Source organism: Coffea arabica, chromosome 8e (assembly GCF_036785885.1).
Source record: "Coffea arabica cultivar ET-39 chromosome 8e, Coffea Arabica ET-39 HiFi, whole genome shotgun sequence".
Classification (NCBI taxonomy): domain Eukaryota; kingdom Viridiplantae; phylum Streptophyta; class Magnoliopsida; order Gentianales; family Rubiaceae; genus Coffea; species Coffea arabica.
The window spans coordinates 9,922,599-9,994,687 of record NC_092324.1 but is presented as its reverse complement, the minus strand read 5'-3'; positions in this window follow the sequence as shown (position 1 = coordinate 9,994,687).

Sequence of the window (72,089 nt, the reverse complement as noted above, 5' to 3'; positions counted from 1 at the left end):
CCATTTGAAACAAGCATCACAAGCACAATTCTAACATTAATACCCAACTTAATCATGATTAATGGAGAAAGAAAGGTTGATCAGCCATTATACCTCAAGACAAGAGCTTGCAAGAAGGATCCTCCACTTCTCCTTGAAATTTTTTGGTTCCTCAAGCTTCCCAAGCTTCCAAACTAGTGATTAATCGGTTTAGTTTTTCTTGTTTGCACTCAAAAGGTTGGATTCAAGGTTGAAAATTGAAAACTCTCTTCACTCTTTTGCCTCTCCTTGCTCTCGGCCAAAACAGAAAAAAAATGGTGAAGAATGAACTCAAATGAAAGATAAGAAGGTAAGACATTGGCTTGGTCAAGGAACCATAGGTGGCCAACACTTGTCACCACCAAAACCAACTAAAATTTTGTTTTCTTTTCCTTGCATTTTGGGTCAAATATTTCGGCTATAAGGGCTGAGGATGAGGGAGATATTTTGCAACAATATCAAGGAAATATGGTGGTAGGGAAGTGGTAGTCAAGTGGTGTGTTCAATCGGTAGTGATCGATACCCGTCGGTTTGAGCTGATTTTTCTTAAATCGCGTATACTAGGGTTTTTAACTTATAATCACTAACTTATTATTATCACTTCTAATCATATAATATTTCCGCATCCAAAAGTCACTCTTACCTACCAAATTTGATCCTCACTCCGTACCAAATAATCACACTACGAAAAAACGTGAAAATCCTAATTCGCGCTAACTTGAAAACGGAAAGAGAAAACCCTTACTTCTATATTCATTTGCACTTATTGTGGAGTGATTGGGTAGTAAGGCTAATATAAAAGAATAATTTCCAAATAAAAGGGTATTTTTAAGAAAAATATAAAGAATTTTACGGGTCCTCACATAACTTATATAACTTGATAACGAAAACGCGAATATCCTAGATGGGTCAAGTGATAATCACTCTCAAGCCGTACGCAAGTTGCAAGCATCTACCTAATCCTCGAGCATAAATTTGGGCAACACGCCCTTTGAATTTACCTATTTTCCAGCAATTTATGGCTTCATTCTTTTCCTCAATCAATCCCAAAGTTACACACAAAATAATCTCATTTCAATAGCCGTTCAATAGGCTCAAGGTCATGCAAGTACAAAATCAAGCTAACGACATGTGCGGAAATGAAGTTTAGCAAAAGACAGATTTGACGTTGTTTTGCGTAACGGACACAACCGAAACTACGCTTTTTGGATTGGGGTGCAATTTATACCGTTTCGAAGCTAAGGCAGAGAGCTACAACTTTGATGAAGATCACCTAGTCCAGTTTGTAGTGTATCTAGGTCAAAATTTTGAATTACTAAACCAGAAGCGCACAAACAGGTCAGTTAACTGCGCTATGTTTAAACAACAATAACTCAGGCTACCGAAATCCAAACGAGGTGATTCCAAGGGCGTTGGAAAGATAAGACATAGCACTACAACTTTCATGTTTTGGCTAAATGCTAATTCAGTACAAATCAGGGTGAACAGACACGGTTAGTGTTGTGTAATATCAAAATTGTCCATTGGGCTAAACCTATGAGAGTCAGGGGTATTTTTGTCTTTTCATAAGCTACGTTGCTCCGATTGAGGTGAAATTTTGTAGAAAACTATAAAAAATCATTCTCTACAACTTTCATGTTTTATGGTAAGTCTAATTCGGCCTCTAACATAATGAACTGGAACCGGGCAGAACTGAAGCTACAATTTCCAGAAATCTGGAATTTTGTTATATTCAAGCTATAATTCACATTTTTACCTTAACGCTACCACTACTTTCTCCTTTACAAGATTATATACCATATATATACATCATATAACACCTAACCCACAAGAAATATAAGTGAATCAATCAAAACCCTAACTCAAAATCATCACTCCAATCATCAAAACCATTTGAAACAAGCATCACAAGCACAATTCTAACATTAATACCCAACTTAATCATGATTAATGGAGAAAGAAAGGTTGATCAGCCATTATACCTCAAGACAAGAGCTTGCAAGAAGGATCCTCCACTTCTCCTTGAAATTTTTTGGTTCCTCAAGCTTCCCAAGCTTCCAAACTAGTGATTAATCGGTTTAGTTTTTCTTGTTTGCACTCAAAAGGTTGGATTCAAGGTTGAAAATTGAAAACTCTCTTCACTCTTTTGCCTCTCCTTGCTCTCGGCCAAAACAGAAAAAAAATGGTGAAGAATGAACTCAAATGAAAGATAAGAAGGTAAGACATTGGCTTGGTCAAGGAACCATAGGTGGCCAACACTTGTCACCACCAAAACCAACTAAAATTTTGTTTTCTTTTCCTTGCATTTTGGGTCAAATATTTCGGCTATAAGGGCTGAGGATGAGGGAGATATTTTGCAACAATATCAAGGAAATATGGTGGTAGGGAAGTGGTAGTCAAGTGGTGTGTTCAATCGGTAGTGATCGATACCCGTCGGTTTGAGCTGATTTTTCTTAAATCGCGTATACTAGGGTTTTTAACTTATAATCACTAACTTATTATTATCACTTCTAATCATATAATATTTCCGCATCCAAAAGTCACTCTTACCTACCAAATTTGATCCTCACTCCGTACCAAATAATCACACTACGAAAAAACGTGAAAATCCTAATTCGCGCTAACTTGAAAACGGAAAGAGAAAACCCTTACTTCTATATTCATTTGCACTTATTGTGGAGTGATTGGGTAGTAAGGCTAATATAAAAGAATAATTTCCAAATAAAAGGGTATTTTTAAGAAAAATATAAAGAATTTTACGGGTCCTCACTTTCCAGCAATTTATGGCTTCATTCTTTTCCTCAATCAATCCCAAAGTTACACACAAAATAATCTCATTTCAATAGCCGTTCAATAGGCTCAAGGTCATGCAAGTACAAAATCAAGCTAACGACATGTGCGGAAATGAAGTTTAGCAAAAGACAGATTTGACGTTGTTTTGCGTAACGGACACAACCGAAACTACGCTTTTTGGATTGGGGTGCAATTTATACCGTTTCGAAGCTAAGGCAGAGAGCTACAACTTTGATGAAGATCACCTAGTCCAGTTTGTAGTGTATCTAGGTCAAAATTTTGAATTACTAAACCAGAAGCGCACAAACAGGTCAGTTAACTGCGCTATGTTTAAACAACAATAACTCAGGCTACCGAAATCCAAACGAGGTGATTCCAAGGGCGTTGGAAAGATAAGACATAGCACTACAACTTTCATGTTTTGGCTAAATGCTAATTCAGTACAAATCAGGGTGAACAGACACGGTTAGTGTTGTGTAATATCAAAATTGTCCATTGGGCTAAACCTATGAGAGTCAGGGGTATTTTTGTCTTTTCATAAGCTACGTTGCTCCGATTGAGGTGAAATTTTGTAGAAAACTATAAAAAATCATTCTCTACAACTTTCATGTTTTATGGTAAGTCTAATTCGGCCTCTAACATAATGAACTGGAACCGGGCAGAACTGAAGCTACAATTTCCAGAAATCTGGAATTTTGTTATATTCAAGCTATAATTCACATTTTTACCTTAACGCTACCACTACTTTCTCCTTTACAAGATTATATACCATATATATACATCATATAACACCTAACCCACAAGAAATATAAGTGAATCAATCAAAACCCTAACTCAAAATCATCACTCCAATCATCAAAACCATTTGAAACAAGCATCACAAGCACAATTCTAACATTAATACCCAACTTAATCATGATTAATGGAGAAAGAAAGGTTGATCAGCCATTATACCTCAAGACAAGAGCTTGCAAGAAGGATCCTCCACTTCTCCTTGAAATTTTTTGGTTCCTCAAGCTTCCCAAGCTTCCAAACTAGTGATTAATCGGTTTAGTTTTTCTTGTTTGCACTCAAAAGGTTGGATTCAAGGTTGAAAATTGAAAACTCTCTTCACTCTTTTGCCTCTCCTTGCTCTCGGCCAAAACAGAAAAAAAATGGTGAAGAATGAACTCAAATGAAAGATAAGAAGGTAAGACATTGGCTTGGTCAAGGAACCATAGGTGGCCAACACTTGTCACCACCAAAACCAACTAAAATTTTGTTTTCTTTTCCTTGCATTTTGGGTCAAATATTTCGGCTATAAGGGCTGAGGATGAGGGAGATATTTTGCAACAATATCAAGGAAATATGGTGGTAGGGAAGTGGTAGTCAAGTGGTGTGTTCAATCGGTAGTGATCGATACCCGTCGGTTTGAGCTGATTTTTCTTAAATCGCGTATACTAGGGTTTTTAACTTATAATCACTAACTTATTATTATCACTTCTAATCATATAATATTTCCGCATCCAAAAGTCACTCTTACCTACCAAATTTGATCCTCACTCCGTACCAAATAATCACACTACGAAAAAACGTGAAAATCCTAATTCGCGCTAACTTGAAAACGGAAAGAGAAAACCCTTACTTCTATATTCATTTGCACTTATTGTGGAGTGATTGGGTAGTAAGGCTAATATAAAAGAATAATTTCCAAATAAAAGGGTATTTTTAAGAAAAATATAAAGAATTTTACGGGTCCTCACATAACTTATATAACTTGATAACGAAAACGCGAATATCCTAGATGGGTCAAGTGATAATCACTCTCAAGCCGTACGCAAGTTGCAAGCATCTACCTAATCCTCGAGCATAAATTTGGGCAACACGCCCTTTGAATTTACCTATTTTCCAGCAATTTATGGTTTCATTCTTTTCCTCAATCAATCCCAAAGTTACACACAAAATAATCTCATTTCAATAGCCGTTCAATAGGCTCAAGGTCATGCAAGTACAAAATCAAGCTAACGACATGTGCGGAAATGAAGTTTAGCAAAAGACAGATTTGACGTTGTTTTGCGTAACGGACACAACCGAAACTACGCTTTTTGGATTGGGGTGCAATTTATACCGTTTCGAAGCTAAGGCAGAGAGCTACAACTTTGATGAAGATCACCTAGTCCAGTTTGTAGTGTATCTAGGTCAAAATTTTGAATTACTAAACCAGAAGCGCACAAACAGGTCAGTTAACTGCGCTATGTTTAAACAACAATAACTCAGGCTACCGAAATCCAAACGAGGTGATTCCAAGGGCGTTGGAAAGATAAGACATAGCACTACAACTTTCATGTTTTGGCTAAATGCTAATTCAGTACAAATCAGGGTGAACAGACACGGTTAGTGTTGTGTAATATCAAAATTGTCCATTGGGCTAAACCTATGAGAGTCAGGGGTATTTTTGTCTTTTCATAAGCTACGTTGCTCCGATTGAGGTGAAATTTTGTAGAAAACTATAAAAAATCATTCTCTACAACTTTCATGTTTTATGGTAAGTCTAATTCGGCCTCTAACATAATGAACTGGAACCGGGCAGAACTGAAGCTACAATTTCCAGAAATCTGGAATTTTGTTATATTCAAGCTATAATTCACATTTTTACCTTAACGCTACCACTACTTTCTCCTTTACAAGATTATATACCATATATATACATCATATAACACCTAACCCACAAGAAATATAAGTGAATCAATCAAAACCCTAACTCAAAATCATCACTCCAATCATCAAAACCATTTGAAACAAGCATCACAAGCACAATTCTAACATTAATACCCAACTTAATCATGATTAATGGAGAAAGAAAGGTTGATCAGCCATTATACCTCAAGACAAGAGCTTGCAAGAAGGATCCTCCACTTCTCCTTGAAATTTTTTGGTTCCTCAAGCTTCCCAAGCTTCCAAACTAGTGATTAATCGGTTTAGTTTTTCTTGTTTGCACTCAAAAGGTTGGATTCAAGGTTGAAAATTGAAAACTCTCTTCACTCTTTTGCCTCTCCTTGCTCTCGGCCAAAACAGAAAAAAAATGGTGAAGAATGAACTCAAATGAAAGATAAGAAGGTAAGACATTGGCTTGGTCAAGGAACCATAGGTGGCCAACACTTGTCACCACCAAAACCAACTAAAATTTTGTTTTCTTTTCCTTGCATTTTGGGTCAAATATTTCGGCTATAAGGGCTGAGGATGAGGGAGATATTTTGCAACAATATCAAGGAAATATGGTGGTAGGGAAGTGGTAGTCAAGTGGTGTGTTCAATCGGTAGTGATCGATACCCGTCGGTTTGAGCTGATTTTTCTTAAATCGCGTATACTAGGGTTTTTAACTTATAATCACTAACTTATTATTATCACTTCTAATCATATAATATTTCCGCATCCAAAAGTCACTCTTACCTACCAAATTTGATCCTCACTCCGTACCAAATAATCACACTACGAAAAAACGTGAAAATCCTAATTCGCGCTAACTTGAAAACGGAAAGAGAAAACCCTTACTTCTATATTCATTTGCACTTATTGTGGAGTGATTGGGTAGTAAGGCTAATATAAAAGAATAATTTCCAAATAAAAGGGTATTTTTAAGAAAAATATAAAGAATTTTACGGGTCCTCACATAACTTATATAACTTGATAACGAAAACGCGAATATCCTAGATGGGTCAAGTGATAATCACTCTCAAGCCGTACGCAAGTTGCAAGCATCTACCTAATCCTCGAGCATAAATTTGGGCAACACGCCCTTTGAATTTACCTATTTTCCAGCAATTTATGGTTTCATTCTTTTCCTCAATCAATCCCAAAGTTACACACAAAATAATCTCATTTCAATAGCCGTTCAATAGGCTCAAGGTCATGCAAGTACAAAATCAAGCTAACGACATGTGCGGAAATGAAGTTTAGCAAAAGACAGATTTGACGTTGTTTTGCGTAACGGACACAACCGAAACTACGCTTTTTGGATTGGGGTGCAATTTATACCGTTTCGAAGCTAAGGCAGAGAGCTACAACTTTGATGAAGATCACCTAGTCCAGTTTGTAGTGTATCTAGGTCAAAATTTTGAATTACTAAACCAGAAGCGCACAAACAGGTCAGTTAACTGCGCTATGTTTAAACAACAATAACTCAGGCTACCGAAATCCAAACGAGGTGATTCCAAGGGCGTTGGAAAGATAAGACATAGCACTACAACTTTCATGTTTTGGCTAAATGCTAATTCAGTACAAATCAGGGTGAACAGACACGGTTAGTGTTGTGTAATATCAAAATTGTCCATTGGGCTAAACCTATGAGAGTCAGGGGTATTTTTGTCTTTTCATAAGCTACGTTGCTCCGATTGAGGTGAAATTTTGTAGAAAACTATAAAAAATCATTCTCTACAACTTTCATGTTTTATGGTAAGTCTAATTCGGCCTCTAACATAATGAACTGGAACCGGGCAGAACTGAAGCTACAATTTCCAGAAATCTGGAATTTTGTTATATTCAAGCTATAATTCACATTTTTACCTTAACGCTACCACTACTTTCTCCTTTACAAGATTATATACCATATATATACATCATATAACACCTAACCCACAAGAAATATAAGTGAATCAATCAAAACCCTAACTCAAAATCATCACTCCAATCATCAAAACCATTTGAAACAAGCATCACAAGCACAATTCTAACATTAATACCCAACTTAATCATGATTAATGGAGAAAGAAAGGTTGATCAGCCATTATACCTCAAGACAAGAGCTTGCAAGAAGGATCCTCCACTTCTCCTTGAAATTTTTTGGTTCCTCAAGCTTCCCAAGCTTCCAAACTAGTGATTAATCGGTTTAGTTTTTCTTGTTTGCACTCAAAAGGTTGGATTCAAGGTTGAAAATTGAAAACTCTCTTCACTCTTTTGCCTCTCCTTGCTCTCGGCCAAAACAGAAAAAAAATGGTGAAGAATGAACTCAAATGAAAGATAAGAAGGTAAGACATTGGCTTGGTCAAGGAACCATAGGTGGCCAACACTTGTCACCACCAAAACCAACTAAAATTTTGTTTTCTTTTCCTTGCATTTTGGGTCAAATATTTCGGCTATAAGGGCTGAGGATGAGGGAGATATTTTGCAACAATATCAAGGAAATATGGTGGTAGGGAAGTGGTAGTCAAGTGGTGTGTTCAATCGGTAGTGATCGATACCCGTCGGTTTGAGCTGATTTTTCTTAAATCGCGTATACTAGGGTTTTTAACTTATAATCACTAACTTATTATTATCACTTCTAATCATATAATATTTCCGCATCCAAAAGTCACTCTTACCTACCAAATTTGATCCTCACTCCGTACCAAATAATCACACTACGAAAAAACGTGAAAATCCTAATTCGCGCTAACTTGAAAACGGAAAGAGAAAACCCTTACTTCTATATTCATTTGCACTTATTGTGGAGTGATTGGGTAGTAAGGCTAATATAAAAGAATAATTTCCAAATAAAAGGGTATTTTTAAGAAAAATATAAAGAATTTTACGGGTCCTCACATAACTTATATAACTTGATAACGAAAACGCGAATATCCTAGATGGGTCAAGTGATAATCACTCTCAAGCCGTACGCAAGTTGCAAGCATCTACCTAATCCTCGAGCATAAATTTGGGCAACACGCCCTTTGAATTTACCTATTTTCCAGCAATTTATGGCTTCATTCTTTTCCTCAATCAATCCCAAAGTTACACACAAAATAATCTCATTTCAATAGCCGTTCAATAGGCTCAAGGTCATGCAAGTACAAAATCAAGCTAACGACATGTGCGGAAATGAAGTTTAGCAAAAGACAGATTTGACGTTGTTTTGCGTAACGGACACAACCGAAACTACGCTTTTTGGATTGGGGTGCAATTTATACCGTTTCGAAGCTAAGGCAGAGAGCTACAACTTTGATGAAGATCACCTAGTCCAGTTTGTAGTGTATCTAGGTCAAAATTTTGAATTACTAAACCAGAAGCGCACAAACAGGTCAGTTAACTGCGCTATGTTTAAACAACAATAACTCAGGCTACCGAAATCCAAACGAGGTGATTCCAAGGGCGTTGGAAAGATAAGACATAGCACTACAACTTTCATGTTTTGGCTAAATGCTAATTCAGTACAAATCAGGGTGAACAGACACGGTTAGTGTTGTGTAATATCAAAATTGTCCATTGGGCTAAACCTATGAGAGTCAGGGGTATTTTTGTCTTTTCATAAGCTACGTTGCTCCGATTGAGGTGAAATTTTGTAGAAAACTATAAAAAATCATTCTCTACAACTTTCATGTTTTATGGTAAGTCTAATTCGGCCTCTAACATAATGAACTGGAACCGGGCAGAACTGAAGCTACAATTTCCAGAAATCTGGAATTTTGTTATATTCAAGCTATAATTCACATTTTTACCTTAACGCTACCACTACTTTCTCCTTTACAAGATTATATACCATATATATACATCATATAACACCTAACCCACAAGAAATATAAGTGAATCAATCAAAACCCTAACTCAAAATCATCACTCCAATCATCAAAACCATTTGAAACAAGCATCACAAGCACAATTCTAACATTAATACCCAACTTAATCATGATTAATGGAGAAAGAAAGGTTGATCAGCCATTATACCTCAAGACAAGAGCTTGCAAGAAGGATCCTCCACTTCTCCTTGAAATTTTTTGGTTCCTCAAGCTTCCCAAGCTTCCAAACTAGTGATTAATCGGTTTAGTTTTTCTTGTTTGCACTCAAAAGGTTGGATTCAAGGTTGAAAATTGAAAACTCTCTTCACTCTTTTGCCTCTCCTTGCTCTCGGCCAAAACAGAAAAAAAATGGTGAAGAATGAACTCAAATGAAAGATAAGAAGGTAAGACATTGGCTTGGTCAAGGAACCATAGGTGGCCAACACTTGTCACCACCAAAACCAACTAAAATTTTGTTTTCTTTTCCTTGCATTTTGGGTCAAATATTTCGGCTATAAGGGCTGAGGATGAGGGAGATATTTTGCAACAATATCAAGGAAATATGGTGGTAGGGAAGTGGTAGTCAAGTGGTGTGTTCAATCGGTAGTGATCGATACCCGTCGGTTTGAGCTGATTTTTCTTAAATCGCGTATACTAGGGTTTTTAACTTATAATCACTAACTTATTATTATCACTTCTAATCATATAATATTTCCGCATCCAAAAGTCACTCTTACCTACCAAATTTGATCCTCACTCCGTACCAAATAATCACACTACGAAAAAACGTGAAAATCCTAATTCGCGCTAACTTGAAAACGGAAAGAGAAAACCCTTACTTCTATATTCATTTGCACTTATTGTGGAGTGATTGGGTAGTAAGGCTAATATAAAAGAATAATTTCCAAATAAAAGGGTATTTTTAAGAAAAATATAAAGAATTTTACGGGTCCTCACATAACTTATATAACTTGATAACGAAAACGCGAATATCCTAGATGGGTCAAGTGATAATCACTCTCAAGCCGTACGCAAGTTGCAAGCATCTACCTAATCCTCGAGCATAAATTTGGGCAACACGCCCTTTGAATTTACCTATTTTCCAGCAATTTATGGCTTCATTCTTTTCCTCAATCAATCCCAAAGTTACACACAAAATAATCTCATTTCAATAGCCGTTCAATAGGCTCAAGGTCATGCAAGTACAAAATCAAGCTAACGACATGTGCGGAAATGAAGTTTAGCAAAAGACAGATTTGACGTTGTTTTGCGTAACGGACACAACCGAAACTACGCTTTTTGGATTGGGGTGCAATTTATACCGTTTCGAAGCTAAGGCAGAGAGCTACAACTTTGATGAAGATCACCTAGTCCAGTTTGTAGTGTATCTAGGTCAAAATTTTGAATTACTAAACCAGAAGCGCACAAACAGGTCAGTTAACTGCGCTATGTTTAAACAACAATAACTCAGGCTACCGAAATCCAAACGAGGTGATTCCAAGGGCGTTGGAAAGATAAGACATAGCACTACAACTTTCATGTTTTGGCTAAATGCTAATTCAGTACAAATCAGGGTGAACAGACACGGTTAGTGTTGTGTAATATCAAAATTGTCCATTGGGCTAAACCTATGAGAGTCAGGGGTATTTTTGTCTTTTCATAAGCTACGTTGCTCCGATTGAGGTGAAATTTTGTAGAAAACTATAAAAAATCATTCTCTACAACTTTCATGTTTTATGGTAAGTCTAATTCGGCCTCTAACATAATGAACTGGAACCGGGCAGAACTGAAGCTACAATTTCCAGAAATCTGGAATTTTGTTATATTCAAGCTATAATTCACATTTTTACCTTAACGCTACCACTACTTTCTCCTTTACAAGATTATATACCATATATATACATCATATAACACCTAACCCACAAGAAATATAAGTGAATCAATCAAAACCCTAACTCAAAATCATCACTCCAATCATCAAAACCATTTGAAACAAGCATCACAAGCACAATTCTAACATTAATACCCAACTTAATCATGATTAATGGAGAAAGAAAGGTTGATCAGCCATTATACCTCAAGACAAGAGCTTGCAAGAAGGATCCTCCACTTCTCCTTGAAATTTTTTGGTTCCTCAAGCTTCCCAAGCTTCCAAACTAGTGATTAATCGGTTTAGTTTTTCTTGTTTGCACTCAAAAGGTTGGATTCAAGGTTGAAAATTGAAAACTCTCTTCACTCTTTTGCCTCTCCTTGCTCTCGGCCAAAACAGAAAAAAAATGGTGAAGAATGAACTCAAATGAAAGATAAGAAGGTAAGACATTGGCTTGGTCAAGGAACCATAGGTGGCCAACACTTGTCACCACCAAAACCAACTAAAATTTTGTTTTCTTTTCCTTGCATTTTGGGTCAAATATTTCGGCTATAAGGGCTGAGGATGAGGGAGATATTTTGCAACAATATCAAGGAAATATGGTGGTAGGGAAGTGGTAGTCAAGTGGTGTGTTCAATCGGTAGTGATCGATACCCGTCGGTTTGAGCTGATTTTTCTTAAATCGCGTATACTAGGGTTTTTAACTTATAATCACTAACTTATTATTATCACTTCTAATCATATAATATTTCCGCATCCAAAAGTCACTCTTACCTACCAAATTTGATCCTCACTCCGTACCAAATAATCACACTACGAAAAAACGTGAAAATCCTAATTCGCGCTAACTTGAAAACGGAAAGAGAAAACCCTTACTTCTATATTCATTTGCACTTATTGTGGAGTGATTGGGTAGTAAGGCTAATATAAAAGAATAATTTCCAAATAAAAGGGTATTTTTAAGAAAAATATAAAGAATTTTACGGGTCCTCACATAACTTATATAACTTGATAACGAAAACGCGAATATCCTAGATGGGTCAAGTGATAATCACTCTCAAGCCGTACGCAAGTTGCAAGCATCTACCTAATCCTCGAGCATAAATTTGGGCAACACGCCCTTTGAATTTACCTATTTTCCAGCAATTTATGGCTTCATTCTTTTCCTCAATCAATCCCAAAGTTACACACAAAATAATCTCATTTCAATAGCCGTTCAATAGGCTCAAGGTCATGCAAGTACAAAATCAAGCTAACGACATGTGCGGAAATGAAGTTTAGCAAAAGACAGATTTGACGTTGTTTTGCGTAACGGACACAACCGAAACTACGCTTTTTGGATTGGGGTGCAATTTATACCGTTTCGAAGCTAAGGCAGAGAGCTACAACTTTGATGAAGATCACCTAGTCCAGTTTGTAGTGTATCTAGGTCAAAATTTTGAATTACTAAACCAGAAGCGCACAAACAGGTCAGTTAACTGCGCTATGTTTAAACAACAATAACTCAGGCTACCGAAATCCAAACGAGGTGATTCCAAGGGCGTTGGAAAGATAAGACATAGCACTACAACTTTCATGTTTTGGCTAAATGCTAATTCAGTACAAATCAGGGTGAACAGACACGGTTAGTGTTGTGTAATATCAAAATTGTCCATTGGGCTAAACCTATGAGAGTCAGGGGTATTTTTGTCTTTTCATAAGCTACGTTGCTCCGATTGAGGTGAAATTTTGTAGAAAACTATAAAAAATCATTCTCTACAACTTTCATGTTTTATGGTAAGTCTAATTCGGCCTCTAACATAATGAACTGGAACCGGGCAGAACTGAAGCTACAATTTCCAGAAATCTGGAATTTTGTTATATTCAAGCTATAATTCACATTTTTACCTTAACGCTACCACTACTTTCTCCTTTACAAGATTATATACCATATATATACATCATATAACACCTAACCCACAAGAAATATAAGTGAATCAATCAAAACCCTAACTCAAAATCATCACTCCAATCATCAAAACCATTTGAAACAAGCATCACAAGCACAATTCTAACATTAATACCCAACTTAATCATGATTAATGGAGAAAGAAAGGTTGATCAGCCATTATACCTCAAGACAAGAGCTTGCAAGAAGGATCCTCCACTTCTCCTTGAAATTTTTTGGTTCCTCAAGCTTCCCAAGCTTCCAAACTAGTGATTAATCGGTTTAGTTTTTCTTGTTTGCACTCAAAAGGTTGGATTCAAGGTTGAAAATTGAAAACTCTCTTCACTCTTTTGCCTCTCCTTGCTCTCGGCCAAAACAGAAAAAAAATGGTGAAGAATGAACTCAAATGAAAGATAAGAAGGTAAGACATTGGCTTGGTCAAGGAACCATAGGTGGCCAACACTTGTCACCACCAAAACCAACTAAAATTTTGTTTTCTTTTCCTTGCATTTTGGGTCAAATATTTCGGCTATAAGGGCTGAGGATGAGGGAGATATTTTGCAACAATATCAAGGAAATATGGTGGTAGGGAAGTGGTAGTCAAGTGGTGTGTTCAATCGGTAGTGATCGATACCCGTCGGTTTGAGCTGATTTTTCTTAAATCGCGTATACTAGGGTTTTTAACTTATAATCACTAACTTATTATTATCACTTCTAATCATATAATATTTCCGCATCCAAAAGTCACTCTTACCTACCAAATTTGATCCTCACTCCGTACCAAATAATCACACTACGAAAAAACGTGAAAATCCTAATTCGCGCTAACTTGAAAACGGAAAGAGAAAACCCTTACTTCTATATTCATTTGCACTTATTGTGGAGTGATTGGGTAGTAAGGCTAATATAAAAGAATAATTTCCAAATAAAAGGGTATTTTTAAGAAAAATATAAAGAATTTTACGGGTCCTCACATAACTTATATAACTTGATAACGAAAACGCGAATATCCTAGATGGGTCAAGTGATAATCACTCTCAAGCCGTACGCAAGTTGCAAGCATCTACCTAATCCTCGAGCATAAATTTGGGCAACACGCCCTTTGAATTTACCTATTTTCCAGCAATTTATGGCTTCATTCTTTTCCTCAATCAATCCCAAAGTTACACACAAAATAATCTCATTTCAATAGCCGTTCAATAGGCTCAAGGTCATGCAAGTACAAAATCAAGCTAACGACATGTGCGGAAATGAAGTTTAGCAAAAGACAGATTTGACGTTGTTTTGCGTAACGGACACAACCGAAACTACGCTTTTTGGATTGGGGTGCAATTTATACCGTTTCGAAGCTAAGGCAGAGAGCTACAACTTTGATGAAGATCACCTAGTCCAGTTTGTAGTGTATCTAGGTCAAAATTTTGAATTACTAAACCAGAAGCGCACAAACAGGTCAGTTAACTGCGCTATGTTTAAACAACAATAACTCAGGCTACCGAAATCCAAACGAGGTGATTCCAAGGGCGTTGGAAAGATAAGACATAGCACTACAACTTTCATGTTTTGGCTAAATGCTAATTCAGTACAAATCAGGGTGAACAGACACGGTTAGTGTTGTGTAATATCAAAATTGTCCATTGGGCTAAACCTATGAGAGTCAGGGGTATTTTTGTCTTTTCATAAGCTACGTTGCTCCGATTGAGGTGAAATTTTGTAGAAAACTATAAAAAATCATTCTCTACAACTTTCATGTTTTATGGTAAGTCTAATTCGGCCTCTAACATAATGAACTGGAACCGGGCAGAACTGAAGCTACAATTTCCAGAAATCTGGAATTTTGTTATATTCAAGCTATAATTCACATTTTTACCTTAACGCTACCACTACTTTCTCCTTTACAAGATTATATACCATATATATACATCATATAACACCTAACCCACAAGAAATATAAGTGAATCAATCAAAACCCTAACTCAAAATCATCACTCCAATCATCAAAACCATTTGAAACAAGCATCACAAGCACAATTCTAACATTAATACCCAACTTAATCATGATTAATGGAGAAAGAAAGGTTGATCAGCCATTATACCTCAAGACAAGAGCTTGCAAGAAGGATCCTCCACTTCTCCTTGAAATTTTTTGGTTCCTCAAGCTTCCCAAGCTTCCAAACTAGTGATTAATCGGTTTAGTTTTTCTTGTTTGCACTCAAAAGGTTGGATTCAAGGTTGAAAATTGAAAACTCTCTTCACTCTTTTGCCTCTCCTTGCTCTCGGCCAAAACAGAAAAAAAATGGTGAAGAATGAACTCAAATGAAAGATAAGAAGGTAAGACATTGGCTTGGTCAAGGAACCATAGGTGGCCAACACTTGTCACCACCAAAACCAACTAAAATTTTGTTTTCTTTTCCTTGCATTTTGGGTCAAATATTTCGGCTATAAGGGCTGAGGATGAGGGAGATATTTTGCAACAATATCAAGGAAATATGGTGGTAGGGAAGTGGTAGTCAAGTGGTGTGTTCAATCGGTAGTGATCGATACCCGTCGGTTTGAGCTGATTTTTCTTAAATCGCGTATACTAGGGTTTTTAACTTATAATCACTAACTTATTATTATCACTTCTAATCATATAATATTTCCGCATCCAAAAGTCACTCTTACCTACCAAATTTGATCCTCACTCCGTACCAAATAATCACACTACGAAAAAACGTGAAAATCCTAATTCGCGCTAACTTGAAAACGGAAAGAGAAAACCCTTACTTCTATATTCATTTGCACTTATTGTGGAGTGATTGGGTAGTAAGGCTAATATAAAAGAATAATTTCCAAATAAAAGGGTATTTTTAAGAAAAATATAAAGAATTTTACGGGTCCTCACATAACTTATATAACTTGATAACGAAAACGCGAATCTAATCATATAATATTTCCGCATCCAAAAGTCACTCTTACCTACCAAATTTGATCCTCACTCCGTACCAAATAATCACACTACGAGAAAACGTGAAAATCCAAATTCGCGCTAACTTGAAAACGGAAAGAGAAAACCCTTACTTCTATATTCATTTGCACTTATTGTGGAGTGATTGGGTAGTAAGGCTAATATAAAAGAATAATTTCCAAATAAAAGGGTATTTTTAAGAAAAATATAAAGAATTTTACGGGTTCTCACATAACTTATATAACTTGATAACGAAAACGCGAATATCCTAGATGGGTCAAGTGATAATCACTCTCAAGCCGTACGCAAGTTGCAAGCATCTACCTAATCCTCGAGCATAAATTTGGGCAACACGCCCTTTGAATTTACCTATTTTCCAGCAATTTATGGCTTCATTCTTTTCATCAATCAATCCCAAAGTTACACACAAAATAATCTCATTTCAATAGCCGTTCAATAGGCTCAAGGTCATGCAAGTACAAAATCAAGCTAACGACATGTGCGGAAATGAAGTTTAGCAAAAGACAGATTTGACGTTGTTTTGCGTAACGGACACAACCGAAACTACGCTTTTTGGATTGGGGTGCAATTTATACCGTTTCGAAGCTAAGGCAGAGAGCTACAACTTTGATGAAGATCACCTAGTCCCGTTTGTAGTGTATCTAGGTCAAAATTTTGAATTACTAAACCAGAAGCGCACAAACAGGTCAGTTAACTGCGCTATGTTTAAACAACAATAACTTAGGCTACCGAAATCCAAACGAGGTGATTCCAAGGGCGTTGGAAAGATAAGACATAGCACTACAACTTTCATGTTTTGGATAAAAGCTAATTCAGTACAAATCAGGGTGAACAGACACGGTTAGTGTTGTGTAATATCAAAATTGTCCATTGGGCTAAACCTATGAGAGTCAGGGGTATTTTTGTCTTTTCATAAGCTACGTTGCTCCGATTGAGGTGAAATTTTGTAGAAAACTATAAAAAAACATTCTCTACAACTTTCATGTTTTATGGTAAGTCTAATTCGGCCTCTAACATAATGAACTGGAACCGGGCAGAACTGAAGCTACAATTTCCAGAAATCTGGAATTTTGTTATAATTCACATTTTTACCTTAACGCTACCACTACTTTCTCCTTTACAAGAATATTTACCATATATATACATCATATAACACCTAACCCACAAGAAATATAAGTGAATCAATCAAAACCCTAACTCAAAATCATCACTCCAATCATCAAAACCATTTGAAACAAGCATCACAAGCACAATTCTAACATTAATACCCAACTTAATCATGATTAATGGAGAAAGAAAGGTTGATCAGCCATTATACCTCAAGACAAGAGCTTGCAAGAAGGATCCTCCACTTCTCCTTGAAATTTTTTGGTTCCTCAAGCTTCCCAAGCTTCCAAACTAGTGATTAATCGGTTTAGTTTTTCTTGTTTGCACTCAAAAGGTTGGATTCAAGGTTGAAAATTGAAAACTCTCTTCACACTTTTGCCTCTCCTTGCTCTCGGTCAAAACAGAAAAAAAATGGTGAAGAATGAACTCAAATGAAAGATAAGAAGGTAAGACATTGGCTTGGTCAAGGAACCATAGGTGGCCAACACTTGTCACCACCAAAACCAACTAAAATTTTGTTTTCTTTTCCTTGCATTTTGGGTCAAATATTTCGGCTATAAGGGCTGAGGATGAGGGAGATATTTTGCAACAATATCAAGGAAATATGGTGGTAGGGAAGTGGTAGTCAAGTGGTGTGTTCAATCGGTAGTGATCGATACCCGTCGGTTTGAGCTGATTTTTCTTAAATCGCGTATACTAGGGTTTTTAACTTATAATCATTAACTTATTATTATCACTTCTAATCATATAATATTTCCGCATCCAAAAGTCACTCTTACCTACCAAATTTGATCCTCACTCCGTACCAAATAATCACACTACGAAAAAACGTGAAAATCCTAATTCGCGCTAACTTGAAAACGGAAAGAGAAAACCCTTACTTCTATATTCATTTGCACTTATTGTGGAGTGATTGGGTAGTAAGGCTAATATAAAAGAATAATTTCCAAATAAAAGGGTATTTTTAAGAAAAATATAAAGAATTTTACGGGTCCTCACATAACTTATATAACTTGATAACGAAAACGCGAATATCCTAGATGGGTCAAGTGATAATCACTCTCAAGCCGTACGCAAGTTGCAAGCATCTACCTAATCCTCGAGCATAAATTTGGGCAACACGCCCTTTGAATTTACCTATTTTCCAGCAATTTATGGCTTCATTCTTTTCCTCAATCAATCCCAAAGTTACACACAAAATAATCTCATTTCAATAGCCGTTCAATAGGCTCAAGGTCATGCAAGTACAAAATCAAGCTAACGACATGTGCGGAAATGAAGTTTAGCAAAAGACAGATTTTACGTTGTTTTGCGTAACGGACACAACCGAAACTACGCCTTTTGGATTGGGGTGCAATTTATACCGTTTCGAAGCTAAGGCAGAGAGGTACAAGTTTGATGAAGATCACCTAGTCCAGTTTGTAGTGTATCTAGGTCAAAATTTTGAATTACTAAACCAGAAGCGCACAAACAGGTCAGTTAACTGCGCTATGTTTAAACAACAATAACTCAGGCTACCGAAATCCAAACGAGGTGATTCCAAGGGCGTTGGAAAGATAAGACATAGCACTACAACTTTCATGTTTTGGCTAAATGCTAACTCAGTACAAATCAGGGTGAACAGACACGGTTAGTGTTGTGTAATATCAAAATTGTCCATGGGGCTAAACCTATGAGAGTCAGGGGTATTTTTGTCTTTTCATAAGCTACGTTGCTCCGATTGAGGTGAAATTTTGTAGAAAACTATAAAAAATCATTCTCTACAACTTTCATGTTTTATGGTAAGTCTAATTCGGCCTCTAACATAATGAACTGGAACCGGGCAGAACTGAAGCTACAATTTCCAGAAATCTGGAATTTTGTTATAATTCACATTTTTACCTTAACGCTACCACTACTTTCTCCTTTACAAGATTATATACCATATATATACATCATATAACACCTAACCCACAAGAAATATAAGTGAATCAATCAAAACCCTAACTCAAAATCATCACTCCAATCATCAAAACCATTTGAAACAAGCATCACAAGCACAATTCTAACATTAATACCCAACTTAATCATGATTAATGGAGAAAGAAAGGTTGATCAGCCATTATACCTCAAGACAAGAGCTTGCAAGAAGGATCCTCCACTTCTCCTTGAAATTTTTTGGTTCCTCAAGCTTCCCAAGCTTCCAAACTAGTGATTAATCGGTTTAGTTTTTCTTGTTTGCACTCAAAAGGTTGGATTCAAGGTTGAAAATTGAAAACTCTCTTCACTCTTTTGCCTCTCCTTGCTCTCGGCCAAAACAGAAAAAAAATGGTGAAGAATGAACTCAAATGAAAGATAAGAAGGTAAGACATTGGCTTGGTCAAGGAACCATAGGTGGCCAACACTTGTCACCACCAAAACCAACTAAAATTTTGTTTTCTTTTCCTTGCATTTTGGGTCAAATATTTCGGCTATAAGGGCTGAGGATGAGGGAGATATTTTGCAACAATATCAAGGAAATATGGTGGTAGGGAAGTGGTAGTCAAGTGGTGTGTTCAATCGGTAGTGATCGATACCCGTCGGTTTGAGATGATTTTTCTTAAATCGCGTATACTAGGGTTTTTAACTTATAATCACTAACTTATTATTATCACTTCTAATCATATAATATTTCTGCATCCAAAAGTCACTCTTACCTACCAAATTTGATCCTCACTCCGTACCAAATAATCACACTACGAAAAAACGTGAAAATCCTAATTCGCGCTAACTTGAAAACGGAAAGAGAAAACCCTTACTTCTATATTCATTTGCACTTATTGTGGAGTGATTGGGTAGTAAGGCTAATATAAAAGAATAATTTCCAAATAAAAGGGTATTTTTAAGAAAAATATAAAGAATTTTACGGGTCCTCACATAACTTATATAACTTGATAACGAAAACGCGAATATCCTAGATGGGTCAATTGATAATCACTCTCAAGCCGTACGCAAGTTGCAAGCATCTACCTAATCCTCGAGCATAAATTTGGGCAACACGCCCTTTGAATTTACCTATTTTCCAGCAATTTATGGCTTCATTCTTTTCCTCAATCAATCCCAAAGTTACACACAAAATAATCTCATTTCAATAGCCGTTCAATAGGCTCAAGGTCATGCAAGTACAAAATCAAGCTAACGACATGTGCGGAAATGAAGTTTAGCAAAAGACAGATTTGACGTTGTTTTGCGTAACGGACACAACCGAAACTACGCTTTTTGGATTGGGGTGCAATTTATACCGTTTCGAAGCTAAGGCAGAGAGCTACAACTTTGATGAAGATCACCTAGTCCCGTTTGTAGTGTATCTAGGTCAAAATTGTGAATTACTAAACCAGAAGCGCACAAACAGGTCAGTTAACTGCGCTATGTTTAAACAACAATAACTCAGGCTACCGAAATCCAAACGAGGTGATTCCAAGGGCGTTGGAAAGATAAGACATACCACTACAACTTTAATGTTTTGGCTAAATGCTAATTCAGTACAAATCAGGGTGAACAGACACGGTTAGTGTTGTGTAATATCAAAATTGTCCATTGGCCTAAACCTATGAGAGTCAGGGGTATTTTTGTCTTTTCATAAGCTACGTTGCTCCGATTGAGGTGAAATTTTGTAGAAAACTATAAAAAATCATTCTCTACAACTTTCATGTTTTATGGTAAGTCTAATTCAGCCTCTAACATAATGAACTGGAACCGGGCAGAACTGAAGCTACAATTTCCAGAAATCTGGAATTTTGTTATAATTCACATTTTTACCTTAACGCTACCACTACTTTCTCCTTTACAAGATTATATACCATATATATACATCATATAACACCTAACCCACAAGAAATATAAGTGAATCAATCAAAACCCTAACTCAAAATCATCACTCCAATCATCAAAACCATTTGAAACAAGCATCACAAGCACAATTCTAACATTAATACCCAACTTAATCATGATTAATGGAGAAAGAAAGGTTGATCAGCCATTATACCTCAAGACAAGAGCTTGCAAGAAGGATCCTCCACTTCTCCTTGAAATTTTTTGGTTCCTCAAGCTTCCCAAGCTTCCAAACTAGTGATTAATCGGTTTAGTTTTTCTTGTTTGCACTCAAAAGGTTGGATTCAAGGTTGAAAATTGAAAACTCTCTTCACTCTTTTGCCTCTCCTTGCTCTCGGCCAAAACAGAAAAAAAATGGTGAAGAATGAACTCAAATGAAAGATAAGAAGGTAAGACATTGGCTTGGTCAAGGAACCATAGGTGGCCAACACTTGTCACCACCAAAACCAACTAAAATTTTGTTTTCTTTTCCTTGCATTTTGGGTCAAATATTTCGGCTATAAGGGCTGAGGATGAGGGAGATATTTTGCAACAATATCAAGGAAATATGGTGGTAGGGAAGTGGTAGTCAAGTGGTGTGTTCAATCGGTAGTGATCGATACCCGTCGGTTTGAGCTGATTTTTCTTAAATCGCGTATACTAGGGTTTTTAACTTATAATCACTAACTTATTATTATCACTTCTAATCATATAATATTTCCGCATCCAAAAGTCACTCTTACCTACCAAATTTGATCCTCACTCCGTACCAAATAATCACACTACGAAAAAACGTGAAAATCCTAATTCGCGCTAACTTGAAAACGGAATGAGAAAACCCTTACTTCTATATTCATTTGCACTTATTGTGGAGTGATTGGGTAGTAAGGCTAATATAAAAGAATAATTTCCAAATAAAAGGGTATTTTTAAGAAAAATATAAAGAATTTTACGGGTCCTCACATAACTTATATAACTTGATAACGAAAACGCGAATATCCTAGATGGGTCAAGTGATAATCACTCTCAAGCCGTACGCAAGTTGCAAGCATCTACCTAATCCTCGAGCATAAATTTGGGCAACACGCCCTTTGAATTTACCTATTTTCCAGCAATTTATGGCTTCATTCTTTTCCTCAATCAATCCCAAAGTTACACACAAAATAATCTCATTTCAATAGCCGTTCAATAGGCTCAAGGTCATGCAAGTACAAAATCAAGCTAACGACATGTGCGGAAATGAAGTTTAGCAAAAGACAGATTTGACGTTGTTTTGCGTAACGGACACAACCGAAACTACGCTTTTTGGATTGGGGTGCAATTTATACCGTTTCGAAGCTAAGGCAGAGAGCTACAACTTTGATGAAGATCACCTAGTCCCGTTTGTAGTGTATCTAGGTCAAAATTTTGAATTACTAAACCAGAAGCGCACAAACAGGTCAGTTAACTGCGCTATGTTTAAACAACAATAACTCAGGCTACCGAAATCCAAACGAGGTGATTCCAAGGGCGTTGGAAAGATAAGACATAGCACTACAACTTTCATGTTTTGGCTAAATGCTAATTCAGTACAAATCAGGGTGAACAGACACGGTTAGTGTTGTGTAATATCAAAATTGTCCATGGGGCTAAACCTATGAGAGTCAGGGGTATTTTTGTCTTTTCATAAGCTACGTTGCTCCGATTGAGGTGAAATTTTGTAGAAAACTATAAAAAATCATTCTCTACAACTTTCATGTTTTATGGTAAGTCTAATTCGGCCTCTAACATAATGAACTGGAACCGGGCAGAACTGAAGCTACAATTTCCAGAAATCTGGAATTTTGTTATAATTCACATTTTTTCCTTAACGCTACCACTACTTTCTCCTTTACAAGATTATATACCATATATATACATCATATAACACCTAACCCACAAGAAATATAAGTGAATCAATCAAAACCCTAACTCAAAATCATCACTCCAATCATCAAAACCATTTGAAACAAGCATCACAAGCACAATTCTAACATTAATACCCAACTTAATCATGATTAATGGAGAAAGAAAGGTTGATCAGCCATTATACCTCAAGACAAGAGCTTGCAAGAAGGATCCTCCACTTCTCCTTGAAATTTTTTGGTTCCTCAAGCTTCCCAAGCTTCCAAACTAGTGATTAATCGGTTTAGTTTTTCTTGTTTGCACTCAAAAGGTTGGATTCAAGGTTGAAAATTGAAAACTCTCTTCACTCTTTTGCCTCTCCTTGCTCTCGGCCAAAACAGAAAAAAAATGGTGAAGAATGAACTCGAATGAAAGATAAGAAGGTAAGACATTGGCTTGGTCAAGGAACCATAGGTGGCCAACACTTGTCACCACCAAAACCAACTAAAATTTTGTTTTCTTTTCCTTGCATTTTGGGTCAAATATTTCGGCTATAAGGGCTGAGGATGAGGGAGATATTTTGCAACAATATCAAGGAAATATGGTGGTAGGGAAGTGGTAGTCAAGTGGTGTGTTCAATCGGTAGTGATCGATACCCGTCGGTTTGAGCTGATTTTTCTTAAATCGCGTATACTAGGGTTTTTAACTTATAATCACTAACTTATTATTATCACTTCTAATCATATAATATTTCCGCATCCAAAAGTCACTCTTACCTACCAAATTTGATCCTCACTCCGTACCAAATAATCACACTACGAAAAAACGTGAAAATCCTAATTCGCGCTAACTTGAAAACGGAATGAGAAAACCCTTACTTCTATATTCATTTGCACTTATTGTGGAGTGATTGGGTAGTAAGGCTAATATAAAAGAATAATTTCCAAATAAAAGGGTATTTTTATGAAAAATATAAAGAATTTTACGGGTCCTCACATAACTTATATAACTTGATAACGAAAACGCGAATATCCTAGATGGGTCAAGTGATAATCACTCTCAAGCCGTACGCAAGTTGCAAGCATCTACCTAATCCTCGAGCATAAATTTGGGCAACACGCCCTTTGAATTTACCTATTTTCCAGCAATTTATGGCTTCATTCTTTTCCTCAATCAATCCCAAAGTTACACACAAAATAATCTCATTTCAATAGCCGTTCAATAGGCTCAAGGTCATGCAAGTACAAAATCAAGCTAACGACATGTGCGGAAATGAAGTTTAGCAAAAGACAGATTTGACGTTGTTTTGCGTAACGGACACAACCGAAACTACGCTTTTTGGATTGGGGTGCAATTTATACCGTTTCGAAGCTAAGGCAGAGAGCTACAACTTTGATGAAGATCACCTAGTCCAGTTTGTAGTGTATCTAGGTCAAAATTTTGAATTACTAAACCAGAAGCGCACAAACAGGTCAGTTAACTGCGCTATGTTTAAACAACAATAACTCAGGCTACCGAAATCCAAACGAGGTGATTCCAAGGGCGTTGGAAAGATAAGACATAGCACTACAACTTTCATGTTTTGGCTAAATGCTAATTCAGTACAAATCAGGGTGAACAGACACGGTTAGTGTTGTGTAATATCAAAATTGTCCATGGGGCTAAACCTATGAGAGTCAGGGGTATTTTTGTCTTTTCATAAGCTACGTTGCTCCGATTGAGGTGAAATTTTGTAGAAAACTATAAAAAATCATTCTCTACAACTTTCATGTTTTATGGTAAGTCTAATTCGGCCTCTAACATAATGAACTGGAACCGGGCTGAACTGAAGCTACAATTTCCAGAAATCTGGAATTTTGTTATAATTCACATTTTTTCCTTAACGCTACCACTACTTTCTCCTTTACAAGATTATATACCATATATATACATCATATAACACCTAACCCACAAGAAATATAAGTGAATCAATCAAAACCCTAACTCAAAATCATCACTCCAATCATCAAAACCATTTGAAACAAGCATCACAAGCACAATTCTAACATTAATACCCAACTTAATCATGATTAATGGAGAAAGAAAGGTTGATCAGCCATTATACCTCAAGACAAGAGCTTGCAAGAAGGATCCTCCACTTCTCCTTGAAATTTTTTGGTTCCTCAAGCTTCCCAAGCTTCCAAACTAGTGATTAATCGGTTTAGTTTTTCTTGTTTGCACTCAAAAGGTTGGATTCAAGGTTGAAAATTGAAAACTCTCTTCACTCTTTTGCCTCTCCTTGCTCTCGGCCAAAACAGAAAAAAAATGGTGAAGAATGAACTCAAATGAAAGATAAGAAGGTAAGACATTGGCTTGGTCAAGGAACCATAGGTGGCCAACACTTGTCACCACCAAAACCAACTAAAATTTTGTTTTCTTTTCCTTGCATTTTGGGTCAAATATTTCGGCTATAAGCGCTGAGGATGAGGGAGATATTTTGCAACAATATCAAGGAAATATGGTGGTAGGGAAGTGGTAGTCAAGTGGTGTGTTCAATCGGTAGTGATCGATACCCGTCGGTTTGAGCTGATTTTTCTTAAATCGCGTATACTAGGGTTTTTAACTTATAATCACTAACTTATTATTATCACTTCTAATCATATAATATTTCCGCATCCAAAAGTCACTCTTACCTACCAAATTTGATCCTCACTCCGTACCAAATAATCACACTACGAAAAAACGTGAAAATCCTAATTCGCGCTAACTTGAAAACGGAATGAGAAAACCCTTACTTCTATATTCATTTGCACTTATTGTGGAGTGATTGGGTAGTAAGGCTAATATAAAAGAATAATTTCCAAATAAAAGGGTATTTTTATGAAAAATATAAAGAATTTTACGGGTCCTCACATAACTTATATAACTTGATAACGAAAACGCGAATATCCTAGATGGGTCAAGTGATAATCACTCTCAAGCCGTACGCAAGTTGCAAGCATCTACCTAATCCTCGAGCATAAATTTGGGCAACACGCCCTTTGAATTTACCTATTTTCCAGCAATTTATGGCTTCATTCTTTTCCTCAATCAATCCCAAAGTTACACACAAAATAATCTCATTTCAATAGCCGTTCAATAGGCTCAAGGTCATGCAAGTACAAAATCAAGCTAACGACATGTGCGGAAATGAAGTTTAGCAAAAGACAGATTTGACGTTGTTTTGCGTAACGGACACAACCGAAACTACGCTTTTTGGATTGGGGTGCAATTTATACCGTTTCGAAGCTAAGGCAGAGAGCTACAACTTTGATGAAGATCACCTAGTCCAGTTTGTAGTGTATCTAGGTCAAAATTTTGAATTACTAAACCAGAAGCGCACAAACAGGTCAGTTAACTGCGCTATGTTTAAACAACAATAACTCAGGCTACCGAAATCCAAACGAGGTGATTCCAAGGGCGTTGGAAAGATAAGACATAGCACTACAACTTTCATGTTTTGGCTAAATGCTAATTCAGTACAAATCAGGGTGAACAGACACGGTTAGTGTTGTGTAATATCAAAATTGTCCATGGGGCTAAACCTATGAGAGTCAGGGGTATTTTTGTCTTTTCATAAGCTACGTTGCTCCGATTGAGGTGAAATTTTGTAGAAAACTATAAAAAATCATTCTCTACAACTTTAATGTTTTATGGTAAGTCTAATTCGGCCTCTAACATAATGAACTGGAACCGGGCAGAACTGAAGCTACAATTTCCAGAAATCTGGAATTTTGTTATAATTCACATTTTTTCCTTAACGCTACCACTACTTTCTCCTTTACAAGATTATATACCATATATATACATCATATAACACCTAACCCACAAGAAATATAAGTGAATCAATCAAAACCCTAACTCAAAATCATCACTCCAATCATCAAAACCATTTGAAACAAGCATCACAAGCACAATTCTAACATTAATACCCAACTTAATCATGATTAATGGAGAAAGAAAGGTTGATCAGCCATTATACCTCAAGACAAGAGCTTGCAAGAAGGATCCTCCACTTCTCCTTGAAATTTTTTGGTTCCTCAAGCTTCCCAAGCTTCCAAACTAGTGATTAATCGGTTTAGTTTTTCTTGTTTGCACTCAAAAGGTTGGATTCAAGGTTGAAAATTGAAAACTCTCTTCACTCTTTTGCCTCTCCTTGCTCTCGGCCAAAACAGAAAAAAAATGGTGAAGAATGAACTCAAATGAAAGATAAGAAGGTAAGACATTGGCTTGGTCAAGGAACCATAGGTGGCCAACACTTGTCACCACCAAAACCAACTAAAATTTTGTTTTCTTTTCCTTGCATTTTGGGTCAAATATTTCGGCTATAAGCGCTGAGGATGAGGGAGATATTTTGCAACAATATCAAGGAAATATGGTGGTAGGGAAGTGGTAGTCAAGTGGTGTGTTCAATCGGTAGTGATCGATACCCGTCGGTTTGAGCTGATTTTTCTTAAATCGCGTATACTAGGGTTTTTAACTTATAATCACTAACTTATTATTATCACTTCTAATCATATAATATTTCCGCATCCAAAAGTCACTCTTACCTACCAAATTTGATCCTCACTCCGTACCAAATAATCACACTACGAAAAAACGTGAAAATCCTAATTCGCGCTAACTTGAAAACGGAAAGAGAAAACCCTTACTTCTATATTCATTTGCACTTATTGTGGAGTGATTGGGTAGTAAGGCTAATATAAAAGAATAATTTCCAAATAAAAGGGTATTTTTAAGAAAAATATAAAGAATTTTACGGGTCCTCACATAACTTATATAACTTGATAACGAAAACGCGAATATCCTAGATGGGTCAAGTGATAATCACTCTCAAGCCGTACGCAAGTTGCAAGCATCTACCTAATCCTCGAGCATAAATTTGGGCAACACGCCCTTTGAATTTACCTATTTTCCAGCAATTTATGGCTTCATTCTTTTCCTCAATCAATCCCAAAGTTACACACAAAATAATCTCATTTCAATAGCCGTTCAATAGGCTCAAGGTCATGCAAGTACAAAATCAAGCTAACGACATGTGCGGAAATGAAGTTTAGCAAAAGACAGATTTGACGTTGTTTTGCGTAACGGACACAACCGAAACTACGCTTTTTGGATTGGGGTGCAATTTATACCGTTTCGAAGCTAAGGCAGAGAGCTACAACTTTGATGAAGATCACCTAGTCCAGTTTGTAGTGTATCTAGGTCAAAATTTTGAATTACTAAACCAGAAGCGCACAAACAGGTCAGTTAACTGCGCTATGTTTAAACAACAATAACTCAGGCTACCGAAATCCAAACGAGGTGATTCCAAGGGCGTTGGAAAGATAAGACATAGCACTACAACTTTCATGTTTTGGCTAAATGCTAATTCAGTACAAATCAGGGTGAACAGACACGGTTAGTGTTGTGTAATATCAAAATTGTCCATGGGGCTAAACCTATGAGAGTCAGGGGTATTTTTGTCTTTTCATAAGCTACGTTGCTCCGATTGAGGTGAAATTTTGTAGAAAACTATAAAAAATCATTCTCTACAACTTTAATGTTTTATGGTAAGTCTAATTCGGCCTCTAACATAATGAACTGGAACCGGGCAGAACTGAAGCTACAATTTCCAGAAATCTGGAATTTTGTTATAATTCACATTTTTTCCTTAACGCTACCACTACTTTCTCCTTTACAAGATTATATACCATATATATACATCATATAACACCTAACCCACAAGAAATATAAGTGAATCAATCAAAACCCTAACTCAAAATCATCACTCCAATCATCAAAACCATTTGAAACAAGCATCACAAGCACAATTCTAACATTAATACCCAACTTAATCATGATTAATGGAGAAAGAAAGGTTGATCAGCCATTATACCTCAAGACAAGAGCTTGCAAGAAGGATCCTCCACTTCTCCTTGAAATTTTTTGGTTCCTCAAGCTTCCCAAGCTTCCAAACTAGTGATTAATCGGTTTAGTTTTTCTTGTTTGCACTCAAAAGGTTGGATTCAAGGTTGAAAATTGAAAACTCTCTTCACTCTTTTGCCTCTCCTTGCTCTCGGCCAAAACAGAAAAAAAATGGTGAAGAATGAACTCAAATGAAAGATAAGAAGGTAAGACATTGGCTTGGTCAAGGAACCATAGGTGGCCAACACTTGTCACCACCAAAACCAACTAAAATTTTGTTTTCTTTTCCTTGCATTTTGGGTCAAATATTTCGGCTATAAGCGCTGAGGATGAGGGAGATATTTTGCAACAATATCAAGGAAATATGGTGGTAGGGAAGTGGTAGTCAAGTGGTGTGTTCAATCGGTAGTGATCGATACCCGTCGGTTTGAGCTGATTTTTCTTAAATCGCGTATACTAGGGTTTTTAACTTATAATCACTAACTTATTATTATCACTTCTAATCATATAATATTTCCGCATCCAAAAGTCACTCTTACCTACCAAATTTGATCCTCACTCCGTACCAAATAATCACACTACGAAAAAACGTGAAAATCCTAATTCGCGCTAACTTGAAAACGGAAAGAGAAAACCCTTACTTCTATATTCATTTGCACTTATTGTGGAGTGATTGGGTAGTAAGGCTAATATAAAAGAATAATTTCCAAATAAAAGGGTATTTTTAAGAAAAATATAAAGAATTTTACGGGTCCTCACATAACTTATATAACTTGATAACGAAAACGCGAATATCCTAGATGGGTCAAGTGATAATCACTCTCAAGCCGTACGCAAGTTGCAAGCATCTACCTAATCCTCGAGCATAAATTTGGGCAACACGCCCTTTGAATTTACCTATTTTCCAGCAATTTATGGCTTCATTCTTTTCCTCAATCAATCCCAAAGTTACACACAAAATAATCTCATTTCAATAGCCGTTCAATAGGCTCAAGGTCATGCAAGTACAAAATCAAGCTAACGACATGTGCGGAAATGAAGTTTAGCAAAAGACAGATTTGACGTTGTTTTGCGTAACGGACACAACCGAAACTACGCTTTTTGGATTGGGGTGCAATTTATACCGTTTCGAAGCTAAGGCAGAGAGCTACAACTTTGATGAAGATCACCTAGTCCAGTTTGTAGAGTATCTAGGTCAAAATTTTGAATTACTAAACCAGAAGCGCACAAACAGGTCAGTTAACTGCGCTATGTTTAAACAACAATAACTCAGGCTACCGAAATCCAAACGAGGTGATTCCAAGGGCGTTGGAAAGATAAGACATAGCACTACAACTTTCATGTTTTGGCTAAATGCTAATTCAGTACAAATCAGGGTGAACAGACACGGTTAGTGTTGTGTAATATCAAAATTGTCCATGGGGCTAAACCTATGAGAGTCAGGGGTATTTTTGTCTTTTCATAAGCTACGTTGCTCCGATTGAGGTGAAATTTTGTAGAAAACTATAAAAAATCATTCTCTACAACTTTAATGTTTTATGGTAAGTCTAATTCGGCCTCTAACATAATGAACTGGAACCGGGCAGAACTGAAGCTACAATTTCCAGAAATCTGGAATTTTGTTATAATTCACATTTTTTCCTTAACGCTACCACTACTTTCTCCTTTACAAGATTATATACCATATATATACATCATATAACACCTAACCCACAAGAAATATAAGTGAATCAATCAAAACCCTAACTCAAAATCATCACTCCAATCATCAAAACCATTTGAAACAAGCATCACAAGCACAATTCTAACATTAATACCCAACTTAATCATGATTAATGGAGAAAGAAAGGTTGATCAGCCATTATACCTCAAGACAAGAGCTTGCAAGAAGGATCCTCCACTTCTCCTTGAAATTTTTTGGTTCCTCAAGCTTCCCAAGCTTCCAAACTAGTGATTAATCGGTTTAGTTTTTCTTGTTTGCACTCAAAAGGTTGGATTCAAGGTTGAAAATTGAAAACTCTCTTCACTCTTTTGCCTCTCCTTGCTCTCGGCCAAAACAGAAAAAAAATGGTGAAGAATGAACTCAAATGAAAGATAAGAAGGTAAGACATTGGCTTGGTCAAGGAACCATAGGTGGCCAACACTTGTCACCACCAAAACCAACTAAAATTTTGTTTTCTTTTCCTTGCATTTTGGGTCAAATATTTCGGCTATAAGCGCTGAGGATGAGGGAGATATTTTGCAACAATATCAAGGAAATATGGTGGTAGGGAAGTGGTAGTCAAGTGGTGTGTTCAATCGGTAGTGATCGATACCCGTCGGTTTGAGCTGATTTTTCTTAAATCGCGTATACTAGGGTTTTTAACTTATAATCACTAACTTATTATTATCACTTCTAATCATATAATATTTCCGCATCCAAAAGTCACTCTTACCTACCAAATTTGATCCTCACTCCGTACCAAATAATCACACTACGAAAAAACGTGAAAATCCTAATTCGCGCTAACTTGAAAACGGAAAGAGAAAACCCTTACTTCTATATTCATTTGCACTTATTGTGGAGTGATTGGGTAGTAAGGCTAATATAAAAGAATAATTTCCAAATAAAAGGGTATTTTTAAGAAAAATATAAAGAATTTTACGGGTCCTCACATAACTTATATAACTTGATAACGAAAACGCGAATATCCTAGATGGGTCAAGTGATAATCACTCTCAAGCCGTACGCAAGTTGCAAGCATCTACCTAATCCTCGAGCATAAATTTGGGCAACACGCCCTTTGAATTTACCTATTTTCCAGCAATTTATGGCTTCATTCTTTTCCTCAATCAATCCCAAAGTTACACACAAAATAATCTCATTTCAATAGCCGTTCAATAGGCTCAAGGTCATGCAAGTACAAAATCAAGCTAACGACATGTGCGGAAATGAAGTTTAGCAAAAGACAGATTTGACGTTGTTTTGCGTAACGGACACAACCGAAACTACGCTTTTTGGATTGGGGTGCAATTTATACCGTTTCGAAGCTAAGGCAGAGAGCTACAACTTTGATGAAGATCACCTAGTCCAGTTTGTAGAGTATCTAGGTCAAAATTTTGAATTACTAAACCAGAAGCGCACAAACAGGTCAGTTAACTGCGCTATGTTTAAACAACAATAACTCAGGCTACCGAAATCCAAACGAGGTGATTCCAAGGGCGTTGGAAAGATAAGACATAGCACTACAACTTTCATGTTTTGGCTAAATGCTAATTCAGTACAAATCAGGGTGAACAGACACGGTTAGTGTTGTGTAATATCAAAATTGTCCATGGGGCTAAACCTATGAGAGTCAGGGGTATTTTTGTCTTTTCATAAGCTACGTTGCTCCGATTGAGGTGAAATTTTGTAGAAAACTATAAAAAATCATTCTCTACAACTTTAATGTTTTATGGTAAGTCTAATTCGGCCTCTAACATAATGAACTGGAACCGGGCAGAACTGAAGCTACAATTTCCAGAAATCTGGAATTTTGTTATAATTCACATTTTTTCCTTAACGCTACCACTACTTTCTCCTTTACAAGATTATATACCATATATATACATCATATAACACCTAACCCACAAGAAATATAAGTGAATCAATCAAAACCCTAACTCAAAATCATCACTCCAATCATCAAAACCATTTGAAACAAGCATCACAAGCACAATTCTAACATTAATACCCAACTTAATCATGATTAATGGAGAAAGAAAGGTTGATCAGCCATTATACCTCAAGACAAGAGCTTGCAAGAAGGATCCTCCACTTCTCCTTGAAATTTTTTGGTTCCTCAAGCTTCCCAAGCTTCCAAACTAGTGATTAATCGGTTTAGTTTTTCTTGTTTGCACTCAAAAGGTTGGATTCAAGGTTGAAAATTGAAAACTCTCTTCACTCTTTTGCCTCTCCTTGCTCTCGGCCAAAACAGAAAAAAAATGGTGAAGAATGAACTCAAATGAAAGATAAGAAGGTAAGACATTGGCTTGGTCAAGGAACCATAGGTGGCCAACACTTGTCACCACCAAAACCAACTAAAATTTTGTTTTCTTTTCCTTGCATTTTGGGTCAAATATTTCGGCTATAAGCGCTGAGGATGAGGGAGATATTTTGCAACAATATCAAGGAAATATGGTGGTAGGGAAGTGGTAGTCAAGTGGTGTGTTCAATCGGTAGTGATCGATACCCGTCGGTTTGAGCTGATTTTTCTTAAATCGCGTATACTAGGGTTTTTAACTTATAATCACTAACTTATTATTATCACTTCTAATCATATAATATTTCCGCATCCAAAAGTCACTCTTACCTACCAAATTTGATCCTCACTCCGTACCAAATAATCACACTACGAAAAAACGTGAAAATCCTAATTCGCGCTAACTTGAAAACGGAAAGAGAAAACCCTTACTTCTATATTCATTTGCACTTATTGTGGAGTGATTGGGTAGTAAGGCTAATATAAAAGAATAATTTCCAAATAAAAGGGTATTTTTAAGAAAAATATAAAGAATTTTACGGGTCCTCACATAACTTATATAACTTGATAACGAAAACGCGAATATCCTAGATGGGTCAAGTGATAATCACTCTCAAGCCGTACGCAAGTTGCAAGCATCTACCTAATCCTCGAGCATAAATTTGGGCAACACGCCCTTTGAATTTACCTATTTTCCAGCAATTTATGGCTTCATTCTTTTCCTCAATCAATCCCAAAGTTACACACAAAATAATCTCATTTCAATAGCCGTTCAATAGGCTCAAGGTCATGCAAGTACAAAATCAAGCTAACGACATGTGCGGAAATGAAGTTTAGCAAAAGACAGATTTGACGTTGTTTTGCGTAACGGACACAACCGAAACTACGCTTTTTGGATTGGGGTGCAATTTATACCGTTTCGAAGCTAAGGCAGAGAGCTACAACTTTGATGAAGATCACCTAGTCCAGTTTGTAGAGTATCTAGGTCAAAATTTTGAATTACTAAACCAGAAGCGCACAAACAGGTCAGTTAACTGCGCTATGTTTAAACAACAATAACTCAGGCTACCGAAATCCAAACGAGGTGATTCCAAGGGCGTTGGAAAGATAAGACATAGCACTACAACTTTCATGTTTTGGCTAAATGCTAATTCAGTACAAATCAGGGTGAACAGACACGGTTAGTGTTGTGTAATATCAAAATTGTCCATGGGGCTAAACCTATGAGAGTCAGGGGTATTTTTGTCTTTTCATAAGCTACGTTGCTCCGATTGAGGTGAAATTTTGTAGAAAACTATAAAAAATCATTCTCTACAACTTTAATGTTTTATGGTAAGTCTAATTCGGCCTCTAACATAATGAACTGGAACCGGGCAGAACTGAAGCTACAATTTCCAGAAATCTGGAATTTTGTTATAATTCACATTTTTTCCTTAACGCTACCACTACTTTCTCCTTTACAAGATTATATACCATATATATACATCATATAACACCTAACCCACAAGAAATATAAGTGAATCAATCAAAACCCTAACTCAAAATCATCACTCCAATCATCAAAACCATTTGAAACAAGCATCACAAGCACAATTCTAACATTAATACCCAACTTAATCATGATTAATGGAGAAAGAAAGGTTGATCAGCCATTATACCTCAAGACAAGAGCTTGCAAGAAGGATCCTCCACTTCTCCTTGAAATTTTTTGGTTCCTCAAGCTTCCCAAGCTTCCAAACTAGTGATTAATCGGTTTAGTTTTTCTTGTTTGCACTCAAAAGGTTGGATTCAAGGTTGAAAATTGAAAACTCTCTTCACTCTTTTGCCTCTCCTTGCTCTCGGCCAAAACAGAAAAAAAATGGTGAAGAATGAACTCAAATGAAAGATAAGAAGGTAAGACATTGGCTTGGTCAAGGAACCATAGGTGGCCAACACTTGTCACCACCAAAACCAACTAAAATTTTGTTTTCTTTTCCTTGCATTTTGGGTCAAATATTTCGGCTATAAGCGCTGAGGATGAGGGAGATATTTTGCAACAATATCAAGGAAATATGGTGGTAGGGAAGTGGTAGTCAAGTGGTGTGTTCAATCGGTAGTGATCGATACCCGTCGGTTTGAGCTGATTTTTCTTAAATCGCGTATACTAGGGTTTTTAACTTATAATCACTAACTTATTATTATCACTTCTAATCATATAATATTTCCGCATCCAAAAGTCACTCTTACCTACCAAATTTGATCCTCACTCCGTACCAAATAATCACACTACGAAAAAACGTGAAAATCCTAATTCGCGCTAACTTGAAAACGGAAAGAGAAAACCCTTACTTCTATATTCATTTGCACTTATTGTGGAGTGATTGGGTAGTAAGGCTAATATAAAAGAATAATTTCCAAATAAAAGGGTATTTTTAAGAAAAATATAAAGAATTTTACGGGTCCTCACATAACTTATATAACTTGATAACGAAAACGCGAATATCCTAGATGGGTCAAGTGATAATCACTCTCAAGCCGTACGCAAGTTGCAAGCATCTACCTAATCCTCGAGCATAAATTTGGGCAACACGCCCTTTGAATTTACCTATTTTCCAGCAATTTATGGCTTCATTCTTTTCCTCAATCAATCCCAAAGTTACACACAAAATAATCTCATTTCAATAGCCGTTCAATAGGCTCAAGGTCATGCAAGTACAAAATCAAGCTAACGACATGTGCGGAAATGAAGTTTAGCAAAAGACAGATTTGACGTTGTTTTGCGTAACGGACACAACCGAAACTACGCTTTTTGGATTGGGGTGCAATTTATACCGTTTCGAAGCTAAGGCAGAGAGCTACAACTTTGATGAAGATCACCTAGTCCAGTTTGTAGAGTATCTAGGTCAAAATTTTGAATTACTAAACCAGAAGCGCACAAACAGGTCAGTTAACTGCGCTATGTTTAAACAACAATAACTCAGGCTACCGAAATCCAAACGAGGTGATTCCAAGGGCGTTGGAAAGATAAGACATAGCACTACAACTTTCATGTTTTGGCTAAATGCTAATTCAGTACAAATCAGGGTGAACAGACACGGTTAGTGTTGTGTAATATCAAAATTGTCCATTGGCCTAAACCTATGAGAGTCAGGGGTATTTTTGTCTTTTCATAAGCTACGTTGCTCCGATTGAGGTGAAATTTTGTAGAAAACTATAAAAAATCATTCTCTACAACTTTCATGTTTTATGGTAAGTCTAATTCGGCCTCTAACATAATGAACTGGAACCGGGCAGAACTGAAGCTACAATTTCCAGAAATCTGGAATTTTGTTATAATTCACATTTTTACCTTAACGCTACCACTACTTTCTCCTTTACAAGATTATATACCATATATATACATCATATAACACCTAACCCACAAGAAATATAAGTGAATCAATCAAAACCCTAACTCAAAATCATCACTCCAATCATCAAAACCATTTGAAACAAGCATCACAAGCACAATTCTAACATTAATACCCAACTTAATCATGATTAATGGAGAAAGAAAGGTTGATCAGCCATTATACCTCAAGACAAGAGCTTGCAAGAAGGATCCTCCACTTCTCCTTGAAATTTTTTGGTTCCTCAAGCTTCCCAAGCTTCCAAACTAGTGATTAATCGGTTTAGTTTTTCTTGTTTGCACTCAAAAGGTTGGATTCAAGGTTGAAAATTGAAAACTCTCTTCACTCTTTTGCCTCTCCTTGCTCTCGGCCAAAACAGAAAAAAAATGGTGAAGAATGAACTCAAATGAAAGATAAGAAGGTAAGACATTGGCTTGGTCAAGGAACCATAGGTGGCCAACACTTGTCACCACCAAAACCAACTAAAATTTTGTTTTCTTTTCCTTGCATTTTGGGTCAAATATTTCGGCTATAAGGGCTGAGGATGAGGGAGATATTTTGCAACAATATCAAGGAAATATGGTGGTAGGGAAGTGGTAGTCAAGTGGTGTGTTCAATCGGTAGTGATCGATACCCGTCGGTTTGAGCTGATTTTTCTTAAATCGCGTATACTAGGGTTTTTAACTTATAATCACTAACTTATTATTATCACTTCTAATCATATAATATTTCCGCATCCAAAAGTCACTCTTACCTACCAAATTTGATCCTCACTCCGTACCAAATAATCACACTACGAAAAAACGTGAAAATCCTAATTCGCGCTAACTTGAAAACGGAAAGAGAAAACCCTTACTTCTATATTCATTTGCACTTATTGTGGAGTGATTGGGTAGTAAGGCTAATATAAAAGAATAATTTCCAAATAAAAGGGTATTTTTAAGAAAAATATAAAGAATTTTACGGGTCCTCACATAACTTATATAACTTGATAACGAAAACGCGAATATCCTAGATGGGTCAAGTGATAATCACTCTCAAGCCGTACGCAAGTTGCAAGCATCTACCTAATCCTCGAGCATAAATTTGGGCAACACGCCCTTTGAATTTACCTATTTTCCAGCAATTTATGGCTTCATTCTTTTCCTCAATCAATCCCAAAGTTACACACAAAATAATCTCATTTCAATAGCCGTTCAATAGGCTCAAGGTCATGCAAGTACAAAATCAAGCTAACGACATGTGCGGAAATGAAGTTTAGCAAAAGACAGATTTGACGTTGTTTTGCGTAACGGACACAACCGAAACTACGCTTTTTGGATTGGGGTGCAATTTATACCGTTTCGAAGCTAAGGCAGAGAGCTACAACTTTGATGAAGATCACCTAGTCCATTTTGTAGAGTATCTAGGTCAAAATTTTGAATTACTAAACCAGAAGCGCACAAACAGGTCAGTTAACTGCGCTATGTTTAAACAACAATAACTCAGGCTACCGAAATCCAAACGAGGTGATTCCAAGGGCGTTGGAAAGATAAGACATAGCACTACAACTTTCATGTTTTGGCTAAACGCTAATTCAGTACAAATCAGGGTGAACAGACACGGTTAGTGTTGTGTAATATCAAAATTGTCCATTGGCCTAAACCTATGAGAGTCAGGGGTATTTTTGTCTTTTCATAAGCTACGTTGCTCCGATTGAGGTGAAATTTTGTAGAACACTATAAAAAATCATTCTCTACAACTTTCATGTTTTATGGTAAGTCTAATTCGGCCTCTAACATAATGAACTGGAACCGGGCAGAACTGAAGCTACAATTTCCAGAAATCTTGAATTTTGTTATATTCAAGCTGTAATTCACATTTTTACCTTAACGCTACCACTACTTTCTCCTTTACAAGATTATATACCATATATATACATCATATAACACCTAACCCACAAGAAATATAAGTGAATCAATCAAAACCCTAACTCAAAATCATCACTCCAATCATCAAAACCATTTGAAACAAGCATCACAAGCACAATTCTAACATTAATACCCAACTTAATCATGATTAATGGAGAAAGAAAGGTTGATCAGCCATTATACCTCAAGACAAGAGCTTGCAAGAAGGATCCTCCACTTCTCCTTGAAATTTTTTGGTTCCTCAAGCTTCCCAAGCTTCCAAACTAGTGATTAATCGGTTTAGTTTTTCTTGTTTGCACTCAAAAGGTTGGATTCAAGGTTGAAAATTGAAAACTCTCTTCACTCTTTTGCCTCTCCTTGCTCTCGGCCAAAACAGAAAAAAAATGGTGAAGAATGAACTCAAATGAAAGATAAGAAGGTAAGACATTGGCTTGGTCAAGGAACCATAGGTGGCCAACACTTGTCACCACCAAAACCAACTAAAATTTTGTTTTCTTTTCCTTGCATTTTGGGTCAAATATTTCGGCTATAAGGGCTGAGGATGAGGGAGATATTTTGCAACAATATCAAGGAAATATGGTGGTAGGGAAGTGGTAGTCAAGTGGTGTGTTCAATCGGTAGTGATCGATACCCGTCGGTTTGAGCTGATTTTTCTTAAATCGCGTATACTAGGGTTTTTAACTTATAATCACTAACTTATTATTATCACTTCTAATCATATAATATTTCCGCATCCAAAAGTCACTCTTACCTACCAAATTTGATCCTCACTCCGTACCAAATAATCACACTACGAAAAAACGTGAAAATCCTAATTCGCGCTAACTTGAAAACGGAAAGAGAAAACCCTTACTTCTATATTCATTTGCACTTATTGTGGAGTGATTGGGTAGTAAGGCTAATATAAAAGAATAATTTCCAAATAAAAGGGTATTTTTAAGAAAAATATAAAGAATTTTACGGGTCCTCACATAACTTATATAACTTGATAACGAAAACGCGAATATCCTAGATGGGTCAAGTGATAATCACTCTCAAGCCGTACGCAAGTTGCAAGCATCTACCTAATCCTCGAGCATAAATTTGGGCAACACGCCCTTTGAATTTACCTATTTTCCAGCAATTTATGGCTTCATTCTTTTCCTCAATCAATCCCAAAGTTACACACAAAATAATCTCATTTCAATAGCCGTTCAATAGGCTCAAGGTCATGCAAGTACAAAATCAAGCTAACGACATGTGCGGAAATGAAGTTTAGCAAAAGACAGATTTGACGTTGTTTTGCGTAACGGACACAACCGAAACTACGCTTTTTGGATTGGGGTGCAATTTATACCGTTTCGAAGCTAAGGCAGAGAGCTACAACTTTGATGAAGATCACCTAGTCCATTTTGTAGTGTATCTAGGTCAAAATTTTGAATTACTAAACCAGAAGCGCACAAACAGGTCAGTTAACTGCGCTATGTTTAAACAACAATAACTCAGGCTACCGAAATCCAAACGAGGTGATTCCAAGGGCGTTGGAAAGATAAGACATAGCACTACAACTTTCATGTTTTGGCTAAACGCTAATTCAGTACAAATCAGGGTGAACAGACACGGTTAGTGTTGTGTAATATCAAAATTGTCCATTGGCCTAAACCTATGAGAGTCAGGGGTATTTTTGTCTTTTCATAAGCTACGTTGCTCCGATTGAGGTGAAATTTTGTAGAACACTATAAAAAATCATTCTCTACAACTTTCATGTTTTATGGTAAGTCTAATTCGGCCTCTAACATAATGAACTGGAACCGGGCAGAACTGAAGCTACAATTTCCAGAAATCTGGAATTTTGTTATAATTCACATTTTTACCTTAACGCTACCACTACTTTCTCCTTTACAAGATTATATACCATATATATACATCATATAACACCTAACCCACAAGAAATATAAGTGAATCAATCAAAACCCTAACTCAAAATCATCACTCCAATCATCAAAACCATTTGAAACAAGCATCACAAGCACAATTCTAACATTAATACCCAACTTAATCATGATTAATGGAGAAAGAAAGGTTGATCAGCCATTATACCTCAAGACAAGAGCTTGCAAGAAGGATCCTCCACTTCTCCTTGAAATTTTTTGGTTCCTCAAGCTTCCCAAGCTTCCAAACTAGTGATTAATCGGTTTAGTTTTTCTTGTTTGCACTCAAAAGGTTGGATTCAAGGTTGAAAATTGAAAACTCTCTTCACTCTTTTGCCTCTCCTTGCTCTCGGCCAAAACAGAAAAAAAATGGTGAAGAATGAACTCAAATGAAAGATAAGAAGGTAAGACATTGGCTTGGTCAAGGAACCATAGGTGGCCAACACTTGTCACCACCAAAACCAACTAAAATTTTGTTTTCTTTTCCTTGCATTTTGGGTCAAATATTTCGGCTATAAGGGCTGAGGATGAGGGAGATATTTTGCAACAATATCAAGGAAATATGGTGGTAGGGAAGTGGTAGTCAAGTGGTGTGTTCAATCGGTAGTGATCGATACCCGTCGGTTTGAGCTGATTTTTCTTAAATCGCGTATACTAGGGTTTTTAACTTATAATCACTAACTTATTATTATCACTTCTAATCATATAATATTTCCGCATCCAAAAGTCACTCTTACCTACCAAATTTGATCCTCACTCCGTACCAAATAATCACACTACGAAAAAACGTGAAAATCCTAATTCGCGCTAACTTGAAAACGGAAAGAGAAAACCCTTACTTCTATATTCATTTGCACTTATTGTGGAGTGATTGGGTAGTAAGGCTAATATAAAAGAATAATTTCCAAATAAAAGGGTATTTTTAAGAAAAATATAAAGAATTTTACGGGTCCTCACATAACTTATATAACTTGATAACGAAAACGCGAATATCCTAGATGGGTCAAGTGATAATCACTCTCAAGCCGTACGCAAGTTGCAAGCATCTACCTAATCCTCGAGCATAAATTTGGGCAACACGCCCTTTGAATTTACCTATTTTCCAGCAATTTATGGCTTCATTCTTTTCCTCAATCAATCCCAAAGTTACACACAAAATAATCTCATTTCAATAGCCGTTCAATAGGCTCAAGGTCATGCAAGTACAAAATCAAGCTAACGACATGTGCGGAAATGAAGTTTAGCAAAAGACAGATTTGACGTTGTTTTGCGTAACGGACACAACCGAAACTACGCTTTTTGGATTGGGGTGCAATTTATACCGTTTCGAAGCTAAGGCAGAGAGCTACAACTTTGATGAAGATCACCTAGTCCAGTTTGTAGTGTATCTAGGTCAAAATTTTGAATTACTAAACCAGAAGCGCACAAACAGGTCAGTTAACTGCGCTATGTTTAAACAACAATAACTCAGGCTACCGAAATCCAAACGAGGTGATTCCAAGGGCGTTGGACAGATAAGACATAGCACTACAACTTTCATGTTTTGGCTAAATGCTAATGCAGTACAAATCAGGGTGAACAGACACGGTTAGTGTTGTGTAATATCAAAATTGTCCATTGGGCTAAACCTATGAGAGTCAGGGGTATTTTTGTCTTTTCATAAGCTACGTTGCTCCGATTGAGGTGAAATTTTGTAGAACACTATAAAAAATCATTCTCTACAACTTTCATGTTTTATGGTAAGTCTAATTCGGCCTCTAACATAATGAACTGGAACCGGGCAGAACTGAAGCTACAATTTCCAGAAATCTGGAATTTTGTTATAATTCACATTTTTACCTTAACGCTACCACTACTTTCTCCTTTACAAGATTATATACCATATATATAAATCATATAACACCTAACCCACAAGAAATATAAGTGAATCAATCAAAACCCTAACTCAAAATCATCACTCCAATCATCAAAACCATTTGAAACAAGCATCACAAGCACAATTCTAACATTAATACCCAACTTAATCATGATTAATGGAGAAAGAAAGGTTGATCAGCCATTATACCTCAAGACAAGAGCTTGCAAGAAGGATCCTCCACTTCTCCTTGAAATTTTTTGGTTCCTCAAGCTTCCCAAGCTTCCAAACTAGTGATTAATCGGTTTAGTTTTTCTTGTTTGCATTCAAAAGGTTGGATTCAATGTTGAAAATTGAAAACTCTCTTCACTCTTTTGCCTCTCCTTGCTCTCGGCCAAAAAAGAAAAAAAATGGTGAAGAATGAACTCAAATGAAAGATAAGAAGGTAAGACATTGGCTTGGTCAAGGAACCATAGGTGGCCAACACTTGTCACCACCAAAACCAACTAAAATTTTGTTTTCTTTTCCTTGCATTTTGGGTCAAATATTTCGGCTATAAGGGCTGAGGATGAGGGAGATATTTTGCAACAATATCAAGGAAATATGGTGGTAGGGAAGTGGTAGTCAAGTGGTGTGTTCAATCGGTAGTGATCGATACCCGTCGGTTTGAGCTGATTTTTCTTAAATCGCGTATACTAGGGTTTTTAACTTATAATCACTAACTTATTATTATCACTTCTAATCATATAATATTTCCGCATCCAAAAGTCACTCTTACCTACCAAATTTGATCCTCACTCCGTACCAAATAATCACACTACGAAAAAACGTGAAAATCCTAATTCGCGCTAACTTGAAAACGGAAAGAGAAAACCCTTACTTCTATATTCATTTGCACTTATTGTGGAGTGATTGGGTAGTAAGGCTAATATAAAAGAATAATTTCCAAATAAAAGAGTATTTTTAAGAAAAATATAAAGAATTTTACGGGTCCTCACATAACTTATATAACTTGATAACGAAAACGCGAATATCCTAGATGGGTCAAGTGATAATCACTCTCAAGCCGTACGCAAGTTGCAAGCATCTACCTAATCCTCGAGCATAAATTTGGGCAACACGCCCTTTGAATTTACCTATTTTCCAGCAATTTATGGCTTCATTCTTTTCCTCAATCAATCCCAAAGTTACACACAAAATAATCTCATTTCAATAGCCGTTCAATAGGCTCAAGGTCATGCAAGTACAAAATCAAGCTAACGACATGTGCGGAAATGAAGTTTAGCAAAAGACAGATTTGACGTTGTTTTGCGTAACGGACACAACCGAAACTACGCTTTTTGGATTGGGGTGCAATTTATACCGTTTCGAAGCTAAGGCAGAGAGCTACAACTTTGATGAAGATCACCTAGTCCAGTTTGTAGTGTATCTAGGTCAAAATTTTGAATTACTAAACCAGAAGCGCACAAACAGGTCAGTTAACTGCGCTATGTTTAAACAACAATAACTCAGGCTACCGAAATCCAAACGAGGTGATTCCAAGGGCGTTGGACAGATAAGACATAGCACTACAACTTTCATGTTTTGGCTAAATGCTAATGCAGTACAAATCAGGGTGAACAGACACGGTTAGTGTTGTGTAATATCAAAATTGTCCATTGGGCTAAACCTATGAGAGTCAGGGGTATTTTTGTCTTTTCATAAGCTACGTTGCTCCGATTGAGGTGAAATTTTGTAGAACACTATAAAAAATTATTCTCTACAACTTTCATGTTTTATGGTAAGTCTAATTCGGCCTCTAACATAATGAACTGGAACCGGGCAGAACTGAAGCTACAATTTCCAGAAATCTGGAATTTTGTTATAATTCACATTTTTACCTTAACGCTACCACTACTTTCTCCTTTACAAGATTATATACCATATATATAAATCATATAACACCTAACCCACAAGAAATATAAGTGAATCAATCAAAACCCTAACTCAAAATCATCACTCCAATCATCAAAACCATTTGAAACAAGCATCACAAGCACAATTCTAACATTAATACCCAACTTAATCATGATTAATGGAGAAAGAAAGGTTGATCAGCCATTATACCTCAAGACAAGAGCTTGCAAGAAGGATCCTCCACTTCTCCTTGAAATTTTTTGGTTCCTCAAGCTTCCCAAGCTTCCAAACTAGTGATTAATCGGTTTAGTTTTTCTTGTTTGCATTCAAAAGGTTGGATTCAATGTTGAAAATTGAAAACTCTCTTCACTCTTTTGCCTCTCCTTGCTCTCGGCCAAAAAAGAAAAAAAATGGTGAAGAATGAACTCAAATGAAAGATAAGAAGGTAAGACATTGGCTTGGTCAAGGAACCATAGGTGGCCAACACTTGTCACCACCAAAACCAACTAAAATTTTGTTTTCTTTTCCTTGCATTTTGGGTCAAATATTTCGGCTATAAGGGCTGAGGATGAGGGAGATATTTTGCAACAATATCAAGGAAATATGGTGGTAGGGAAGTGGTAGTCAAGTGGTGTGTTCAATCGGTAGTGATCGATACCCGTCGGTTTGAGCTGATTTTTCTTAAATCGCGTATACTAGGGTTTTTAACTTATAATCACTAACTTATTATTATCACTTCTAATCATATAATATTTCCGCATCCAAAAGTCACTCTTACCTACCAAATTTGATCCTCACTCCGTACCAAATAATCACACTACGAAAAAACGTGAAAATCCTAATTCGCGCTAACTTGAAAACGGAAAGAGAAAACCCTTACTTCTATATTCATTTGCACTTATTGTGGAGTGATTGGGTAGTAAGGCTAATATAAAAGAATAATTTCCAAATAAAAGAGTATTTTTAAGAAAAATATAAAGAATTTTACGGGTCCTCACATAACTTATATAACTTGATAACGAAAACGCGAATATCCTAGATGGGTCAAGTGATAATCACTCTCAAGCCGTACGCAAGTTGCAAGCATCTACCTAATCCTCGAGCATAAATTTGGGCAACACGCCCTTTGAATTTACCTATTTTCCAGCAATTTATGGCTTCATTCTTTTCCTCAATCAATCCCAAAGTTACACACAAAATAATCTCATTTCAATAGCCGTTCAATAGGCTCAAGGTCATGCAAGTACAAAATCAAGCTAACGACATGTGCGGAAATGAAGTTTAGCAAAAGACAGATTTGACGTTGTTTTGCGTAACGGACACAACCGAAACTACGCTTTTTGGATTGGGGTGCAATTTATACCGTTTCGAAGCTAAGGCAGAGAGCTACAACTTTGATGAAGATCACCTAGTCCAGTTTGTAGTGTATCTAGGTCAAAATTTTGAATTACTAAACCAGAAGCGCACAAACAGGTCAGTTAACTGCGCTATGTTTAAACAACAATAACTCAGGCTACCGAAATCCAAACGAGGTGATTCCAAGGGCGTTGGAAAGATAAGACATAGCACTACAACTTTCATGTTTTGGCTAAATGCTAATGCAGTACAAATCAGGGTGAACAGACACGGTTAGTGTTGTGTAATATCAAAATTGTCCATTGGGCTAAACCTATGAGAGTCAGGGGTATTTTTGTCTTTTCATAAGCTACGTTGCTCCGATTGAGGTGAAATTTTGTAGAACACTATAAAAAATTATTCTCTACAACTTTCATGTTTTATGGTAAGTCTAATTCGGCCTCTAACATAATGAACTGGAACCGGGCAGAACTGAAGCTACAATTTCCAGAAATCTGGAATTTTGTTATAATTCACATTTTTACCTTAACGCTACCACTACTTTCTCCTTTACAAGATTATATACCATATATATAAATCATATAACACCTAACCCACAAGAAATATAAGTGAATCAATCAAAACCCTAACTCAAAATCATCACTCCAATCATCAAAACCATTTGAAACAAGCATCACAAGCACAATTCTAACATTAATACCCAACTTAATCATGATTAATGGAGAAAGAAAGGTTGATCAGCCATTATACCTCAAGACAAGAGCTTGCAAGAAGGATCCTCCACTTCTCCTTGAAATTTTTTGGTTCCTCAAGCTTCCCAAGCTTCCAAACTAGTGATTAATCGGTTTAGTTTTTCTTGTTTGCATTCAAAAGGTTGGATTCAATGTTGAAAATTGAAAACTCTCTTCACTCTTTTGCCTCTCCTTGCTCTCGGCCAAAAAAGAAAAAAAATGGTGAAGAATGAACTCAAATGAAAGATAAGAAGGTAAGACATTGGCTTGGTCAAGGAACCATAGGTGGCCAACACTTGTCACCACCAAAACCAACTAAAATTTTGTTTTCTTTTCCTTGCATTTTGGGTCAAATATTTCGGCTATAAGGGCTGAGGATGAGGGAGATATTTTGCAACAATATCAAGGAAATATGGTGGTAGGGAAGTGGTAGTCAAGTGGTGTGTTCAATCGGTAGTGATCGATACCCGTCGGTTTGAGCTGATTTTTCTTAAATCGCGTATACTAGGGTTTTTAACTTATAATCACTAACTTATTATTATCACTTCTAATCATATAATATTTCCGCATCCAAAAGTCACTCTTACCTACCAAATTTGATCCTCACTCCGTACCAAATAATCACACTACGAAAAAACGTGAAAATCCTAATTCGCGCTAACTTGAAAACGGAAAGAGAAAACCCTTACTTCTATATTCATTTGCACTTATTGTGGAGTGATTGGGTAGTAAGGCTAATATAAAAGAATAATTTCCAAATAAAAGAGTATTTTTAAGAAAAATATAAAGAATTTTACGGGTCCTCACATAACTTATATAACTTGATAACGAAAACGCGAATATCCTAGATGGGTCAAGTGATAATCACTCTCAAGCCGTACGCAAGTTGCAAGCATCTACCTAATCCTCGAGCATAAATTTGGGCAACACGCCCTTTGAATTTACCTATTTTCCAGCAATTTATGGCTTCATTCTTTTCCTCAATCAATCCCAAAGTTACACACAAAATAATCTCATTTCAATAGCCGTTCAATAGGCTCAAGGTCATGCAAGTACAAAATCAAGCTAACGACATGTGCGGAAATGAAGTTTAGCAAAAGACAGATTTGACGTTGTTTTGCGTAACGGACACAACCGAAACTACGCTTTTTGGATTGGGGTGCAATTTATACCGTTTCGAAGCTAAGGCAGAGAGCTACAACTTTGATGAAGATCACCTAGTCCAGTTTGTAGTGTATCTAGGTCAAAATTTTGAATTACTAAACCAGAAGCGCACAAACAGGTCAGTTAACTGCGCTATGTTTAAACAACAATAACTCAGGCTACCGAAATCCAAACGAGGTGATTCCAAGGGCGTTGGAAAGATAAGACATAGCACTACAACTTTCATGTTTTGGCTAAATGCTAATGCAGTACAAATCAGGGTGAACAGACACGGTTAGTGTTGTGTAATATCAAAATTGTCCATTGGGCTAAACCTATGAGAGTCAGGGGTATTTTTGTCTTTTCATAAGCTACGTTGCTCCGATTGAGGTGAAATTTTGTAGAACACTATAAAAAATTATTCTCTACAACTTTCATGTTTTATGGTAAGTCTAATTCGGCCTCTAACATAATGAACTGGAACCGGGCAGAACTGAAGCTACAATTTCCAGAAATCTGGAATTTTGTTATAATTCACATTTTTACCTTAACGCTACCACTACTTTCTCCTTTACAAGATTATATACCATATATATAAATCATATAACACCTAACCCACAAGAAATATAAGTGAATCAATCAAAACCCTAACTCAAAATCATCACTCCAATCATCAAAACCATTTGAAACAAGCATCACAAGCACAATTCTAACATTAATACCCAACTTAATCATGATTAATGGAGAAAGAAAGGTTGATCAGCCATTATACCTCAAGACAAGAGCTTGCAAGAAGGATCCTCCACTTCTCCTTGAAATTTTTTGGTTCCTCAAGCTTCCCAAGCTTCCAAACTAGTGATTAATCGGTTTAGTTTTTCTTGTTTGCATTCAAAAGGTTGGATTCAATGTTGAAAATTGAAAACTCTCTTCACTCTTTTGCCTCTCCTTGCTCTCGGCCAAAAAAGAAAAAAAATGGTGAAGAATGAACTCAAATGAAAGATAAGAAGGTAAGACATTGGCTTGGTCAAGGAACCATAGGTGGCCAACACTTGTCACCACCAAAACCAACTAAAATTTTGTTTTCTTTTCCTTGCATTTTGGGTCAAATATTTCGGCTATAAGGGCTGAGGATGAGGGAGATATTTTGCAACAATATCAAGGAAATATGGTGGTAGGGAAGTGGTAGTCAAGTGGTGTGTTCAATCGGTAGTGATCGATACCCGTCGGTTTGAGCTGATTTTTCTTAAATCGCGTATACTAGGGTTTTTAACTTATAATCACTAACTTATTATTATCACTTCTAATCATATAATATTTCCGCATCCAAAAGTCACTCTTACCTACCAAATTTGATCCTCACTCCGTACCAAATAATCACACTACGAAAAAACGTGAAAATCCTAATTCGCGCTAACTTGAAAACGGAAAGACAAAACCCTTACTTCTATATTCATTTGCACTTATTGTGGAGTGATTGGGTAGTAAGGCTAATATAAAAGAATAATTTCCAAATAAAAGGGTATTTTTAAGAAAAATATAAAGAATTTTACGGGTCCTCACATAACTTATATAACTTGATAACGAAAACGCGAATATCCTAGATGGGTCAAGTGATAATCACTCTCAAGCCGTACGCAAGTTGCAAGCATCTACCTAATCCTCGAGCATAAATTTGGGCAACACGCCCTTTGAATTTACCTATTTTCCAGCAATTTATGGCTTCATTCTTTTCCTCAATCAATCCCAAAGTTACACACAAAATAATCTCATTTCAATAGCCGTTCAATAGGCTCAAGGTCATGCAAGTACAAAATCAAGCTAACGACATGTGTGGAAATGAAGTTTAGCAAAAGACAGATTTGATGTTGTTTTGCGTAACGGACACAACCGAAACTACGCTTTTTGGATTGGGGTGCAATTTATACCGTTTCGAAGCTAAGGCAGAGAGCTACAACTTTGATGAAGATCACCTAGTCCAGTTTGTAATGTATCTAGGTCAAAAGTTTGAATTACTAAACCAGAAGCGCACAAACAGGTCAGTTAACTGCGCTATGTTTAAACAACAATAACTCAGGCTACCGAAATCCAAACGAGGTGATTCCAAGGGCGTTGGAAAGATAAGACATAGCACTACAACTTTCATGTTTTGGCTAAATGCTAATGCAGTACAAATCAGGGTGAACAGACACGGTTAGTGTTGTGTAATATCAAAATTGTCCATTGGGCTAAACCTATGAGAGTCAGGGGTATTTTTGTCTTTTCATAAGCTACGTTGCTCCGATTGAGGTGAAATTTTGTAGAACACTACAAAAAATTATTCTCTACAACTTTCATGTTTTATGGTAAGTCTAATTCGGCTTCTAACATAATGAACTGGAACCGGGCAGAACTGAAGCTACAATTTCCAGAAATCTGGAATTTTGTTATAATTCACATTTTTACCTTAACGCTACCACTACTTTCTCCTTTACAAGATTATATACCATATATATACATCATATAACACCTAACCCACAAGAAATATAAGTGAATCAATCAAAACCCTAACTCAAAATCATCACTCCAATCATCAAAACCATTTGAAACAAGCATCACAAGCACAATTCTAACATTAATACCCAACTTAATCATGATTAATGGAGAAAGAAAGGTTGATCAGCCATTATACCTCAAGACAAGAGCTTGCAAGAAGGATCCTCCACTTCTCCTTGAAATTTTTTGGTTCCTCAAGCTTCCCAAGCTTCCAAACTAGTGATTAATCGGTTTAGTTTTTCTTGTTTGCACTCAAAAGGTTGGATTCAAGGTTGAAAATTGAAAACTCTCTTCACTCTTTTGCCTCTCCTTGCTCTCGGCCAAAACAGAAAAAAAATGGTGAAGAATGAACTCAAATGAAAGATAAGAAGGTAAGACATTGGCTTGGTCAAGGAACCATAGGTGGCCAACACTTGTCACCACCAAAACCAACTAAAATTTTGTTTTCTTTTCCTTGCATTTTGGGTCAAATATTTCGGCTATAAGGGCTGAGGATGAGGGAGATATTTTGCAACAATATCAAGGAAATATGGTGGTAGGGAAGTGGTAGTCAAGTGGTGTGTTCAATCGGTAGTGATCGATACCCGTCGGTTTGAGCTGATTTTTCTTAAATCGCGTATACTAGGGTTTTTAACTTATAATCACTAACTTATTATTATCACTTCTAATCATATAATATTTCCGCATCCAAAAGTCACTCTTACCTACCAAATTTGATCCTCACTCCGTACCAAATAATCACACTACGAAAAAACGTGAAAATCCTAATTCGCGCTAACTTGAAAACGGAAAGAGAAAACCCTTACTTCTATATTCATTTGCACTTATTGTGGAGTGATTGGGTAGTAAGGCTAATATAAAAGAATAATTTCCAAATAAAAGGGTATTTTTAAGAAAAATATAAAGAATTTTACGGGTTCTCACATAACTTATATAACTTGATAACGAAAACGCGAATATCCTAGATGGGTCAAGTGATAATCACTCTCAAGCCGTACGCAAGTTGCAAGCATCTACCTAATCCTCGAGCATAAATTTGGGCAACACGCCCTTTGAATTTACCTATTTTCCAGCAATTTATGGCTTCATTCTTTTCCTCAATCAATCCCAAAGTTACACACAAAATAATCTCATTTCAATAGCCGTTCAATAGGCTCAAGGTCATGCAAGTACAAAATCAAGCTAACGACATGTTAGGAAATGAAGTTTAGCAAAAGACAGATTTGACGTTGTTTTGCGTAACGGACACAACCGAAACTACGCTTTTTGGATTGGGGTTCAATTTATACCGTTTCGAAGCTAATGCAGAGAGCTACAACTTTTATGAAGATCACCTAGTCCAGTTTGTAGTGTATCTAGGTCAAAATTGTGAATTACTAAACCAGAAGCGCACAAACAGGTCAGTTAACTGCGCTATGTTTAAACAACAATAACTCAGGCTACCGAAATCCAAACGAGGTGATTCCAAGGGCGTTGGAAAGATAAGACATAGCACTACAACTTTCATGTTTTGGCTAAATGCTAATTCAGTACAAATCAGGTGAACAGACACGGTTAGTGTTGTGTAATATCAAAATTGTCCATTGGGCTAAACCTATGAGAGTCAGGGGTATTTTTGTCTTTTCATAAGCTACGTTGCTCCGATTGAGGTGAAATTTTGTAGAAAACTATAAAAAGTCATTCTCTACAACTTTCATGTTTTATGGTAAGTCTAATTCGGCCTCTAACATAATGAACTGGAACCGGGCAGAACTGAAGCTACAATTTCCAGAAATCTGGAATTTTGTTATATTCAAGCTATAATTCACATTTTTACCTTAACGCTACCACTACTTTCTCCTTTACAAGATTATATACCATATATATACATCATATAACACCTAACCCACAAGAAATATAAGTGAATCAATCAAAACCGTAACTCAAAATCATCACTCCAATCATCAAAACCATTTGAAACAAGCATCACAAGCACAATTCTAACATTAATACCCAACTTAATCATGATTAATGGAGAAAGAAAGGTTGATCAGCCATTATACCTCAAGACAAGAGCTTGCAAGAAGGATCCTCCACTTCTCCTTGAAATTTTTTGGTTCCTCAAGCTTCCCAAGCTTCCAAACTAGTGATTAATCGGTTTAGTTTTTCTTGTTTGCACTCAAAAGGTTGGATTCAAGGTTGAAAATTGAAAACTCTCTTCACTCTTTTGCCTCTCCTTGCTCTCGGCCAAAACAGAAAAAAAATGGTGAAGAATGAACTCAAATGAAAAATAAGAAGGTAAGACATTGGCTTGGTCAAGGAACCATAGGTGGCCAACACTTGTCACCACCAAAACCAACTAAAATTTTGTTTTCTTTTCCTTGCATTTTGGGTCAAATATTTCGGCTATAAGGGCTGAGGATGAGGGAGATATTTTGCAACAATATCAAGGAAATATGGTGGTAGGGAAGTGGTAGTCAAGTGGTGTGTTCAATCGGTAGTGATCGATACCCGTCGGTTTGAGCTGATTTTTCAACTGAAGCTACAATTTCCAGAAATCTGGAATTTTGTTATATTCAATCTATAATTCACATTTTTACCTTAACGCTACCACTACTTTCTCCTTTACAAGATTATATACCATATATATACATCATATAACACCTAACCCACAAGAAATATAAGTGAATCAATCAAAACCCTAACTCAAAATCATCACTCCAATCATCAAAACCATTTGAAACAAGCATCACAAGCACAATTCTAACATTAATACCCAACTTAATCATGATTAATGGAGAAAGAAAGGTTGATCAGCCATTATGCCTCAAGACAAGAGCTTGCAAGAAGGATCCTCCACTTCTCCTTGAAATTTTTTGGTTCCTCAAGCTTCCCAAGCTTCCAAACTAGTGATTAATCGGTTTAGTTTTTCTTGTTTGCACTCAAAAGGTTGGATTCAAGGTTGAAAATTGAAAACTCTCTTCACTCTTTTGCCTCTCCTTGCTCTCGGCCAAAACAGAAAAAAAATGGTGAAGAATGAACTCAAATGAAAGATAAGAAGGTAAGACATTGGCTTGGTCAAGGAACCATAGGTGGCCAACACTTGTCACCACCAAAACCAACTAAAATTTTGTTTTCTTTTCCTTGCATTTTGGGTCAAATATTTCGGCTATAAGGGCTGAGGATGAGGGAGATATTTTGCAACAATATCAAGGAAATATGGTGGTAGGGAAGTGGTAGTCAAGTGGTGTGTTCAATCGGTAGTGATCGATACCCGTCGGTTTGAGCTGATTTTTCTTAAATCGCGTATACTAGGGTTTTTAACTTATAATCACTAACTTATTATTATCACTTCTAATCATATAATATTTCCGCATCCAAAAGTCACTCTTACCTACCAAATTTGATCCTCACTCCGTACCAAATAATCACACTACGAAAAAACGTGAAAATCCTAATTCGCGCTAACTTGAAAACGGAAAGAGAAAACCCTTACTTCTATATTCATTTGCACTTATTGTGGAGTGATTGGGTAGTAAGGCTAATATAAAAGAATAATTTCCAAATAAAAGGGTATTTTTAAGAAAAATATAAAGAATTTTACGGGTCCTCACATAACTTATATAACTTGATAACGAAAACGCGAATATCCTAGATGGGTCAAGTGATAATCACTCTCAAGCCGTACGCAAGTTGCAAGCATCTACCTAATCCTCGAGCATAAATTTGGGCAACACGCCCTTTGAATTTACCTATTTTCCAGCAATTTATGGCTTCATTCTTTTCCTCAATCAATCCCAAAGTTACACACAAAATAATCTCATTTCAATAGCCGTTCAATAGGCTCAAGGTCATGCAAGTACAAAATCAAGCTAACGACATGTGCGGAAATGAAGTTTAGCAAAAGACAGATTTGACGTTGTTTTGCGTAACGGACACAACCGAAACTACGCTTTTTGGATTGGGGTGCAATTTATACCGTTTCGAAGCTAAGGCAGAGAGCTACAACTTTGATGAAGATCACCTAGTCCAGTTTGTAGTGTATCTAGGTCAAAATTTTGAATTACTAAACCAGAAGCGCACAAACAGGTCAGTTAACTGCGCTATGTTTAAACAACAATAACTCAGGCTACCGAAATCCAAACGAGGTGATTCCAAGGGCGTTGGAAAGATAAGACATAGCACTACAACTTTCATGTTTTGGCTAAATGCTAATTCAGTACAAATCAGGGTGAACAGACACGGTTAGTGTTGTGTAATATCAAAATTGTCCATTGGGCTAAACCTATGAGAGTCAGGGGTATTTTTGTCTTTTCATAAGCTACGTTGCTCCGATTGAGGTGAAATTTTGTAGAAAACTATAAAAAATCATTCTCTACAACTTTCATGTAAATTTTGTTTTCTTTTCCTTGCATTTTGGGTCAAATATTTCGGCTATAAGGGCTGAGGATGAGGGAGATATTTTGCAACAATATCAAGGAAATATGGTGGTAGGGAAGTGGTAGTCAAGTGGTGTGTTCAATCGGTAGTGATCGATACCCGTCGGTTTGAGCTGATTTTTCTTAAATCGCGTATACTAGGGTTTTTAACTTATAATCACTAACTTATTATTATCACTTCTAATCATATAATATTTCCGCATCCAAAAGTCACTCTTACCTACCAAATTTGATCCTCACTCCGTACCAAATAATCACACTACGAAAAAACGTGAAAATCCTAATTCGCGCTAACTTGAAAACGGAAAGAGAAAACCCTTACTTCTATATTCATTTGCACTTATTGTGGAGTGATTGGGTAGTAAGGCTAATATAAAAGAATAATTTCCAAATAAAAGGGTATTTTTAAGAAAAATATAAAGAATTTTACGGGTCCTCACATAACTTATATAACTTGATAACGAAAACGCGAATATCCTAGATGGGTCAAGTGATAATCACTCTCAAGCCGTACGCAAGTTGCAAGCATCTACCTAATCCTCGAGCATAAATTTGGGCAACACGCCCTTTGAATTTACCTATTTTCCAGCAATTTATGGCTTCATTCTTTTCCTCAATCAATCCCAAAGTTACACACAAAATAATCTCATTTCAATAGCCGTTCAATAGGCTCAAGGTCATGCAAGTACAAAATCAAGCTAACGACATGTGCGGAAATGAAGTTTAGCAAAAGACAGATTTGACGTTGTTTTGCGTAACGGACACAACCGAAACTACGCTTTTTGGATTGGGGTGCAATTTATACCGTTTCGAAGCTAAGGCAGAGAGCTACAACTTTGATGAAGATCACCTAGTCCAGTTTGTAGTGTATCTAGGTCAAAATTTTGAATTACTAAACCAGAAGCGCACAAACAGGTCAGTTAACTGCGCTATGTTTAAACAACAATAACTCAGGCTACCGAAATCCAAACGAGGTGATTCCAAGGGCGTTGGAAAGATAAGACATAGCACTACAACTTTCATGTTTTGGCTAAATGCTAATTCAGTACAAATCAGGGTGAACAGACACGGTTAGTGTTGTGTAATATCAAAATTGTCCATTGGGCTAAACCTATGAGAGTCAGGGGTATTTTTGTCTTTTCATAAGCTACGTTGCTCCGATTGAGGTGAAATTTTGTAGAAAACTATAAAAAATCATTCTCTACAACTTTCATGTTTTATGGTAAGTCTAATTCGGCCTCTAACATAATGAACTGGAACCGGGCAGAACTGAAGCTACAATTTCCAGAAATCTGGAATTTTGTTATATTCAAGCTATAATTCACATTTTTACCTTAACGCTACCACTACTTTCTCCTTTACAAGATTATATACCATATATATACATCATATAACACCTAACCCACAAGAAATATAAGTGAATCAATCAAAACCCTAACTCAAAATCATCACTCCAATCATCAAAACCATTTGAAACAAGCATCACAAGCACAATTCTAACATTAATACCCAACTTAATCATGATTAATGGAGAAAGAAAGGTTGATCAGCCATTATACCTCAAGACAAGAGCTTGCAAGAAGGATCCTCCACTTCTCCTTGAAATTTTTTGGTTCCTCAAGCTTCCCAAGCTTCCAAACTAGTGATTAATCGGTTTAGTTTTTCTTGTTTGCACTCAAAAGGTTGGATTCAAGGTTGAAAATTGAAAACTCTCTTCACTCTTTTGCCTCTCCTTGCTCTCGGCCAAAACAGAAAAAAAATGGTGAAGAATGAACTCAAATGAAAGATAAGAAGGTAAGACATTGGCTTGGTCAAGGAACCATAGGTGGCCAACACTTGTCACCACCAAAACCAACTAAAATTTTGTTTTCTTTTCCTTGCATTTTGGGTCAAATATTTCGGCTATAAGGGCTGAGGATGAGGGAGATATTTTGCAACAATATCAAGGAAATATGGTGGTAGGGAAGTGGTAGTCAAGTGGTGTGTTCAATCGGTAGTGATCGATACCCGTCGGTTTGAGCTGATTTTTCTTAAATCGCGTATACTAGGGTTTTTAACTTATAATCACTAACTTATTATTATCACTTCTAATCATATAATATTTCCGCATCCAAAAGTCACTCTTACCTACCAAATTTGATCCTCACTCCGTACCAAATAATCACACTACGAAAAAACGTGAAAATCCTAATTCGCGCTAACTTGAAAACGGAAAGAGAAAACCCTTACTTCTATATTCATTTGCACTTATTGTGGAGTGATTGGGTAGTAAGGCTAATATAAAAGAATAATTTCCAAATAAAAGGGTATTTTTAAGAAAAATATAAAGAATTTTACGGGTCCTCACATAACTTATATAACTTGATAACGAAAACGCGAATATCCTAGATGGGTCAAGTGATAATCACTCTCAAGCCGTACGCAAGTTGCAAGCATCTACCTAATCCTCGAGCATAAATTTGGGCAACACGCCCTTTGAATTTACCTATTTTCCAGCAATTTATGGCTTCATTCTTTTCCTCAATCAATCCCAAAGTTACACACAAAATAATCTCATTTCAATAGCCGTTCAATAGGCTCAAGGTCATGCAAGTACAAAATCAAGCTAACGACATGTGCGGAAATGAAGTTTAGCAAAAGACAGATTTGACGTTGTTTTGCGTAACGGACACAACCGAAACTACGCTTTTTGGATTGGGGTGCAATTTATACCGTTTCGAAGCTAAGGCAGAGAGCTACAACTTTGATGAAGATCACCTAGTCCAGTTTGTAGTGTATCTAGGTCAAAATTTTGAATTACTAAACCAGAAGCGCACAAACAGGTCAGTTAACTGCGCTATGTTTAAACAACAATAACTCAGGCTACCGAAATCCAAACGAGGTGATTCCAAGGGCGTTGGAAAGATAAGACATAGCACTACAACTTTCATGTTTTGGCTAAATGCTAATTCAGTACAAATCAGGGTGAACAGACACGGTTAGTGTTGTGTAATATCAAAATTGTCCATTGGGCTAAACCTATGAGAGTCAGGGGTATTTTTGTCTTTTCATAAGCTACGTTGCTCCGATTGAGGTGAAATTTTGTAGAAAACTATAAAAAATCATTCTCTACAACTTTCATGTTTTATGGTAAGTCTAATTCGGCCTCTAACATAATGAACTGGAACCGGGCAGAACTGAAGCTACAATTTCCAGAAATCTGGAATTTTGTTATATTCAAGCTATAATTCACATTTTTACCTTAACGCTACCACTACTTTCTCCTTTACAAGATTATATACCATATATATACATCATATAACACCTAACCCACAAGAAATATAAGTGAATCAATCAAAACCCTAACTCAAAATCATCACTCCAATCATCAAAACCATTTGAAACAAGCATCACAAGCACAATTCTAACATTAATACCCAACTTAATCATGATTAATGGAGAAAGAAAGGTTGATCAGCCATTATACCTCAAGACAAGAGCTTGCAAGAAGGATCCTCCACTTCTCCTTGAAATTTTTTGGTTCCTCAAGCTTCCCAAGCTTCCAAACTAGTGATTAATCGGTTTAGTTTTTCTTGTTTGCACTCAAAAGGTTGGATTCAAGGTTGAAAATTGAAAACTCTCTTCACTCTTTTGCCTCTCCTTGCTCTCGGCCAAAACAGAAAAAAAATGGTGAAGAATGAACTCAAATGAAAGATAAGAAGGTAAGACATTGGCTTGGTCAAGGAACCATAGGTGGCCAACACTTGTCACCACCAAAACCAACTAAAATTTTGTTTTCTTTTCCTTGCATTTTGGGTCAAATATTTCGGCTATAAGGGCTGAGGATGAGGGAGATATTTTGCAACAATATCAAGGAAATATGGTGGTAGGGAAGTGGTAGTCAAGTGGTGTGTTCAATCGGTAGTGATCGATACCCGTCGGTTTGAGCTGATTTTTCTTAAATCGCGTATACTAGGGTTTTTAACTTATAATCACTAACTTATTATTATCACTTCTAATCATATAATATTTCCGCATCCAAAAGTCACTCTTACCTACCAAATTTGATCCTCACTCCGTACCAAATAATCACACTACGAAAAAACGTGAAAATCCTAATTCGCGCTAACTTGAAAACGGAAAGAGAAAACCCTTACTTCTATATTCATTTGCACTTATTGTGGAGTGATTGGGTAGTAAGGCTAATATAAAAGAATAATTTCCAAATAAAAGGGTATTTTTAAGAAAAATATAAAGAATTTTACGGGTCCTCACATAACTTATATAACTTGATAACGAAAACGCGAATATCCTAGATGGGTCAAGTGATAATCACTCTCAAGCCGTACGCAAGTTGCAAGCATCTACCTAATCCTCGAGCATAAATTTGGGCAACACGCCCTTTGAATTTACCTATTTTCCAGCAATTTATGGCTTCATTCTTTTCCTCAATCAATCCCAAAGTTACACACAAAATAATCTCATTTCAATAGCCGTTCAATAGGCTCAAGGTCATGCAAGTACAAAATCAAGCTAACGACATGTGCGGAAATGAAGTTTAGCAAAAGACAGATTTGACGTTGTTTTGCGTAACGGACACAACCGAAACTACGCTTTTTGGATTGGGGTGCAATTTATACCGTTTCGAAGCTAAGGCAGAGAGCTACAACTTTGATGAAGATCACCTAGTCCAGTTTGTAGTGTATCTAGGTCAAAATTTTGAATTACTAAACCAGAAGCGCACAAACAGGTCAGTTAACTGCGCTATGTTTAAACAACAATAACTCAGGCTACCGAAATCCAAACGAGGTGATTCCAAGGGCGTTGGAAAGATAAGACATAGCACTACAACTTTCATGTTTTGGCTAAATGCTAATTCAGTACAAATCAGGGTGAACAGACACGGTTAGTGTTGTGTAATATCAAAATTGTCCATTGGGCTAAACCTATGAGAGTCAGGGGTATTTTTGTCTTTTCATAAGCTACGTTGCTCCGATTGAGGTGAAATTTTGTAGAAAACTATAAAAAATCATTCTCTACAACTTTCATGTTTTATGGTAAGTCTAATTCGGCCTCTAACATAATGAACTGGAACCGGGCAGAACTGAAGCTACAATTTCCAGAAATCTGGAATTTTGTTATATTCAAGCTATAATTCACATTTTTACCTTAACGCTACCACTACTTTCTCCTTTACAAGATTATATACCATATATATACATCATATAACACCTAACCCACAAGAAATATAAGTGAATCAATCAAAACCCTAACTCAAAATCATCACTCCAATCATCAAAACCATTTGAAACAAGCATCACAAGCACAATTCTAACATTAATACCCAACTTAATCATGATTAATGGAGAAAGAAAGGTTGATCAGCCATTATACCTCAAGACAAGAGCTTGCAAGAAGGATCCTCCACTTCTCCTTGAAATTTTTTGGTTCCTCAAGCTTCCCAAGCTTCCAAACTAGTGATTAATCGGTTTAGTTTTTCTTGTTTGCACTCAAAAGGTTGGATTCAAGGTTGAAAATTGAAAACTCTCTTCACTCTTTTGCCTCTCCTTGCTCTCGGCCAAAACAGAAAAAAAATGGTGAAGAATGAACTCAAATGAAAGATAAGAAGGTAAGACATTGGCTTGGTCAAGGAACCATAGGTGGCCAACACTTGTCACCACCAAAACCAACTAAAATTTTGTTTTCTTTTCCTTGCATTTTGGGTCAAATATTTCGGCTATAAGGGCTGAGGATGAGGGAGATATTTTGCAACAATATCAAGGAAATATGGTGGTAGGGAAGTGGTAGTCAAGTGGTGTGTTCAATCGGTAGTGATCGATACCCGTCGGTTTGAGCTGATTTTTCTTAAATCGCGTATACTAGGGTTTTTAACTTATAATCACTAACTTATTATTATCACTTCTAATCATATAATATTTCCGCATCCAAAAGTCACTCTTACCTACCAAATTTGATCCTCACTCCGTACCAAATAATCACACTACGAAAAAACGTGAAAATCCTAATTCGCGCTAACTTGAAAACGGAAAGAGAAAACCCTTACTTCTATATTCATTTGCACTTATTGTGGAGTGATTGGGTAGTAAGGCTAATATAAAAGAATAATTTCCAAATAAAAGGGTATTTTTAAGAAAAATATAAAGAATTTTACGGGTCCTCACATAACTTATATAACTTGATAACGAAAACGCGAATATCCTAGATGGGTCAAGTGATAATCACTCTCAAGCCGTACGCAAGTTGCAAGCATCTACCTAATCCTCGAGCATAAATTTGGGCAACACGCCCTTTGAATTTACCTATTTTCCAGCAATTTATGGCTTCATTCTTTTCCTCAATCAATCCCAAAGTTACACACAAAATAATCTCATTTCAATAGCCGTTCAATAGGCTCAAGGTCATGCAAGTACAAAATCAAGCTAACGACATGTGCGGAAATGAAGTTTAGCAAAAGACAGATTTGACGTTGTTTTGCGTAACGGACACAACCGAAACTACGCTTTTTGGATTGGGGTGCAATTTATACCGTTTCGAAGCTAAGGCAGAGAGCTACAACTTTGATGAAGATCACCTAGTCCAGTTTGTAGTGTATCTAGGTCAAAATTTTGAATTACTAAACCAGAAGCGCACAAACAGGTCAGTTAACTGCGCTATGTTTAAACAACAATAACTCAGGCTACCGAAATCCAAACGAGGTGATTCCAAGGGCGTTGGAAAGATAAGACATAGCACTACAACTTTCATGTTTTGGCTAAATGCTAATTCAGTACAAATCAGGGTGAACAGACACGGTTAGTGTTGTGTAATATCAAAATTGTCCATTGGGCTAAACCTATGAGAGTCAGGGGTATTTTTGTCTTTTCATAAGCTACGTTGCTCCGATTGAGGTGAAATTTTGTAGAAAACTATAAAAAATCATTCTCTACAACTTTCATGTTTTATGGTAAGTCTAATTCGGCCTCTAACATAATGAACTGGAACCGGGCAGAACTGAAGCTACAATTTCCAGAAATCTGGAATTTTGTTATATTCAAGCTATAATTCACATTTTTACCTTAACGCTACCACTACTTTCTCCTTTACAAGATTATATACCATATATATACATCATATAACACCTAACCCACAAGAAATATAAGTGAATCAATCAAAACCCTAACTCAAAATCATCACTCCAATCATCAAAACCATTTGAAACAAGCATCACAAGCACAATTCTAACATTAATACCCAACTTAATCATGATTAATGGAGAAAGAAAGGTTGATCAGCCATTATACCTCAAGACAAGAGCTTGCAAGAAGGATCCTCCACTTCTCCTTGAAATTTTTTGGTTCCTCAAGCTTCCCAAGCTTCCAAACTAGTGATTAATCGGTTTAGTTTTTCTTGTTTGCACTCAAAAGGTTGGATTCAAGGTTGAAAATTGAAAACTCTCTTCACTCTTTTGCCTCTCCTTGCTCTCGGCCAAAACAGAAAAAAAATGGTGAAGAATGAACTCAAATGAAAGATAAGAAGGTAAGACATTGGCTTGGTCAAGGAACCATAGGTGGCCAACACTTGTCACCACCAAAACCAACTAAAATTTTGTTTTCTTTTCCTTGCATTTTGGGTCAAATATTTCGGCTATAAGGGCTGAGGATGAGGGAGATATTTTGCAACAATATCAAGGAAATATGGTGGTAGGGAAGTGGTAGTCAAGTGGTGTGTTCAATCGGTAGTGATCGATACCCGTCGGTTTGAGCTGATTTTTCTTAAATCGCGTATACTAGGGTTTTTAACTTATAATCACTAACTTATTATTATCACTTCTAATCATATAATATTTCCGCATCCAAAAGTCACTCTTACCTACCAAATTTGATCCTCACTCCGTACCAAATAATCACACTACGAAAAAACGTGAAAATCCTAATTCGCGCTAACTTGAAAACGGAAAGAGAAAACCCTTACTTCTATATTCATTTGCACTTATTGTGGAGTGATTGGGTAGTAAGGCTAATATAAAAGAATAATTTCCAAATAAAAGGGTATTTTTAAGAAAAATATAAAGAATTTTACGGGTCCTCACATAACTTATATAACTTGATAACGAAAACGCGAATATCCTAGATGGGTCAAGTGATAATCACTCTCAAGCCGTACGCAAGTTGCAAGCATCTACCTAATCCTCGAGCATAAATTTGGGCAACACGCCCTTTGAATTTACCTATTTTCCAGCAATTTATGGCTTCATTCTTTTCCTCAATCAATCCCAAAGTTACACACAAAATAATCTCATTTCAATAGCCGTTCAATAGGCTCAAGGTCATGCAAGTACAAAATCAAGCTAACGACATGTGCGGAAATGAAGTTTAGCAAAAGACAGATTTGACGTTGTTTTGCGTAACGGACACAACCGAAACTACGCTTTTTGGATTGGGGTGCAATTTATACCGTTTCGAAGCTAAGGCAGAGAGCTACAACTTTGATGAAGATCACCTAGTCCAGTTTGTAGTGTATCTAGGTCAAAATTTTGAATTACTAAACCAGAAGCGCACAAACAGGTCAGTTAACTGCGCTATGTTTAAACAACAATAACTCAGGCTACCGAAATCCAAACGAGGTGATTCCAAGGGCGTTGGAAAGATAAGACATAGCACTACAACTTTCATGTTTTGGCTAAATGCTAATTCAGTACAAATCAGGGTGAACAGACACGGTTAGTGTTGTGTAATATCAAAATTGTCCATTGGGCTAAACCTATGAGAGTCAGGGGTATTTTTGTCTTTTCATAAGCTACGTTGCTCCGATTGAGGTGAAATTTTGTAGAAAACTATAAAAAATCATTCTATACAACTTTCATGTTTTATGGTAAGTCTAATTCGGCCTCTAACATAATGAACTGGAACCGGGCAGAACTGAAGCTACAATTTCCAGAAATCTGGAATTTTGTTATATTCAATCTATAATTCACATTTTTACCTTAACGCTACCACTACTTTCTCCTTTACAAGATTATATACCATATATATACATCATATAACACCTAACCCACAAGAAATATAAGTGAATCAATCAAAACCCTAACTCAAAATCATCACTCCAATCATCAAAACCATTTGAAACAAGCATCACAAGCACAATTCTAACATTAATACCCAACTTAATCATGATTAATGGAGAAAGAAAGGTTGATCAGCCATTATGCCTCAAGACAAGAGCTTGCAAGAAGGATCCTCCACTTCTCCTTGAAATTTTTTGGTTCCTCAAGCTTCCCAAGCTTCCAAACTAGTGATTAATCGGTTTAGTTTTTCTTGTCTGCACTCAAAAGGTTGGATTCAAGGTTGAAAATTGAAAACTCTCTTCACTCTTTTGCCTCTCCTTGCTCTCGGCCAAAACAGAAAAAAAATGGTGAAGAATGAACTCAAATGAAAGATAAGAAGGTAAGACATTGGCTTGGTCAAGGAACCATAGGTGGCCAACACTTGTCACCACCAAAACCAACTAAAATTTTGTTTTCTTTTCCTTGCATTTTGGGTCAAATATTTCGGCTATAAGGGCTGAGGATGAGGGAGATATTTTGCAACAATATCAAGGAAATATGGTGGTAGGGAAGTGGTAGTCAAGTGGTGTGTTCAATCGGTAGTGATCGATACCCGTCGGTTTGAGCTGATTTTTCTTAAATCGCGTATACTAGGGTTTTTAACTTATAATCACTAACTTATTATTATCACTTCTAATCACTCAAATGAAAGATAAGAAGGTAAGACATTGGCTTGGTCAAGGAACCATAGGTGGCCAACACTTGTCACCACCAAAACCAACTAAAATTTTGTTTTCTTTTCCTTGCATTTTGGGTCAAATATTTCGGCTATAAGGGCTGAGGATGAGGGAGATATTTTGCAACAATATCAAGGAAATATGGTGGTAGGGAAGTGGTAGTCAAGTGGTGTGTTCAATCGGTAGTGATCGATACCCGTCGGTTTGAGCTGATTTTTCTTAAATCGCGTATACTAGGGTTTTTAACTTATAATCACTAACTTATTATTATCACTTCTAATCATATAATATTTCCGCATCCAAAAGTCACTCTTACCTACCAAATTTGATCCTCACTCCGTACCAAATAATCACACTACGAAAAAACGTGAAAATCCTAATTCGCGCTAACTTGAAAACGGAAAGAGAAAACCCTTACTTCTATATTCATTTGCACTTATTGTGGAGTGATTGGGTAGTAAGGCTAATATAAAAGAATAATTTCCAAATAAAAGGGTATTTTTAAGAAAAATATAAAGAATTTTACGGGTCCTCACATAACTTATATAACTTGATAACGAAAACGCGAATATCCTAGATGGGTCAAGTGATAATCACTCTCAAGCCGTACGCAAGTTGCAAGCATCTACCTAATCCTCGAGCATAAATTTGGGCAACACGCCCTTTGAATTTACCTATTTTCCAGCAATTTATGGCTTCATTCTTTTCCTCAATCAATCCCAAAGTTACACACAAAATAATCTCATTTCAATAGCCGTTCAATAGGCTCAAGGTCATGCAAGTACAAAATCAAGCTAACGACATGTGCGGAAATGAAGTTTAGCAAAAGACAGATTTGACGTTGTTTTGCGTAACGGACACAACCGAAACTACGCTTTTTGGATTGGGGTGCAATTTATACCGTTTCGAAGCTAAGGCAGAGAGCTACAACTTTGATGAAGATCACCTAGTCCAGTTTGTAGTGTATCTAGGTCAAAATTTTGAATTACTAAACCAGAAGCGCACAAACAGGTCAGTTAACTGCGCTATGTTTAAACAACAATAACTCAGGCTACCGAAATCCAAACGAGGTGATTCCAAGGGCGTTGGAAAGATAAGACATAGCACTACAACTTTCATGTTTTGGCTAAATGCTAATTCAGTACAAATCAGGGTGAACAGACACGGTTAGTGTTGTGTAATATCAAAATTGTCCATTGGGCTAAACCTATGAGAGTCAGGGGTATTTTTGTCTTTTCATAAGCTACGTTGCTCCGATTGAGGTGAAATTTTGTAGAAAACTATAAAAAATCATTCTATACAACTTTCATGTTTTATGGTAAGTCTAATTCGGCCTCTAACATAATGAACTGGAACCGGGCAGAACTGAAGCTACAATTTCCAGAAATCTGGAATTTTGTTATATTCAATCTATAATTCACATTTTTACCTTAACGCTACCACTACTTTCTCCTTTACAAGATTATATACCATATATATACATCATATAACACCTAACCCACAAGAAATATAAGTGAATCAATCAAAACCCTAACTCAAAATCATCACTCCAATCATCAAAACCATTTGAAACAAGCATCACAAGCACAATTCTAACATTAATACCCAACTTAATCATGATTAATGGAGAAAGAAAGGTTGATCAGCCATTATGCCTCAAGACAAGAGCTTGCAAGAAGGATCCTCCACTTCTCCTTGAAATTTTTTGGTTCCTCAAGCTTCCCAAGCTTCCAAACTAGTGATTAATCGGTTTAGTTTTTCTTGTCTGCACTCAAAAGGTTGGATTCAAGGTTGAAAATTGAAAACTCTCTTCACTCTTTTGCCTCTCCTTGCTCTCGGCCAAAACAGAAAAAAAATGGTGAAGAATGAACTCAAATGAAAGATAAGAAGGTAAGACATTGGCTTGGTCAAGGAACCATAGGTGGCCAACACTTGTCACCACCAAAACCAACTAAAATTTTGTTTTCTTTTCCTTGCATTTTGGGTCAAATATTTCGGCTATAAGGGCTGAGGATGAGGGAGATATTTTGCAACAATATCAAGGAAATATGGTGGTAGGGAAGTGGTAGTCAAGTGGTGTGTTCAATCGGTAGTGATCGATACCCGTCGGTTTGAGCTGATTTTTCTTAAATCGCGTATACTAGGGTTTTTAACTTATAATCACTAACTTATTATTATCACTTCTAATCATATAATATTTCCGCATCCAAAAGTCACTCTTACCTACCAAATTTGATCCTCACTCCGTACCAAATAATCACACTACGAAAAAACGTGAAAATCCTAATTCGCGCTAACTTGAAAACGCAAAGAGAAAACCCTTACTTCTATATTCATTTGCACTTATTGTGGAGTGATTGGGTAGTAAGGCTAATATAAAAGAATAATTTCCAAATAAAAGGGTATTTTTAAGAAAAATATAAAGAATTTTACGGGTTCTCACATAACTTATATAACTTGATAACGAAAACGCGAATATCCTAGATGGGTCAAGTGATAATCACTCTCAAGCCGTACGCAAGTTGCAAGCATCTACCTAATCCTCGAGCATAAATTTGGGCAACACGCCCTTTGAATTTACCTATTTTCCAGCAATTTATGGCTTCATTCTTTTCCTCAATCAATCCCAAAGTTACACACAAAATAATCTCATTTCAATAGCCGTTCAATAGGCTCAAGGTCATGCAAGTACAAAATCAAGCTAACGACATGTGCGGAAATGAAGTTTAGCAAAAGACAGATTTGACGTTGTTTTGCGTAACGGACACAACCGAAACTACGCTTTTTGGATTGGGGTGCAATTTATACCGTTTCGAAGCTAAGGCAGAGAGCTACAACTTTGATGAAGATCACCTAGTCCAGTTTGTAGTGTATCTAGGTCAAAATTTTGAATTACTAAACCAGAAGCGCACAAACAGGTCAGTTAACTGCGCTATGTTTAAACAACAATAACTCAGGCTACCGAAATCCAAACGAGGTGATTCCAAGGGCGTTGGAAAGATAAGACATAGCACTACAACTTTCATGTTTTGGCTAAATGCTAATTCAGTACAAATCAGGGTGAACAGACACGGTTAGTGTTGTGTAATATCAAAATTGTCCATTGGGCTAAACCTATGAGAGTCAGGGGTATTTTTGTCTTTTCATAAGCTACGTTGCTCCGATTGAGGTGAAATTTTGTAGAAAACTATAAAAAATCATTCTCTACAACTTTCATGTTTTATGGTAAGTCTAATTCGGCCTCTAACATAATGAACTGGAACCGGGCAGAACTGAAGCTACAATTTCCAGAAATCTGGAATTTTGTTATATTCAAGCTATAATTCACATTTTTACCTTAACGCTACCACTACTTTCTCCTTTACAAGATTATATACCATATATATACATCATATAACACCTAACCCACAAGAAATATAAGTGAATCAATCAAAACCCTAACTCAAAATCATCACTCCAATCATCAAAACCATTTGAAACAAGCATCACAAGCACAATTCTAACATTAATACCCAACTTAATCATGATTAATGGAGAAAGAAAGGTTGATCAGCCATTATACCTCAAGACAAGAGCTTGCAAGAAGGATCCTCCACTTCTCCTTGAAATTTTTTGGTTCCTCAAGCTTCCCAAGCTTCCAAACTAGTGATTAATCGGTTTAGTTTTTCTTGTTTGCACTCAAAAGGTTGGATTCAAGGTTGAAAATTGAAAACTCTCTTCACTCTTTTGCCTCTCCTTGCTCTCGGCCAAAACAGAAAAAAAATGGTGAAGAATGAACTCAAATGAAAGATAAGAAGGTAAGACATTGGCTTGGTCAAGGAACCATAGGTGGCCAACACTTGTCACCACCAAAACCAACTAAAATTTTGTTTTCTTTTCCTTGCATTTTGGGTCAAATATTTCGGCTATAAGGGCTGAGGATGAGGGAGATATTTTGCAACAATATCAAGGAAATATGGTGGTAGGGAAGTGGTAGTCAAGTGGTGTGTTCAATCGGTAGTGATCGATACCCGTCGGTTTGAGCTGATTTTTCTTAAATCGCGTATACTAGGGTTTTTAACTTATAATCACTAACTTATTATTATCACTTCTAATCATATAATATTTCCGCATCCAAAAGTCACTCTTACCTACCAAATTTGATCCTCACTCCGTACCAAATAATCACACTACGAAAAAACGTGAAAATCCTAATTCGCGCTAACTTGAAAACGGAAAGAGAAAACCCTTACTTCTATATTCATTTGCACTTATTGTGGAGTGATTGGGTAGTAAGGCTAATATAAAAGAATAATTTCCAAATAAAAGGGTATTTTTAAGAAAAATATAAAGAATTTTACGGGTCCTCACATAACTTATATAACTTGATAACGAAAACGCGAATATCCTAGATGGGTCAAGTGATAATCACTCTCAAGCCGTACGCAAGTTGCAAGCATCTACCTAATCCTCGAGCATAAATTTGGGCAACACGCCCTTTGAATTTACCTATTTTCCAGCAATTTATGGCTTCATTCTTTTCCTCAATCAATCCCAAAGTTACACACAAAATAATCTCATTTCAATAGCCGTTCAATAGGCTCAAGGTCATGCAAGTACAAAATCAAGCTAACGACATGTGCGGAAATGAAGTTTAGCAAAAGACAGATTTGACGTTGTTTTGCGTAACGGACACAACCGAAACTACGCTTTTTGGATTGGGGTGCAATTTATACCGTTTCGAAGCTAAGGCAGAGAGCTACAACTTTGATGAAGATCACCTAGTCCAGTTTGTAGTGTATCTAGGTCAAAATTTTGAATTACTAAACCAGAAGCGCACAAACAGGTCAGTTAACTGCGCTATGTTTAAACAACAATAACTCAGGCTACCGAAATCCAAACGAGGTGATTCCAAGGGCGTTGGAAAGATAAGACATAGCACTACAACTTTCATGTTTTGGCTAAATGCTAATTCAGTACAAATCAGGGTGAACAGACACGGTTAGTGTTGTGTAATATCAAAATTGTCCATTGGGCTAAACCTATGAGAGTCAGGGGTATTTTTGTCTTTTCATAAGCTACGTTGCTCCGATTGAGGTGAAATTTTGTAGAAAACTATAAAAAATCATTCTATACAACTTTCATGTTTTATGGTAAGTCTAATTCGGCCTCTAACATAATGAACTGGAACCGGGCAGAACTGAAGCTACAATTTCCAGAAATCTGGAATTTTGTTATATTCAATCTATAATTCACATTTTTACCTTAACGCTACCACTACTTTCTCCTTTACAAGATTATATACCATATATATACATCATATAACACCTAACCCACAAGAAATATAAGTGAATCAATCAAAACCCTAACTCAAAATCATCACTCCAATCATCAAAACCATTTGAAACAAGCATCACAAGCACAATTCTAACATTAATACCCAACTTAATCATGATTAATGGAGAAAGAAAGGTTGATCAGCCATTATGCCTCAAGACAAGAGCTTGCAAGAAGGATCCTCCACTTCTCCTTGAAATTTTTTGGTTCCTCAAGCTTCCCAAGCTTCCAAACTAGTGATTAATCGGTTTAGTTTTTCTTGTCTGCACTCAAAAGGTTGGATTCAAGGTTGAAAATTGAAAACTCTCTTCACTCTTTTGCCTCTCCTTGCTCTCGGCCAAAACAGAAAAAAAATGGTGAAGAATGAACTCAAATGAAAGATAAGAAGGTAAGACATTGGCTTGGTCAAGGAACCATAGGTGGCCAACACTTGTCACCACCAAAACCAACTAAAATTTTGTTTTCTTTTCCTTGCATTTTGGGTCAAATATTTCGGCTATAAGGGCTGAGGATGAGGGAGATATTTTGCAACAATATCAAGGAAATATGGTGGTAGGGAAGTGGTAGTCAAGTGGTGTGTTCAATCGGTAGTGATCGATACCCGTCGGTTTGAGCTGATTTTTCTTAAATCGCGTATACTAGGGTTTTTAACTTATAATCACTAACTTATTATTATCACTTCTAATCATATAATATTTCCGCATCCAAAAGTCACTCTTACCTACCAAATTTGATCCTCACTCCGTACCAAATAATCACACTACGAAAAAACGTGAAAATCCTAATTCGCGCTAACTTGAAAACGCAAAGAGAAAACCCTTACTTCTATATTCATTTGCACTTATTGTGGAGTGATTGGGTAGTAAGGCTAATATAAAAGAATAATTTCCAAATAAAAGGGTATTTTTAAGAAAAATATAAAGAATTTTACGGGTTCTCACATAACTTATATAACTTGATAACGAAAACGCGAATATCCTAGATGGGTCAAGTGATAATCACTCTCAAGCCGTACGCAAGTTGCAAGCATCTACCTAATCCTCGAGCATAAATTTGGGCAACACGCCCTTTGAATTTACCTATTTTCCAGCAATTTATGGCTTCATTCTTTTCCTCAATCAATCCCAAAGTTACACACAAAATAATCTCATTTCAATAGCCGTTCAATAGGCTCAAGGTCATGCAAGTACAAAATCAAGCTAACGACATGTGCGGAAATGAAGTTTAGCAAAAGACAGATTTGACGTTGTTTTGCGTAACGGACACAACCGAAACTACGCTTTTTGGATTGGGGTGCAATTTATACCGTTTCGAAGCTAAGGCAGAGAGCTACAACTTTGATGAAGATCACCTAGTCCAGTTTGTAGTGTATCTAGGTCAAAATTTTGAATTACTAAACCAGAAGCGCACAAACAGGTCAGTTAACTGCGCTATGTTTAAACAACAATAACTCAGGCTACCGAAATCCAAACGAGGTGATTCCAAGGGCGTTGGAAAGATAAGACATAGCACTACAACTTTCATGTTTTGGCTAAATGCTAATTCAGTACAAATCAGGGTGAACAGACACGGTTAGTGTTGTGTAATATCAAAATTGTCCATTGGGCTAAACCTATGAGAGTCAGGGGTATTTTTGTCTTTTCATAAGCTACGTTGCTCCGATTGAGGTGAAATTTTGTAGAAAACTATAAAAAATCATTCTCTACAACTTTCATGTTTTATGGTAAGTCTAATTCGGCCTCTAACATAATGAACTGGAACCGGGCAGAACTGAAGCTACAATTTCCAGAAATCTGGAATTTTGTTATATTCAAGCTATAATTCACATTTTTACCTTAACGCTACCACTACTTTCTCCTTTACAAGATTATATACCATATATATACATCATATAACACCTAACCCACAAGAAATATAAGTGAATCAATCAAAACCCTAACTCAAAATCATCACTCCAATCATCAAAACCATTTGAAACAAGCATCACAAGCACAATTCTAACATTAATACCCAACTTAATCATGATTAATGGAGAAAGAAAGGTTGATCAGCCATTATGCCTCAAGACAAGAGCTTGCAAGAAGGATCCTCCACTTCTCCTTGAAATTTTTTGGTTCCTCAAGCTTCCCAAGCTTCCAAACTAGTGATTAATCGGTTTAGTTTTTCTTGTCTGCACTCAAAAGGTTGGATTCAAGGTTGAAAATTGAAAACTCTCTTCACTCTTTTGCCTCTCCTTGCTCTCGGCCAAAACAGAAAAAAAATGGTGAAGAATGAACTCAAATGAAAGATAAGAAGGTAAGACATTGGCTTGGTCAAGGAACCATAGGTGGCCAACACTTGTCACCACCAAAACCAACTAAAATTTTGTTTTCTTTTCCTTGCATTTTGGGTCAAATATTTCGGCTATAAGGGCTGAGGATGAGGGAGATATTTTGCAACAATATCAAGGAAATATGGTGGTAGGGAAGTGGTAGTCAAGTGGTGTGTTCAATCGGTAGTGATCGATACCCGTCGGTTTGAGCTGATTTTTCTTAAATCGCGTATACTAGGGTTTTTAACTTATAATCACTAACTTATTATTATCACTTCTAATCATATAATATTTCCGCATCCAAAAGTCACTCTTACCTACCAAATTTGATCCTCACTCCGTACCAAATAATCACACTACGAAAAAACGTGAAAATCCTAATTCGCGCTAACTTGAAAACGCAAAGAGAAAACCCTTACTTCTATATTCATTTGCACTTATTGTGGAGTGATTGGGTAGTAAGGCTAATATAAAAGAATAATTTCCAAATAAAAGGGTATTTTTAAGAAAAATATAAAGAATTTTACGGGTGCTCACATAACTTATATAACTTGATAACGAAAACGCGAATATCCTAGATGGGTCAAGTGATAATCACTCTCAAGCCGTACGCAAGTTGCAAGCATCTACCTAATCCTCGAGCATAAATTTGGGCAACACGCCCTTTGAATTTACCTATTTTCCAGCAATTTATGGCTTCATTCTTTTCCTCAATCAATCCCAAAGTTACACACAAAATAATCTCATTTCAATAGCCGTTCAATAGGCTCAAGGTCATGCA